Raw genomic sequence first — 72,089 nt, forward strand, 5'->3', positions numbered from 1 at the left:
AACCCTAAAAGATGGTGCTGTGAGAGTGCTTCACTCAATATGCCACCAAATTTGGAAAACAGCAGTGGCCACAGGACTGGAAAAGATCACTATTTATTTCAATCCCAAAGAAAGACAATGCCAAAGAGTGTCAAACTACTGCACAATTGCACTCATCTCACACACTAGCCAAGTAAAACTCAAAATTCTGCAAGTGAGGCTTCAACGATACGTGAACCATGAACTTCCAGATGTTCAAGCTGAATTTAGAATAGGCAGAGGAACAAGAGATCAAATTGCCAACATCCATTAGATCATCGAAAAAGCAAGAGAATTCCATAAAAACATCTACTTCTGCTTTATTGACTATGCCAAAGCCTTTGACTGTGTGGATCACAATAAACTGTGGAAAATTCTGAAAGAGATGGGACTACCAGACCACCTGACCTGACTCTTGAGAAACCTATATGCAGGTCAGGAAGCAACAGTTAGAAACAGACATGGAACAACGGACTGGTTCCAAATTGAGAAAGTACATCAATACTGTATATTATCACCCTGCTTATTCAACTTATATACAGAGTACATCATGCAAAATGCCAGGCTGGAGGAAGCAAAAGCTGGAATCAAGATTACCAGGTTATTACCAATAACCTCAGATTCAAAGATGACACCACCCTTATGGAAGAAATTGAAGAGAAACTAAAGAGCTTCTTGATGAAAGTAAAAGAGGAGAGTGAAACGCTGGCTTAAAACTCAACATTCAGAAAATTAAGATCATGGCATCTGTTCCCATCACTTCACTGCAAATAGCTGGGGAAACAACGGAAACAGTGACAGACTTTATTTTCTTGGGCTCCAAAATCACTGTAGATGGTGACTGCAGCCACAAAATTAAAAGACACTTGCTCCTTGGAAGAAAAACTATGACCAACCTAGACAGCATATCAAAAAGCAGAGACATTACTTTACTAACAAAAGTCTGTCTAGTCAAAGCTTTTGTTTTTCCTGTTCAGTTCAGTTCAGTCCAGTTCAGTCACTCAGTTTTGTCCGACTCTTTGAGACCCCATGAATTGCAGCATGCCAGGCCTCCCTGTCCATCACCAACTCCTGGAGTTCACCCAGACTCACGTCCATAGAATCAGTGATGCCATCCAGCCATCTCATCCTCGGTCGTCCCCTTCTCCTCCTGCCCCCAATCCCTCCAAGCATCAGAGTCTTTTCCAATAAGTCAACTCTTTGCATGAGGTGACCAAAGTACTGGAGTTTCAGCTTTAGCATCATTTTTTCCAAAGAAATCCCAGGGTTGATTTCTTTCAGAATGGACTGGTTGGATCTCCTTTCAGTCCAAAGGACTCTCAAGAGTATTCTCCAACACCACAGTTCAAAAGCATCAATTTTTCGGTGCTCAGCCTTCTTCACATTCCAACTCTCACATCCATACATGACCACAGGAAAAACCATAGCCTTGACCAGACGGACCTTAGTCAGCAAAGTAATGTCTCTGCTTTTGAATATGCTATCTAGGTTGGTCATAACTTTCTTTCCAAGGAGTAAGCATCTTTTAATTTCATGGCTGCAGTCACCATCTGCTGTGATTTTGGATCCCCAAAAAATAAAGTCTGACACTGTTTCCACTGTTTCCACTCTTTCCCATCTATTTCCCATGAAGTGATGGGACCAGATGCCATGATCTTTGTTTTCTGAATGCTGAGCTTTAAGCCAACTTTTTCCCTCTCCTCTTTCATTTTCATCAAGAGGCTTTTAGTTCCTCTTCACTTTCTGCCATAAGGGTGGTGTCATCTGCACATCTGAGGTGATTGATATTTCTCCCGGCAATCTTGATTCCAGCTTGTGTTTCTTCCAGTCCAGCGTTTCTCATGATGTTCTCTGCATATAAGTTAAATAAGCAGGGTGACAAGATACAGCCTTGACGTACTCCTTTTCCTATTTGGAACCAGTCTGTTGCTCCGTGTCCAGTGGTCATGTATAAATGTGAGAGTTGGGCCATAAAGAAGGCTGAATGTCAAAGAGTGGATGCTTTTGAACTGCGGTGTTGGAGGAGACTCTTGAGAGGCCCTTGGACTGCAAGGAGATCCAACCAGTCCATCCTAAAGGAAATCAGTCTTGAATGTTCATTGGAAGAACAGATGCTGAAGCTGAAACTCCAATACTTTGGCCACCTGATGCAAAGAACTGACTCACTGGAAAAGACCCTGATGCTGGGAGAGATTGAAAGCAGGAGAAGAAGGGGACGACAGAGGATGAGATGGTTGCATGGCATCACCGACTCAATGGACATGAGTTTGAGCAAGCTCTGGGCATTGGTGATGGACATGGAAGCCTGGTGTGCCGCAGTCCATGGGGTCGCCTAGAGTCAGACACAACTGAGCGACTGACCTGAACTGAACTGAACATACGTATTTACGACACAATACGCATATTCATGCATATGCCATATACACATACATGCAGACACATATGTACATGTGACAAGGAATCCACTAAGCGGCGGTGGGGACTGGGTGGATGAATCTGACTTCTGTAGGGGAGGGCAGCTGGAAACTCTCAGGCAGGAGCTGAAGCTATAATCCACAGGAGGAGTTTCTTCTTCAGGGCACCCTCAATTCTGCTGGGAAGGCCTTTCCACCGACTGAATCAGGCCCACCCAGACTATTGAGTCTAATCTCCTTACTCAATTTTAACCAACTGCAGTTGTTAATCATGTCTATAAATACTTTTGTAGCAGCACCTACATATTTGGTCGAATAAGGGAACACTCTCACTTGGCTAAGTTGACGCATAAAACTGTCCGTCAGAGTAGCATTATCAAAAGTCTTAGTGATTTTCCTTCTGAGGACCCAGGATTCTTATTCCTGAAATCTGTCCTGATAGAAATAAGTAGAGACATGCAAAACGTTTTATGTATTAATACACCAGCACGCATGCATGCTAAGTCGCTCAGTCACGTCCAACTCTTTGTGACACCAGGGACTGTAGCCTGCCAGGCTCCTCTGTCCATGTGGTTCTCCAGGCAAGAATACATACATTGCCATGCCCTCCTTCAGGGGACCTTCCAGACCCGTGAACTGAACCCGTGTCTCTTAAGTCTCCTGCGTTGGCAGGTGAGTTCGTCGCCACTAGGGCCACCTGGGAAGCCCAGTACATCAGCAGCTCACTCCAGCTGCTATCTCGAATCAGGACTCTGTCCCACCAGCCATAGGCACATGCATGCTACCCTAGAAAGCACACTAAGCCAGCAAGTTCAAGCCAAGGGCATCATTGAGTCACTGGTGTTCAAGCTGAATTTTTAATAAAACGTGGAAAGGGCTTAAAAGCGTTAAGTCTGCAAATTGTGGTTATTTACTTCTTCACACTGAAACATTTCCCAAAGATTCCACAGTCAGAACATTGTACATATAAATATAAATAACTGCAAGAGGCATTTTTAAGCACCAGTAAAAGCAAAAACAACATTGTAATTATGCTAAGTATAGCAGTCAGAACATGACAACATAATTCGTATGTATCACAACGTTATGACTTTAGTTCCGTGCCTGACACCGTAGACAGCGTCTAACATTAGGGAATTAAAACTGGATATTAGAGAACTGGACTCAGACCTCCCGGCTCAGTGTTGGCTGAGCCAGTGGTGACAGTAACAGAGAGTATAATGGAAACCGCCTCCTGGGAATTAGTAGAGCTCATACAGGCTGTTGCTCCTTTACCTGGCGTCCGGCTGGCCAAGGGCAGAGAAGACCCAGTGCCAGCATCAGCAGTCTGTTGCCCAAGCCCGCCACTGCTGAAAGCGCCTCGAGCTATTCTTTGTCGCCTGCAGGCATGCCTACTATTCTTATGCCAGCTTCAGGAAAAAAAACTGCCTTTCATCCAGCTTCCGAACTTCTCCTACCACCAGCAAGGGTATGACTAGCCATAGCTCAGGGAATTCACGGATCAGGTCCTAGAGCATAGTGGACAAGGCTGCTTTGACCTAATTGTATGGGCCCAGCTCCGTGCACTCTCTTGACCTTCCAACCACAGCCTTGAGTAGGGCTGATCCATGGGACAAGTCAGTTAATATTTTGAACTCCCTTCCATATTCTACGTAGCAGGTTGCATGGGCTCAGGGCCCTTCTGGGTGTGGGTGCTCTCTCTTCAGATCTGTCTAATCACATGGGTCCCAAATTTTTAAATTTGAAATTGAGAGTGGGGAAGAGATGGTCAGAAGCTAGAAGTTTCCACTCAGACCTCAGCTTTAGTCCAGTCTTCTATTTAAGCTTTTATGAGAGAGCTTTCACTATAGTATTGAATATTTTCTCAAATATCAATCAAAGGCGACCTTGATGCTAAGTTTCTTTTGAACACAGACCCCCTGTGAGAATCAAGAGATGCGACGTGCTTGGCAAGCAGGATTCAGACATTTCCAAATTCCCCGCTCTGATTTAAGCACACCTGAGAAGAATTAGAATCTCACCTGTAACCCCTAACAAGGCTTGAATTTGGATCCTCTTCTCCCCTGCCCCTTTTGTGAGTCTTAGGTTATACTGACCTCGTATTGATACTGGCATTGACCCCACATCACTCTCACGTCACCTCGAGACTGGGTAGAACAGCAGACCCAATTCCTAAGTGAGTTACAGCTCTTTCTAACGACCTTAATACCTTTCACCGCTCCGGAATCTCCAGGCGAAAGCCTCTCTATTCAGTCTCCGTCTTTCCAAGTTACAGTTTCAGCCTCCTGTTGAGGTCAAGCCCTGGTATTCAATAACGAGTCTCTTCCTGTTAGATCTTCTGGTTTACCTCCTGCATGCCTCCTCAGCAGGCTGACATCCCCTACTGCTGCTGCTTGAGTCCTGTGGAAGGCAGAATTATAAGACAGCCGCAAAATCTCTGATCCTGTGTAACCAGTCCCTCCCCTGGAGGGTGGGTGGGGCGCCACTCTGTGATCAGTTTGCATTATACACCACAAGTAAGGGATTTTGCCTTAAAGTCCCAAGTTAGGTGATTCTGAGAAAGTAAAAAAATTAGACTATCCTGGGTGAGCCCCCTTTAAAAGAGGGTCTGGAGGCAAGAGATAAGAAACAGCAGAGACAGGGAAGGAAAAATTAGGACTTGGGATGAACACAAATACACTGCCAAACATAGAGTGTGTGTGTGTGTTAGTCCCTCAGGCGTGCCCGACTCTTTGCGACCCCATGGACTGCAATCTACCAGGTTCCTCCGTCCATGAGATTTTCCAGGCAAGGATACTGGAGTGGGTTGCCATTTCCTTCTCCAGATTCTTTACCGACTGAGCTAAACATACAATGGAGAACCATAAAGACCTCCTGTGTGGCACAGGGAACTATACTCAATTTTTTTGTAATAACAGATCAGGGAAATTGGGCTTCCCCTGTGGTATAGCTGGTAAAGAATCTGGCTGCAATGCAAGAGACCAGGGCTTGGTCCCTGGGTTGGGAAGATTCCCTGGAGAAGGGAACAGCGACCCACGCCAGTATGCTGGCTTGGAGAATACCATGGACGTGGGGTGGCAAAGAATCAGACACGACTGAGCGCCTGTCACTTTCCTACGTGCGTCGCTGAATTACTTGACCATGCAGCTGAGACTAACGTAACATTTTAAGATGACTCTATTATTGCTATTGTTTAGTTGCTAAGTCGTGTTCAACTATTTTGCGACTCCATGGACTGCAGTCTGCCAGGCTCCTCTGTCCATGGGATTTCTCAGGCAAGAATACTGGAGTGGGTTGCCTGCCCTCCTCCAGGAGACCTCCTCTCAGGGATGAAGCCTGAGTCTCCTTCACTGGCAGGCAGACTCTTTCCTACTGAGCCATCAGGAGAGGCCAAGTCAACCATACTCCAATTTAAAAAAAAAAAAAAAAAGAGCAAGAAGTGGCTGAGATGCTCCCTGTTGGCCTTGAAGAAGCAAAATGCCATGTGGTAGAAAGTACCATGTGGTTGACTATGTCTAGTGATCTCTGGGAAATGGGGACCTCAGCCCTTCAAACGCAAGAATCTAAATTCTGCTGATAATCATGTGACTTCGGAGAGGAAGCCAAGCTCCAGAAACACCCACAGCCCAGTTAGCATCTCAACTGCTGCCAAGTGAGATTCTGAGCAAGGACGCACTTCAGCTGTGGCTGGACCCCTGACTCGCAGAAGCTGTGAATTCACGCACTGACAGTGAATGCATCTTGCTTTCAGTTGTCGAACTGGCAGTGCTGTGTTCTGCAGCAACAGGAAACTAATTCCATGACAGGTTCCCAGGTTGTTTTTCCTCCCAGAAGTGTGCCTGGAGATGGCCATCCTGAAGTTTGCACATGCAAAGCCAAGGTTAGCCAGAAGTTCTCTCAGAGCACCCCACCATCCCCCAAAAGAGAGGCAAACGCATTCCTTCATCTCGAAACTGCTGGACTCAATGTTAGGTTCAGGCTCCTCCCCCTCCTGTAGGAGACTGATACCCACTGGCCACCTATCAAGACTTTTCTGGGTCACAAGATTAAAGAGACGTTGTCCTTGGGGACTCATGGGCTCAGCTGGAGGACTTGCTTCCAATGATTACAGCACAAAGCACCCTCTTGAATATGGTATTGTGAAGTCTGTTGTTGAAAATCGTATTCTTTTTGAAAATTACCATTCATTCTGCTTCGCAGTCAAATCATTTCATTTAGGAGCAAAAATGTGATTTTCCACCAACTGAAGAAGGATCTCTCCATAATGAAGCTAAAGAAGCGTTTCTTGAGAAAGACTGCCTCTCCTGAAGCTAAGCTCTTCCTGCACAGCTTCGGGGGATAATGGACAAATCACTCATGTAGATGGAGAAATAAATCTTGGAGGGACAGACAGACCTCCCTTTCCATGCGTTGCTATGAGCATCTTTTTCTTGTTTCGCTTGTAAAATGGGAAACAACTCCTGCCTATTTGGTGAATAACTATATAACCCACCACTTCAACATCTAAATCTTTCTCTCTGATCTTTAATACCTCATAGCCTCTGTAATAAAACAATCAAATCAACTCAATGTGTCTCAAATATGCCATACTCTCCGGCATTCCTGTTTCAAGCCATTTTCTGGCTCCTTGACACTGCTGTTTCTTGATATTAATATCTGCAATGCTGTATTTGTAGCTACGAATTGTGTTTGCAAGGCAGACCTGCAGTGATGATCTGTATAGTGATTGGCGATATGTGTCCCTGAATGCAACCATACAGAAATAAATTGCATTATAAAGACCACATTTGATCCCGCAATCAAGCCCATTCATTATAATTCTGAAAATTCCACCTTGCACAGGTCAGAGCTACCCCTTTGCATTTATCAGTTTTCCATCCTCATGGACTAGAGATTTATAAGTTTCTAATTATTTTCTAGACCCAACTGAATACCAATAATCAAAGAAAAACTGTTTAGTTTCTAACAATTATAGTAGAATACCTTGTCTGATTACAAGTAAATGAAATCAAAATTTTGATCAGAATACTTCCATGGGTACAAAAGCCCCAAAGTAGGTAATATACGGAGGAGAATCAGATTGTTTTGTGGACACAAAAGAAATGGGTATGATTCTTTTCCTTTCTTTGTTTTCTTTTTCCACCACCACTGGATAAGAACTGTTACCGACTCAAATGAATATGTAAATAAATGATACTGAAGAGACATCACTTTGCCGACAAATATATGGTTTTTCCAGTAGTCAAGCATGCATGTGAGAGTTGGACCACAATGAAGGCAGAGTGCTGAAGAATTGACGCTTTCAAACTGTGGTGTTGGAGAATATCCTCTAGAGTCCCTGGGAGAGCAAGGAGGTCATACCAGTCAATCCCAAAAGAAATCAACCCTGAATATTCATTGGAAGGACTGATGCTGAAGCTCCAATACTTTGGCTGCCTGATGCAAAGAGCAGACACATTGGAAAAGGCACTGATGTTTGGAAACAGAAGGCAAAGGAGAAGGGGGCGGCAGAGGAAGAGATGGTTCAATAGCATCACCAAGTCAATGGACATGAGTTTGAGCAAATTCTGGGAGACAGTGGAGGACAGAGGAGCCTGGTGGGCTAGAGTCCATGGGTCACAAAGAGTCAGACACGACTTAGCAACTGAACAACAACAGAGATATCCTATCAGTTCAGTTCAGTTCAGTTCAGTCGCTCAGTCGTGTCCGACTCTTTGCGACCCCATGAATCGCAGCACACCAGGCCTCCCTGTCCATCACCAACTCCCGGAGTTCACTCAGACTCGCATCCATCGAGTCAGTGAGCTATCATATAAATCCCACCATTTCTTTTGCAGTTCAGATCATTGTCTTGGGTATTTCAGAATCTCACTAAGCATTTTGAGCTGTATTTAGGGAAGAATAACTTTAAAATGGCCAATATGCCAAGTCAAGAAATAGAAGAAAAACTTAGATTGTCCCTTTTTCCACATTAGCCCCCTTCCCCAAATATGGACTAGCACTGCAGCCTTCTCCCCTTTTTTGCCATGCCTAGGAGATGGTAGGCTCCAGGAAGACTGAAATGGTGACTTTCTTCCTCAGTGTTATCTTGAGCAGAGTTAGACACATAGCTGGGAGCTTACAAATACTTGCAGGATACATAAATATCTCTAAACATCAATAAATTTGAATCTCTCTGAAATCAGAAAGTGGACTAAATAAATCATTTCATATTAAAACATCCCCTACATATGTACTACGTGTCTTATAACCAACCATCAATAGTAATAGTGTTACTCACTCAGTCGTGACTGACTCGATGTGACCCCATGGACTGTGACCTGTCAGGCTCCTCTGTCCATGGAGTTCTCCAGCAAGAATACTGGAATAGGTTGCCATTTCCTATAACTATAAGAACCCAGGTTCACAACATAAAAACGATAAAGAGAAAAAATATTGACAGACATCAGTGATCACACACTGCAGGAAATATAGATTTCAGAGTTAGTTTAGGAAAATCACCAAACAAATGAGAAGTGAAAGAAAGAAAAGAGCAACATCCACTGCCACGGAGACAGAAAATCAGAATTTAGAACAAACAATATACTACTTAAAATATCCAGTTTTTTAAAAATCCAATATTCAACAAAAAATACAAGGCACACAGAGATAAGCCTATGTGGCCAGTACAGATAAACTACCTCTGTTTCAACAGAAAGTCTTCGAGTGGGACCAGATGTTGGAGTCAGCAGACAAAGAAAAGCAGCTGCTATATATGTAAAAGGAAATCCTGCTTATGCAATGAGAGGAAAATATGATCGCAAGTAGAGGACAACGGTAAAGAGATGGGAATTATAAAAGTTAGTCAATTAGAATTTCAGGTATTGAAGCTAAAGATCACTACAATAGCTCAATACAAGATTTGAGGCAGTGGAAGCAAAAATAAGCAGACTGGTCATGGGTCAATAAAGATGGCCAGCCTAAAGACTAGGAGGAAAAGGAGCTTCCCCGGCGGCTCAAGGAAAACGATCCGCCTGCCAGGGCAGGAGACGTGGGTTCCGTCTCTGATCAGATCGGGGAAGATGGCCCACGCCTGGGGGCAGCTAAGCCCAGTGGGCCACAGTTACGGAGCCGTGACCTAGAGCCTCGGAACTGCAACTGCTGGGACAGAGCGGCTGGAGTCCACGCTCCCCAGCAGGAGAAGTCACCACGGGAAAAGCCCACGCCCGCAGCTGAAAGGAGACCCGCCTGCTGCAGCCGGAGAACGGCCCACGAGGCACTGAGGACCCAGCACAGCCAAGCAGACAAGTAAGACCAGCCTCAGAAGAGCAGAGAAAGAAGGCGGACGGCGCACGCGCGGCAGCCCGCAGTGCGCGGTGCGTGTGACGAGCACCAGCGAGAGAGCAGGAAAAGGAGAGAAAAAGCGCATAGAGACACAATGGACAAACACTTCAGACTCTGGTTATCCCCTCTCCCCAAAAGCGTTAATATACGCATCTAGAAACCTTAATGAACTTCAGGTAGCAGAATTCCAGAGAGACCCATATCTACACACACCATGGCATCTCAAGCAGGGAATCTTGGCAGGAACTCCCTCCCACCCGCTCCACATACACCCCGCAGCTTCGGAGGAACAAGTTCAGTTCCGTTCAGTTCAGTCACTCAGTCGTGTAGGACTCTTTGTGAGCCCATGAACCACAGCACCCCAGGCCTCCCTGTCCATCACCAACTCCTGGAGCTTACTCAAACTCATGTTCACTGAGTCGGTGATGCCATCCAGCCATCTCATCCTCGGTCGCCCCTTCTCCTCCTGCCTCCAATCTTTCTCAGCATCAGGGTCTTTTCCAATGAGTCAACTCTTTGCTTGAGGTGGCCAAAATATTGGATTTTCAGCTTCAACATCAGTCCTTCCAATGAACCCTCAGGACTGATTTCCTTTAGGATGGACTGGTTGGGTCTCCTGGTAGTCCAAGGGACTCTCAAGAGTCTTCTCCAACACCACAGTTCAAAAGCATCAATTCTTCAGTGCTCAGCTTTCTTTATACTCCAACTCTCACATCCATATATGACCACTGGAAAAAACATAGCCTTGACTAGATGGATCTTTCTTGGCAAACTAATGTCTCTGCTTTTGAATATACTGTCTAGGTTGGTCATAACTTTCCTTTCAAGGAGTAAACATCTTTTAATTTCACAGCTGCAATCACCATCTGCAGTTATTTTGGAGCCCCCTCAAAATAAAGTCTGACACTCTTTCCACTGTTTCCCCATCTATTTGCCATGAAGTGATGGGACCGGATGTCATGATCTTCGTTTTCTGAATGTTGAGCTTTAAGCCAACTTTTTCACTCTCCTCTTTCACTTTTATCAAGAGGCTCTTTAGTTTTTCTTCACTTTCTGCCATAAGGGTGGTGTCATCTGCATATCTGAGGTTATTGATATTTCTCCCGGCAATCTTGATTCCGGCTTGTGCTTCTTCCAGTCCAGCGTTTCTCATGATGTACTCTGCATAGAAGTTAAATAAGCAGGGTGACAATATACAGCCTTGATGTACTTTTTTTCCTATTTGGAACCAGTCTGTTGTGCCATGTCCAGTTCTAACTGTTGCTTCCTGACCTGCATACAGGTTTCTCAAGAGGCAGGTCAGGTAGTCTGGTATTCCCATCTCTTTCAGAATTTTTCACAGTTTCGTGTAATCCACACAGTCAAAGGCTTTAGCATAGTCAATAAAGTAGAAATAGATGTTTTTCTGGAACTCTCTTGCTTTTTCCATGATCCAGTGGATGTTGGCAATTGGATCTCTGGTTCCTCTGCCTTTTCCAAAACCAGCTTGAACATCTAGAAGTTCACGGTTCATGCATTGCTGAAGCCTGGCTTGGAGAATTTTGAGCATTACTTTACTAGCATGTGAGATGAGTACAATTGTGTGTAGTTTGAGCTTTCTTTTGCATTGCCTTTCTTTGGGATTGGAATGAAAACTGACCTTTTCCAGTCCTGTGGCCACTGCTGAGTTTTCCAAATTTGTTGGCATATTGAGTGCAGCACTTTCACAGCATCATCTTTCAGGATTTGAAATAGTTCAACTGGAATTCCATCACCTCCACTAGCTTTGTTCATAGTGATTCTTTCTAAGGCCCACTTGACTTCACATTCCAGGATGTCTGGCTCTAGGTGAGTGATCACATCATCATGATTATCCAGGTCATGAAGATCTCTTTAGTACAGTTTTCTGTGTATTCTTGCCACCTCCTCTTAATATCTTCTGCTTCTGTTAGGTCCATATCATTTCTGTCCTTTATTGAGCCCATCTTTGCATGAAATGTTCCCTTGGTATCTCTAATTTCCTTGAAGAGATCTCTAGTCTTTCCCATTCTGTTGTTTTCCTGTATTTCTTTGCACTGATCACTGAGAAAGGCTTTTTTATCTCGCCTTGCTATTCTTTGGAACTCTGCATTCAGATGCTTATATCTTTCCTTTTCTCCTTTGCTTTTTGCCTCTCTTCTTTTCACAGTTATTTGTAAGGCCTCCCCAGACAGCCATTTTGCCTTTTGGCATTTCTTTTTCTTCGGGATGGTCTTGATCCCTGTCTCCTATACAATGTCAAGGACTTCCGCCCATAGTTCATCAGGCACTCTATCAGATCTAGTCCCTTAAATCTATTTCTCACTTCCACTGTATAATCATAAGAGATTTGATGTAGGTCATACCTGAATGGTCTAGCAGTTTTCCCTACTTTCTTCAATTTAAGTCTGAATTTGGTAATAAGGAGTTCATGATCTGAGCCACAGTCAGCTCCCAGTCTTGTTTTTGATGACTGTATAGAGCTTCTCCATCTTTGGCTGCAAAGAATATAATCAATCTGATCTCAATGTTGACCATCTGGTGATGTCCATGTGTAGAGTCTTCTCTTGTGTTGTTGGAAGACGGTGTTTGCTATGACCAGTGCGTTCTCTTGGCAGAACTCTATTAGCCTTTGCCCTGCTTCATTCCGCATTCCAAGGCCAAATTTGCCTGTTACTCCTTTCTTGACTTCCTACTTTTGCATTCCAGTCCCTTATAATGAGCAGGACATCTTTTTTGGTTATTAGTTCTAGAAGGTCTTGTAGGTCTTCACAGAACAGTTCAACTTCAGCTTCTTCAGCATTACTGGTTGGGGCAGAGACTTGGATAACTGTGATATTGAATGGTTTGCCCTGGAAATGAACAGAGATAATTCTGTTGTTTTTCAGATGCACCCAAGTACTGCATTTTGGACTCTTTTGTTGACCATGATGGCTACTCCATTTCTTCTGAGGGATTCCTGCCTGCAGTAGTAGATATAATGGTCATCTGTTCAAATTCACCCGTTCCAGTCCATTTTAGTTCACTGATTCCTAGAATGTCAACGTTCACTCTTGGTATCTCCTATTTGATCACTTCCAATTTGCCTTGATTCATGGACCTGACATTCCAGGTTCCTATGCAATATTGCTCTTTACAGCATGGGACCTTGCTTCTGTCACCAGTCCAATCCACAACGGGGTGTTGTGTTTGCTTTGGCTCCATCCCTTCGTTCTTTCTGGAGTTATTTCTCCACTGATCTCCAGTAGCATAGTGGGCACCTACCAACGTCTTGCCGGTGGCTGCTTCCTCCATCCTGGTTCTTCCAAAGTGCCTAGACCCAAAACAGGAATTGATAGGCTCACCCCAAAATATGCTTTTGGGGGCTGATCTAGAACCAGCATATTCTCTGTGAATCTCTTTGATTTCGGTTGAGCTAGATGGTAGATCCAAAATGCCATCGCCCTGTCTTCATCGACAGTTAATCAAGTGTTGCAGAGGTAGGAACATGGGGGAGAAACCCTCTGGAGAACATGGAAGCGATGCTGGTGGCTACAGGAAGGCATCTGGATTCTGTGGGAAGGGCTACAGCTGATAACACCTGTTTTCTAATTGGAGACTTCCCTGATGGCTCAGCCTGTAAAGTATCTGCCTGCAATGTGGGAGACCAGGGATCGATCCCTGGGTTGGGAAGATCCTCTGGAGAAGGGAATGGCAACCCACTCCAGGCTTCTTGCCTGAAGAATCCCAAGGGCAGAGGAGCCTGGTGGGTTACAGCCCATGGGATCGCAAAGAGTTGGACACAGTGACTAATACTATACGAGACACCTACCCACCTGGGGAGTTCACCTTTCAGTGTCCTATCTTTTTGCCTTTTCATACTGTTCATGGGGTCCTCTAGGCACGAATACTGAAATGGTTTGCCATTCACTTCTCCAGTGGACCACATTCTGTCAGACCTCTCCACCATGACCCCAGCATCTTGGGTGGCCCCACATGACACGGCTTAGTTTCACTGAGTTAGATAAGCTGTGGTCTGTGTGATCAGATTGGCTAGCTGTCTGTGACTGTAGTTTCAGTCTGTCTGCCCCCTGATCCCCTGTCTCAGTGCCTACCATTTTACTTGGGTTTCTCTTACCTTGGAGGTGGGGCATCTCTTCACGGCTGCTTCAGCAAAGCGTAGCTGAGGCCCCTGACCTTGGACACAAGGTAGCTCCTCTCGGCTGCTGCTCCTGACCTTGGACGTGGGGTAGCTCCTCTCGCCGCCGCTCCCAACCTTGGACACAGGGCAGCTCCTCTCGCTGCCACCCCTGGCCTTGGACGTGGGGTAGCTCCTCTCACCACTGCTCCTGACCTTGCACTCGGGGTAGCTCCTCTCGCCACCGTTCCTGACCCCGGACGTGGGGTAGCTCCTCTCCCTGCCACTGCGCAGGCAGCCGCAGGAGCAGGGGAGCCCACTGAAACTAGCAGAGGACAGGGCGGGGGTGGGGTCAGGAGGCGATGGGGTCAGGAGGTGATGGGACGGCGCATTCAAAGTACTAAAAGCCTAACACTGTCAGCCAATAATTCTATATCAAGAAAAAACTGTGACTCATAAATGAAGGCAAGATTAAGATGCCTCCAGATACGAAGACTGAAAGAATTCATTACTAGCAGATTTTCATGAAAAAAATACTAAAGGAAGCGCTTCACATTCATGGGAAGGAACACATGATAGCCTGAATCCGCACAGAAAATAAAGTACAGCAGTTAGCACACTTGCGTGAAGAAGCACAGAAGAGTAAGTTAAAAATACTTACAGGTAACGAAATAGGGATGTGTAAACATATATTTGCATTTTTCTTGTCTTAACTGATTTAAAAGATGATTACATAAAACAGTTATTTAAACCTGTATTGTTGGGCTGACAGCGTATAAACATATAGATATGTGACGATGATAGCATAAAGCAGTGAGAAGGGACCATGTCTGTTCGATAAAGTTTCCAGATTTCACTGGAATTAAGGGCAAGATGCAACTGGAAGCGAAGTGATGCTCTGGGAAGCTGTCCCAATGGCTAGGGAACAGCCGTGTAGGGAACACGCAGGAAGAGACTGGAGACTATCTGAGTGGGACAAAGAGGGCTTTCCTGGTGGCTCAGGTGGTAATGGACCCACCTGTGATGCAGGAGAGCCAGGTCCAGTCCCTGGGCTGGGAAGATCCCCTGGGGAAGGGCTTGGCTGCCCACTCCAGTATTATGGCCTGAAGAATCCCATGGGCAGGGGAGCCTGGCAGGACCCAGTCCATGGGTCACAAAGAGTCAGACACAACTCAGCAACTAACACGTCCACTTTCAAAGAGATACAGTTAAGAGATTTGGCCAAGGATTAGAACAAAGGGGCAGGCAAATGGGAGGAAGCATAAGGTAAAGGAAATTTAAATCAGTTGGAAGGGAAGCAGTGTCTGTTAACGTAACTGGAAGTATTGGTACATTATTGTCCATTTTCTTAGATTGCTTTCCAGTCTGAGGATTAACTAAAAGCCAGGTCTTGAGAAATGGAAGATAAAGCCAGTGAGTTTGATCAGACTAGTGTCTCTAACCCACCTCATCCTTGTTACTGCCCTAGAAAGCCACAATCGAGTGAGCCAAGAGTTTCGGCAAGAGGAAGAAATGCACATGAAAGATACCAAGCCAGAGTGGCATTTAATGAAAGTCCTTCATATTTCAAAACGCTGGCACTAAAGCTGTCAAGGAGAATGAATCTTTATCGACTCACTTAACTCATAGTTTCACTTAACATTTTTAAAAGCCTCATGGTGAGATAGGTTGATCAATACAGAGAAAATCACTAAGATTTCAGATCTGAAGAGAACAGGAGAGCAAGTGAGAAGAAAAGATTGAGAAATTAATGCAATTTTCAGCTTGCGAGGAGAATCAGGTCTTCCATCTAGTTACCCGCTGAACCCTCACCTTCGACTTTGCCTCATTCTCTTCTTCTCTATAGACTGACACTGCCTCATTTCTTCCTTTTCCCCTCCCAGTATTAACTACTATGTGAATAACTTCCTGAGTTTATGAGACCATTGTAAGAACTGAGGGCACATTTTTTATAATATTAAAAGATAAATTTTTTCCTATGGCTCATATTCTATTAAAATGGCCCCAGAGATTTTGATGAGACATCTGGCTCTCTGGCACCCAAGTCTCTATGCAGATAAGCCGCTGTAACCTAGAACCTCTGGGTATTCTTTCCTTTGCAACTCGTATTATACACACAGGTAGGGCTTGTGTGAACTATGCTTTTCTAGGTTAGAGAGATTCAGGGAAATAAGCAACTGTTATAGTGCCCACAGATCAGACAAACCTCAGATTAATAAAAATGACAAGCAGTAATTCAAGAAAATAACTTTTTCTATTTCTGTGTCCTCTTATTATCACACTCCCTATTCCTTCATCGTTCTCTGTTTATGGGGAAACATTGCCTTCTGAAAAATTGCTCCATCAGCAGGAGAGGGAGTCACCATGAAGCTGCGGTCAAGCAGGGTGATATAAGTGCCTTTCCCGCTAAGATGTGTAACCAATAGTGATGAGACAATAACAATCTGAGATGGAGTTATAACACACACAGTGTGCCAGGGCATAGTCTCAGGACCCACACCAACGGAAGGCAAGGCAAGTGTCACCTGAAGAAATGCACGCATCCGAAGAGTGGAGAGTGATGCTGACCAGTAAGAGCTTTTAGGACTTAAGCGTGGGAGGCAGCATCTCAAGTAGCCCTGAGAGAACGGCTCTGAGGAGGCGAGGGGAGGAGCCAGGTTATGTAGAAGCTTTGTAACAAAGGGCAGGGCATCTGAACATCAAAAATATTTCTGTGAATTAAAGAAAGCCAGGTATCTCACGTTGAGGAATTCAGCACTCTTCTCCTCTTGGGACGATGCAAGAGTCTGGGCTCACTGAGATCACGCCTTTCATTCCTCTCAGCCCTCTGAGGTCAGAGCTCATCAGTTCAGTTCAGTTCAGTCACTCAGTCGTGTCCGACTCTTTGCAACCCCATGACTGCAGCACACCAGGCCTCCCTGTCCATCACCAACTCCCGGAGTCCACCCAAACCCATGTCCATTGAGTCGGTGATGCCATCCAACCATCTCATCCTCTGTTGTCCCCTTCTCCTCCTGCTCTCAATCTTTCCCAGCATTGGGATCCTTTTGAATGAGTCAGCTCTTTGCATCAGGTGGCCAAAGTATTGGAATTTCAGCTTCAACATCAGTCCTTCCAATGAACACCCAGGACTGATCTCCTTTAGGATGGACTGGTTGGATCTCCTTGCAGTCCAAGGGACTCTCAAGTCTTCTCCAACACCACAGTTAAAAACATCAGTTCTTCAGTGCTCAGCTTTCTTCACAGTCCAACTCTCACATCCACACATGACCACTGGAAAAACCATAGCCTTGACTAGACGGACCTTTGTTGACAAAGTAATGTCTCTGCTTTTTAATATATTGTCCAGGTTGATCATAACTTTCCTTCCAAGGAGTAAGTGTCTTTTAATTTCATGGCTGCAGTCACCATCTGCAGTGATTTTGGAGCCCAGAAAAATAGTCTGACACTCTTTCCACTGTTTCCCCATCTATTTCCCATGAAGTGTTGGGACCGGATGCCATGATCTTAGTTTTGTGAATATTGAGCTTTAAGCCAACTTTTTCACTCTCCTCTTTCACTTTCATTAAGAGGCTCTTTAGTTCCTCTTCACTTTCTGCCATAAGGGTGGTGTCATCTGCATGTCTGAGGTCATTGATATTTCTCCCGGCAATCTTGATCCCAGCTTGTGCTTCATCCAGCCCAGCGTTTCTCATGAGGTACTCTGGTCAGGGCTCACTGAGAACTCTCCTTTCACACCTTGCAGCCCTCCTGGGTCAGAGCTCCTCAGGGCCCACTGAAATCTCTCCTTTCATTCCCCTCTCAGCCGTCTGGGGTCAGAGTTCCTCAGGGCTCACTGAGATCGCTCCTCTCAGATCTCTGGGGCCAGAGCTCCTCAGGGCTCAGCACAGGCAGCGGTGAGATGGCTGCCTGGTCCCAGGGATTCTCCTCCTTCCTGGGAACCTGGAGTGCCCACAGGTTGGGCACTCTGTGGAGGCTGGAATTACTGATGGCTATGATGGCTTTGTTTACTGGTAAGGTAGGAAATATGTCATTTCTGAGAAGGATGGAGGTGAGCTCTGAAGAGGATTCAACAAAGGCCTCAGCCAACCCTCAGGGGCCTGTGCTCTGCGTCCTTCACCACTGTTCTCATCTGGGCTGGGAGGCTTGTCGTCCACCCACTGACGGACATGGGTCAGCTCCCTTTAAAAGAGGTGTGGCCTTGGGCAGAGGATGACCAAGAGACTTTTCTGGGGGCTCCCAGCCATGTCAAGAAAACCCCCTGTCATTCCCAAAGTGAACTCCAGGTGGATCGTCAGTGTCAGCAGCTGCACGTAACTACCGCACGGTTACATTTGTCTCCAGACCCAGACCTGTCTGCCTGTGTTGGGAGCCAGCGTGAGGAACTCCACCCATGGCAAAGGCCATGAGGAAGGAAGCTTGGCATATGCAAAGGCGTGATCAAGCCTCAGGAAACCCCCTGTTCCCGAGCATCTACCCCCAAAACCAGAGTACTTTACAGGGAGCTCTCCCCCATAACCATTTCTCTCGGAGAAGGAGTTAACTTGCAGCTCCAGTTAATAAAAATTCCTGGGCGTGACAAGAGTGTTTCAACTTACGAACTCTGGCGGTTCTCTGGCCTGCCTGGTCAGGCTCGTCTGGCCTCATGTGATTGCTTACAGCCTCCCAACTGTGAGAGGCACGGGACGTTTTAAAACTTTCTAAATACAGACTCTTTTGAGAAGTTAGAAGATCATTAGTATAGTATTAATGGGTCGATTAGGAATTATATTGGTGAAGGGTTTTTTCTTCATTTGTCGTGCCAATAATTACTGCTAATTCCCTGCCCTGGGTGTGACAAGGATGTCTCAGGTCAAATCTCTCTGCTGACAGAGTAGCTTGTGTGACAGCCTCTTAGCCATAAACAGCACAGAGAGTTTGGAGTATTAGCATAGGGCTTTTTTCATTGATGAGTCAATGATTGCCATCAGGCCTCCATATCCTTAGGCACCTGGGACTATATTAATCAACGTATTTGGAATATAGAAAAGGAAATATAGTAGTTTTTGATGTTAGCAATACTAGACTTTTTGAGTTAATGAATCTTCTCTTTTGTTATAGACCACTGTACTTTGTTATAAATCACTATGTCCTTGCTATGCAAAAATGTAACTTTATCTTAAGACAAAATAGATCTTAAGGGGAACATTGGTGAAGGGTTTACATTTGTTGAGCCAATATTTGCTGCTAAATCTCCATATTCCTGCCCTTATAATGAATAGAACTAGCATATAGGAGAAATAAGTATTAACCTTTAAGATTAATCATCTTAAACCTTAGGTTAAGTAAGTTCCTTTCTTGATTGTAACTCACTACACCCTCACCCTATAGGAATGCAACTTTATTTGAAGGGTGGCGCCTGATTTAAGAAAAAATCACCCCTGGAAAAATAAGTTTTCTGGTTAACTGACCGGTATCAGAAAGGGCCATAAAATGTCAGCAGACCTCATGGCTAAAAGATGATGAAACTCATAAGACCTTTGTATAATTTTATATGAAGCACCTGATCGTGACAAGGGTCAGGTCTGCTGACCCCCGCGTGACTCTGTATTCATCCCTATGTATAACAAAAAGGTATATAAACAAACCCGAAAAATAAAGAAATTGGATCAGTTTCTGGAAAGACTGATTCCCCCGTGTCATTTCTTTCTTGTTCCCCGTTTTCCTGGCTGAATTCCCATCTGAAACGTGGGTACTCACCAAGCCTGCTAATTCTGCCTGGGCTTCTGAGATCGGACCGGGGAGGCCTCAGTGCCTCCTCTCCTTCGGGAGAATGGAAAGACGCCTGTGGCCTACGTAGGTGGTGATTGGGATTCCATGTAAACCAGTCATTCAGCCTCTTTTCTCCACTAATTCTCTTACTACACTATCTTTTTCTAATCTCCCTCTATATCTGTAATTAAATAAGTTTTTTCCAGGACGCCGACTCTGTCCCCACCTTCGAATTGCCCTGGATCCACCGGGACTGGACCCCGGCATGCCTGTAGCCCCTGTTTTGTCCCTTACGTTTTTATGCCTGTCTGAATGCACAAGGAATACTGTTTATAACCATCACCAAAGTTTTGGTAAAGACTCTGCCTGCAGTTTAGGAGACCCGGGTTCAGTCCCTGGGCCAGGAAGACCCCCTGGAGGAGAAAATGGCAACCCACTCCAGTATTCTTGCCTGGGACATCCCACGGACAGCGGACCCTGGTGGGCTACAGTCCACGGGGTCCCGAGAGTCGGTCACGACCGAGAGACTAAACAACGATAAAGAACCAGGCTCCAGAGAACCTTATAAAGGGAGCACGTCTCCCGGCTGCTCGAGTAATCGTTTGGCCTGGCTGCAGCGGCTGTGAAATAGGCGTGTGAAGGAGCAGGGCACAGCATGCTTCCCCGCCATGTTCCAGACATAATAACATTCAGGGCCCTCGGCCTCAAGTGCAGGCGTGTGGAAGCGCACAGCAAGGCGCTGTAGTAGGCAGGCAGTCCTGCAGACTCTCCTGATCCCTGGAGGTCGCTCTGCAGTCATGAGGGCCGGGATCCTAGAAGACTCCCGCTAGCTTTTGCTTCGCAACCTAAAAGGCAACCTTTGCAGCTTTGCAAGGGAACATGTCAAGCTTTTGTTTTCCCCCCAAGAGCTGTCAGATGGCTGAAGATTTGCGCCAGGGAAGCCAGGGTAAGTGAGAGTGAGCTGAATGGGCCAGGCAATATCCAAACGAGAATATGGTGTCTTTAGGTTTGGGTTTCTTGACGAGCAGAGCCTGAGACCTAAGTGCGGGCAGATGTGGAAGGGGATGGGGAAGTTTAACCCAAGAAACAAGAGAGAAAAGCAAGGAGATGAGACAAGGAAGGAGCTTTAAAAGGTGTCTGTTGTTCAGCTGATTACTGCTATAGGCAAGTGGCCCTCAATCAGTCCTACTGAGAAACCTTGCAGGACGCATCTCAAACTGCTTCCCAGCAGGGACATCCCTAGTGGTCCAGTGGTTAAGATTTTGCTTCCAATGTAGGGAGTGAGTTTGATCCCTGATCAGCGAGCTAGGATCCCACATTCCATGCAGTGGAACAACCAGATCATAAAGCAGAAGGAACATTGTAACAAATTCAATAAAAGCCTTATGGAAGGTCTCTGCATTCTGAGGCATCTGCAGTTTTCAAAATAGTCTTAAAAAAATAAAAGAGAATTGTTGCCACGAAAGAATGAGTGCCTGGGACATTTTTATAGGGCCCCAATCTCCCACTGTTCAGTTGCGTCCCCAGGGTTAGGGTTAGGGACTCGCTAACTCTCCCACGCTTCTTGAGCAAGCTCTCTTAGTTCTAGCCAAGTGCTGAGGGTGAACAGTGTTGAGTCCACATGGGTGGCTGTCAGCCTGCAGAGGAGCTGTCCACCACGGCCGACGCTGAAACCAGACAAAGCTGAGGAAATACTGTGTGCAGCTTCCGTGGGGGCTTCCCGAGTGGCTCAGATGGTAAAGAATCTGCCTGCAGTGCAAGAGACTTGGGTTCAACCTCTGGGACAGTGAGATGCCCTGGAGAAGGGAATGACAACCCACTCCAGTATCCTTGCCTAGAGAATTCCACGGACAGAGGATCCTGGTGGGCTGCAGTCCATGGGGTTGCAAAGAACCAAATATGACTGAGCGATTGACACTTTCACGCTTTTCAAACACGTCTGCTGCAGCTTACGGTCGTCTGGGTAGATGAACTCTCACAATGAAGAGGCCCTCACCTGGACCGTCAACCCTCTTCAGTGTTTCTGTTCTCCAGTATTCATAGGCGCTTCCCCCTGTGTTCATGTGAAGAAATATTTTCACCCTTAGGAATAATTTCTCCAAGATCTTTGTGGGCTTCTTGCTTTCAGTTCTGGCTCAATCCTCTGAGATGCAGAGTAATTGACCTAAACAGGGCCTCTCTCCTTATCCACAATAAATGTCAGCTCCTTCTGCTGCCAAGAGGAGCCGAGGTCAGGAGATCAACAGTGTTTGTAAAGCTGGGGAGATATCTCCAAACCACACAGGTTTAAATGACTGGATTGATCAGTACTCTTAAGAGCCAGTTACAAAAAAAAAAAAAATGTCATTTTTGTGACCTTCCATTTTGTCTGCTAATGTCTGAATATTGGAAAGGGCCTCTGGAGTTAGCTTTCACCATTAATTTTGTTGCATCTTTGGGTTTCTGCACATCTAATTTCTAAATTCTGTGATTTCATTTTGCATCATGAAATGGGCTTCCGTATTAATTTTTCAATCCCTCAGGCTGCTGAGATATGATATGCCAGTTATTTTGGATTCGTTGACTGTAATGCAATTAAGGGTGAAGAGGGAGCTAAATTCAAAGGGCAGAGACCTTTCCATTGCAAACCAGTTGGCTTTTCTCCTGTTTGAAAAACTCTGACAACGTGGATGCTTCCGGATTTCTCCCACACTGCTTAACATTTTTGACTTATTTCACTGCACTGAAGCTTGAAATACATTTTTTTTTTTCAGCAGAGAAAACAAGGCTGCCATTGCTTGCTGATGTCAAGAGAAGAAAAATATACCTGAGGATAAGTTTTAGGCTTCCTTCCTTACGCGATGTTGAGTGTATGATTCTAAATAAGACCGTTCAGACCCTAAGACTCTAACGCTGGCTATCCTTGGTTATTCAGTAGAGGACATGATGCTTAATTTTGTTTAAAGTGAGCTTGATTTCAGTGTGTGCCACGAGTTTGTAGCACCCTGGTAACTACTGCTTCTGGTCTCATCCATAGGTGGAGACACAGACTGGGAGAGCCAGGATTCAGTCCCAAGCAGCATGGCTTTAGAAACCATGCTTCTGGATTTCCCTGGTGGGCTAGTGATTGAGGCTCCGTGATCCCCAATGTGGGGAGCCCAGGCTCAACCCCTGGTCAGGGGCTTAGATCCCGCACGCCTCAACTAAGTGCTCACACGCGACAACTAAAGATCCCTCCTGGCAAAACTAAGGCCTGGTGCAGCCAAATAAATAATAACGATTAAACAACAACAACAACAACAACAAAAAAAAAAACGTGCTTTTACTACCATCTCCCGCTGCTTCTTAGCCGAAGTGAAGTGAAAGTCACTGGTCGTGTCCAGCTTTTTGCGACCCCGTGGACTCTACAGTCTCTGGAATTCTCCAGGCCAGAATACTGGAGTGGGCAGCCTTTCCCTTTTCCAGGGGGTCTTCCCAACCCAGGGAGTGAACCCAGGTCTCCCGCATTGCAGGCAGATTCTTTACCAGCTGAGCCACAAGGGAAACCCTTCTTTGCCAAAGTTTGCTCTGCAAAAGTCTTTGCCCTGAATTCAGTGCCACCTTGTCAAGCTATCAGGGAGTGAAGGATACTGATGGTACTAGACCAAAAAACCCGCCTGCTAGTGCAGGAGACAGTACAGGCCCGGGTTCTATCCCTGGACCAGGAAGAGCCCCTGGAGAAGGAAACGGCAACCCACTCCAGTGTTCTTGCCTGAAGAATCCTGTGGACAGCAAGGCCTCGTGGGCTACAGTCCATGGGGTCACAAAGAGTCAGACAGGACTGAGTGTCTGAGCAATGTAGCAATGGAATGTTACATTTTTTGGTAGAGTTTAAATTTGTTTAAAACTTACCAGTAAAGTAAGAAAATCTTTCATGATGCTCATCTTTGTACACTTGATCTAATTTCTTCTACCCTGATTTTCCCGCAAATCAAAGCCCAAAGGTGTGCCTATGTATTTTTCTGGGATACTTCCAAGTACCCCAGATGTGAGGGCTGCCATTTGGAGATATTTCAGTCATAATAAAATATAATTAAAATAGTAATTTTATTAGTGAGCTTTGATCTGAAAATCACCAGAAAAGCTTCCTAGCTAGTGAGTAGTAGCAGCGTATTACCCTGCCGGCATGCTGCGATTCCAGCCTGGTTCTATTTTCTGGTTTAGAGACGTAATGAGGCACAAGTACCACTAGATGGCACCCTCGCCACATGAGCGCCCAACAGAAGCCCAGCCTTTGAGAACTATTGTGAGAACAGTTCTTACTTCAACAAGGCGATACAAAGTTTAATGAGGTGTGAACACAGGTCTAGAGATGAGTCTACTTCTTTGACTTGGGGATTAGAGGCCAAGACTTGTGGAAGGAAAGAATAACATAAAGGTGAGAGGCTTATCCTCCACTCAACAACTCAATAGGCGTCAACAGGTTACCCTAGAGAGACGCTGTCCCTGTGAGGCTTGGGAAGGTCACTTTCTGCCCCTTGCACGGACGGAATCCTTGTAAAAAGCTTCTCTGGGGACCCATCAAAAATATTTGTAATTATACACCGAACTAACTGATTTCTTGTAGCTCTTAAGTTACATAATAAATGTGCAAAAATTTTATTTTACAAATAAAACACAAGTAATTATATGATTATAAGATAAAATACTGCTAAACATTCTGTGTATAAAACCTCCAGCTTTATCTAAAACAGAGGAGATTTTACGGATAAATAAAAACGTTCTTTATGTCAGTAAAGAAACAGAAACCCATAGGCAATAAAAGGAGGGTGTCGACCGAAAAATCAGTCACAGTCTGAAAGCAGCGTCACTGTATCCGGTGGGAACGTTAGGACTCAAGTCCAGGAGACAGCATCTCAGGTGACCCCAAGAGAGCTGACTCCAGGGAGGCAGGGGAGGACCCGGGCTGGACACAAGTTTGCAGCAAAGGGGCAGGTAATCTGAATATGCAAGCATTACTGTTAATTAAGAGAAAACTAAATCTCTCACATTAAGGGATTTAGCGATCTTCTACGCATGGGAAGACGCAAGCCCCCGGGGTTCCTGAAATAATTTCCTTCACATGCATCTAGCTATCCCGGGCCAATCCTGCTTTCTTTATTGTTTACATACTAATTCCTTGTTTGCCCTAAGAGATGGAGAATGTGGTGGATGGCCACCTCTCACAGAGTGATTAATTACATGGTAGAAAGTTTCAAGCACTAAATCACAAGAAACTGGAAAATTCTGAGAGATAGGAATACCAGACCTCCTGACCTGCCTCTTGAGAAGTCTGTATGCAGGTCAGGAAGCAACAGTTAGAACTGGGCATGGAACAAGACTGGTTCCAAATTGGCAAAGGAGTACATCAAGGCTGTATATTGTCACCCTGCTTATTTAACTTATATGCAGAGTACATCATGAGAAATGCTGGACTGGAAGAAGCACAAGCTGGAATCAAGATTACCAGGAGAAATATCAATAACCTCAGATATGCAGATGACACCACCCTTATGGCAGAAAGTGAAGAGGAACAAAAAAGGCTCTTGATGAAAGTGAAAGAGGAGAGTGAAAAAGTTGGCTTAAAGCTCAACATTCAGAAAACGAAGATCATGGCATCTGGTCCCATCACTTCATGGCAAATAGATGGGGAAACAGTGGAAACAGTGACATGCCGGGGTCCAGCCCCAGTGGATCCAGGGTGATTCAAAGGTGGGGACAGAATCGGCGTCCTAGGAAAAATCTTAATTACTGATATATAGAGAGATTAGAAATGGATAGTGTAGTAGGAAGATTAGCGGAGAAAAAGAGGCTGAATCACTTGGTTTACGTGGAATAGCATCCATGCTCCAGATGGGAATTCAGCCAGAAAAATGGGGAGCAAGAAAGAAACGACATGGGAGAATCAGTCTTTCCAGAAACTGATCCGATTTCTTTATTTTTGGGTTTGCTTATGTACCTTTTGTTACACATAGGGATGAATACAGAGTCATGCGGGGGTCAGCAGTCCTGACCTTCCTTTATCAAAATCAAGTGATTCACATAAATGTATTTAAAAAAAAAAAAGGTCTTAGGGGTTTTACATCATCTTCTGGCCATGAGACCTGCTGACATTTTACGACCCTTTCTTTCTGATAACCAAAAACTTATTTTGTCCAAGGGTGTTTTTTCTTAAGCCAGGCACCATCCTCCAAATAAAGTTGCATTCCTATAGGATGAGGGTGTAGTGAGTTACAATCAAGAAAGGAATTTATTTAACCCAAGGTTAACATGATTAATCTTAAAGGTTAATACTTATTTCTCCTATATGTTAGTAATATTCATTATAAGGGCAGGAATATGGAGATTCAGCAGCAAATATTGGCTCAACAAATGTAAACCCTTCACCAATGTTCCCCTTAAGATCTACTTTGTCTTAAGATAGTGATAAAGTTACATTTTTACACAGCAAGGACACAGTGATTTATAACAAAGTACAGTGATCTATTACAAAAGAGAAAATTCATTAGCTCAAAAAGTCTAGTATTGCTAACATCAAAAACTACTATATTTCCTTTTCTATATTCCAAATACATTGATTAATATATTCCCAGGTGCCTAAGGATATGGAGGCCTGGCGGCAATCACTGACTCAACAGTGAGAAAAGCCCTATGTTAATACTCCAAACTCTCTGTGCTGTTTATGGTTGAGAGGTTGTCACACAAGCTAGTCTGTCAGCAGAGAGGTTTGACCTGAGACATCCTTGTCACACCCAGGGCAGGAAATTGGCAGTGATTATTGGCAGGACAAATGAAAAAACCCTTCACCAATATAATTTCTAATCAACCCACTATACTATACTAATAATTTTCTAACTTCTCAAAAGAGTCTGTATTTAGAAAGTTTTAAAGCATCTCGTGCCTCTCAAGGTTGGGAGGCTCTAAACAATCACATGTGGCCGGACGAACCTGATCAGGGAGGCTAGAGGACCTCCAGAGGAATTTCTAAGTTGAAACACTCTTGTCACGCCTGGGAATTTTTATTAAGTGGAGCTGCAAGTTAACTCTTTCTCCGAGAGAAATGGTTATGGGGGAGAGCTCCCCGTAAAGTCAGAGGTGTAGGTGAGAGCATGAAACAGACTCTGGTTTTGGGGTTGGATGCTCGGGAACAGGGGGTTTCCTGAGGCTTGATCACGCCTTTGCGCATGCCAAGCCTCCTTCCTCATGACCTTTGCCATGGGCGGAGTTCCTCACGCTGGCCCCTGGCAGTGACAGACTTTATTTTTCTGGGCTCCAAAATCACTGCAGATGGTGACTGCAGCCATGAAATTAAAAGACGCTTACTTCTTGGAAGGAAAGTTATGACCAACCTAGATAGCATATTAAAAAGCAGAGATATTACTTTGTCAACAAAGGTTCGTCTAGTCAAGGCTATGGTTTTCCAGTGGTCATGTATGGATGTGAGAGTTGGACTGTGAAGAAAGCTGAGCACTCAAGAATTGATTCTTTTGAACTGTGGTGTTGGAGAAGACTCTTGTAAGTACCTTGGGCTGCAAGGAGATCCAACCAGTCCATCCTAAATGAGATCAGTCCTGGGTGTTCATTGGAAGGACTGATGCTGAGGCTGAAACTCCAATACTTTGGCCACCTCATGTGAAGAATTGACTCATTGGAAAAGACCCTGATGCTGGGAGGGATTGGGGGCAGGAGGAGAAGGGGACAACAGAGGATGAGATGGCTGGATGGCATCACTGACTTGATGGACGTGAGTCTGAGTGAACTCTGGGAGATGGTGATGGACAGGGAGGCCTGGTGTGCTATGGTCCATGGAGTCACGAAAAGTCGGACAGGACTGAGAGACTGAACTGAACTGAACTTCAAATATTAAAAAGGCATCAAGAAGAATGCAGTGGCTCTCTCCACATTTTTTCTACTGTAGAGAGATCTTTAGGACACTGCTGCTAAGTCACTTCAGTCGTGTCCGACTCTGTGCGACCCCATAGATGGCAGCCTACCAGGCTCCCCCATCCCTGGGATTCTCCAGGCAAGAACACTGGAGTGGGTTTCCATTTCCTTCTCCAAGGCATGAAAGTGAAAAGTGAAACTGAAGTCGCTCAGTCGTGTCCGTCCGACTCTTCGTGACCCCATGGACTGCAGCCCACCAGGCTCCTCTGCCCATGGGATTTTCCAGGCAAGAGGACTGGAGTGGATTGCCATTGCCTTCTCCTTAGGACACTACTAAATGAAAATCAAAAGGCAAGTTGTAAATCCAATTTACATGGCAAAAAAGTCAATATTATCATGTATGATCCCTTAGTTACTTAACATCTATCTTTTTCCTCATCCTCAAAATACCTCCTCTCATCTTCATCCCTGTTAAACTCAATCTAAAGCCAATGTTCTATACCAACCAACCCTCAGTAACCCCCAGCTAGTGTATCCATCTCACTGTTAAATACAAGTTTAAGGGATTAAAAGGGGGAAAAGAACTTCTTATCTCATAGAGTCCAGAGAGACAGGCATATTCCTGCCATCCCATGAGGAAACCTTGCCCACATCGCCCTGTAGATGCAAAGACTGCTGCTGCTGCTGCTAAGTCGCTTCAGTTGTGTCCGACTCTGTGTGACCCCATAGACAGCAGCCCACGAGGCTTCCCCGTCCCTGGGATTCTCCAGGCAAGAACACTGGAGGGGGTTGCCATTTCCTTCTGCAATGCATGAAAGTGAAAAGTGAAAGTGAAGTCACTCAGTCGTGTCTGACTCTAGCAACTCCATGGACTTCAGCCCACCAGGCTCCTCCGTCCATGGGAATTTCCAGGCAAAAGTACTGGAGTGGAGTGCCATTGCCTTCTCCGGACACAAAGACTGCTTCAAGCAAATTAGTCACTAAATAGGCTTTTGTGGGTTGGCTTGGGAACCAGCTACCATATATGTGCTTGTGAGAAGTAGGTTTGTTGAGCAGCACATGCTGTTCAAACACCTGGGGTACAAACAGCTCCCAGATTGGAGCCTAAAAGTAATATTTATCCCTTTCATTTTTGTTGGCTTCCTGCAGCTTTTATCAGATCTCCCAAGTTATTTGGCTGCTGATGCTCCAATTTTTTTTTATTGTTTATTAACCAGGTGATAATTATGACATAAATTCAGTGGGCAATACAGCTTTATGATTATCTTCTTAGAGATCAAGACAAAAAGCTTTCTGTAAAACCCTGCATTGAGTGGGAGGGGGAGTACAAAATCTAGGTGAGGGTTTAATACAATGTGCGGAAAAGAATCTGCCTCCCATGCTGGAGACCTGGGTCTGATCCCTGGGTCAGGAAGATCTGCAAAAGGCAATGACTACCGACTCCAGTATTCTTGCCTGAAGAATTCCGTGGACAGAGGAACCTGGTGGGTTACAGTCCATGGGGTTGGAAAGAGTCAGACAGGACTGAGCAACTAACACTTCCACTTCACAAAAGATGAGTGATTCTGAAAAATCACCATCCAACTTTAAAGACATTCAAAAAAGTTTTTATGTACGACGTATTTGCAACTCGAATAACTACAGACTTTCAAATCTTTTCATGTTCATATTTGTCTGCCTGCCTTCCTTCTTCCTTCCATCCCTCCTTTAGGAAAATTACTGGTTTCTAAGCATCTGTTAATGTACAAGGGCCAGAGTCAGTTTGCATGAAACACATTACAAAGCAAAGAACTCCTCCAATATTATCTAGAAGATAACTTGAAACCACAGAAAAGCTTTATATACAGATTGAAGTAGCATTTAAAGATTCGCAACAGTATTTCAAGCTCTTCCTTGTATGCTGTCACCTAAATCATAGCATCCAACTCGGAACAACTTTTGAGTTAAGAAAACAAACGCAAAGGAAACAGGGCTGAAGGAGATCAGTCCTGAGTGCTCACTGGAAGGACAGATGCTGAAGCTGAAGCTCCAATACTCTGGCCACCTGATGCGAAGAACTGACTCATTGGAAAAGACCCTGATGCTGGGAAAGATTCAAGGCAGGAAGAGAAGGGGATGACAGAGGATGAGATGGTTGGATGGCATCACTGACTCGATGGACATGAGTCTGAGCAAGCTCCGGGAGTTGGTGACGGACAGGGAGGCCTGGCGTGCTGCAGCCCATGGGGTCTCAAAGAGTCGGACACGACTGAGCAACTGAACTGAACTGAAACAGATGCAAAGTCTTGTTCCAGAGTGTGTGGTGGATTCCCCGCCAGGATCCAAGCTTGCTTCTTTTGCATCAGCAGCCAGTGTGCTTTTACTGAGATCAGTCACAAATGAATACTTAGATGCTTCCTCAGTTTTAAAACTAAATCTTTAAATGAGTGCCTCAGAGTGTTCTCTGAGTGCCTAAGCCTGATGATGGTAAATTGTGATAAAAGCTGCTCTGTTAAGGGAAACTGACTACTTATAACTGACTCCATCAGCTGTATGTTTAGTTTTTACAAAGCTTCTCTGATGCTGAAAAGATGCGTTCACAACTAGAATAGTTTTTCTATATGGTCACATATAAAGGAATAAACAAGTCAATGGGATCATTTATATCTCCTCTTGATTGTACCAAGATGTCAGCAGAACAAAGCTGTTAACCAACAGGGGCCCTATTACCATTTGTGGTCTAACTCCTTGATCCCCAAAGCTGGATGGGGCAAGTGCTGTTCTCAAGACAGGGTTATTCCAGGTCAGCATCTCAGCCCTGTTATATGGGGGTAGTTGGAAGGAAACCTACTTTCCAAGGTGTAAATCAAAACTCCTAATAACCGAACCTAGTGAGAATGGATTCCAGGTCTGTGTCAATTTTAACAAGAATGAGCTTGAAGCCAAACTTTACCCATACTTCTGAAAGATGAGGAATATGAGAGAAGAACTCTTCTAGGGGTGACCTGAGACAGAGGACTCCCACAGACATGTCAGAGCCCCGTTCTGGTGCAGGCTCAGTCAAGTGGAGGGCATTCTGAGGCAGGGGGTAGATGCCCCCCTGGGCTGGGCAGCTGGTGTTTGTCAAGCAGAGTAAAGTTGAGGTTTCTGTTCCCCCAGACACTCCAAGGACAAAGCTAGCGGCAGAAGCAGAGCTCTGCTGAGGAAGAGAGATAAGCAGGAAGAGAGATGAGGAAGAGATGAGACTCCTGGGGTCAAGGGAAGCTTCCGGGCTGCACAGGCAGAGGAAGGCTCCTTGGCGGCCCAAGTGGGAGTTGGCCCCACCCCCTAGTAAGCGTGGACGTGTGCCCGCAGGCCTCTGTGCTGGGATCCGTCTTAGCAGAAACTCGTGCACGTGTGTTGCAGAGAATCCTAGGCAGGTCAGATGTGTGAAAAGAAACAAGGTAATTAGCCAAAGGTAAATAAAGACCCAGAACTGTCCTGTATAAGGCATTACATCACCTCTTCACTGCACTCATCCTCATTAATGAGGGACGCCCACACCCTTTGCCTCTGGCTGTGTATTTCCCCCCTTGCTTCAGTCTTAAACAGTTTCTCTTATCCTCTAGCCCCTGGTGGTCTAGTGGCTAGGATTCCTGGTTTCCATCCAGGTTGCTGCTGCTGCTAAGTCGCTTCAGTTGTGTCCAACTCTGTGTGACCCCATAGACGGCAGCCCACCAGGCTCCTGCATCCCTGGGATTCTCCAGGCAAGAATACTGGAGTGGGGTGCCATTTCCTTCTCCAGTGCATGAAAGTGAAAAATGAAAGTGAAGTTGTTCAGTCGTATCTGACTCCTAGAGACCCCATGGACTGCAGCCCACCAGGCTCCTCTGTCCGTAGGATTTTCCAGGCAAGAGTACTGGAGTGGGGTGCCATTGCCTTCTCCTCCATTCAGGTTACCTAGGTTCAATTCTCAGTAAACTAAGATCTCTCTTCAAGACCACTTACTGCTGTCTCCCTGAGATCTATTTTGATACATTTCACTCACAAGATGCTTTTTGTCTTTACTGTATTTGGCTGAGAGATGTACAAGGTGGGGGCCACCCTCCCCTTCAGAGGAAACTTGGAGGGATGTATGATGTCAGCACAGCAGGGACCTCATGAAAGTGCCCAGCACTGGGCCTATGTCAGTGTCCTCCAAGCCTCCCTCTGGACTCTCAGCCCCTGATCCAAATGTAGCTGTAAACTGCTTGAGCTCATTGCTAGTCTCCCTGCTCTCTGGAGCATCTCTTGGAAAGGCTTTGACGGTGACTTGATGTCTGGGGACTAGAGTCATCTGCTCACCTAGCCACACGTCTGGTTGTTGATTTTGGCTATTGACCAAGACCCTACCTGGTGTGGTCATTGAAAACATCTGTGACTAGCGTTTTCATGTAGCCTGGGCTTTTGCGCAGTTTGGTGGCTGAATTCCAAGAGCAAATGTCCCAGAAGAGAATCAAGTGGCTGCTGTTTCAACTTTCATAAATTAGCCTCAAATTCCACATGGCATCACTTAAGACAGGGTTAAGAGTCATAAATTTGTCCCAAAGTAAAGAGGAAAGACATAGATCCTTCCTCTTCACAGAAGATGCAGGAAGGGAGGGAACATGTTCATCCTTGGAAAATTCAATCTGCCACACTAAGTCAACAGAATTCCCTGCCTTTCTTTTAATACCATTATTTGAATGCCTTGCATGTTTTTGAAGAGAAACACTGTATTGATGTACATAATTTGATTGATTGTATTCTTTAGACATTATTTATTTGGTCAAGTCTTATACAAATAAGTAATATATTGGCAGCAAGAGTGAAGTTATTTCTTGAATATGGATGTGACTCTGCACTTATATATATATGTATATGGTATATTTAAAATATACCTATTATAAGTTTATAATTTTAAATGATTAGTATAGTGTTATTATAAGTCCTGGCCCTCCATCCATAATTTTGATGTATTGGGAACCTCTAGAAAAGTGTCATTTACCTATTCAGATATTGAAAATATTGGGTTACAATCATTAGTTTTATAATATAGGGATATATATGTGAGAAATTTTACTTTTATTTGTTGACTCAAATCAGCAAAATTAGAAATGAAAAAGGACAGGTCACAGCAGACAATGCAGGAACACAAAAGACCATAAGAGTTTTCTATGAGCGCCTTTGTGCCAATAGAATGGACAGCCTGGAAGAAACGGACAAACTAACCTTCCAAGACTGAACCAGGAAGAAAGAGAAATTATGAACAGACAGTTGCAAGCAGTGAAATCAAAATTGTGATCAAAACTCTCACAAAAAAATAAAAAATAATAATCCCAGGGCCAGATGGCTTCACAGGTGAATTCTATCAAACGTTTAGAGAAAAGCTAATGCCTACCCTTCTCAAACTCTGCCAAAAATTGCTGAGGAAGGAATACTGCCAAACGCATTCTACAAGGCCACCGTCAGCCTGATGCCAAAACCAGACAGTGACATCACACACACACAAAGAAAAGTTACAGGCCAGTATCACTGATGAACATAGAGGCAAAAATCTTCAACAAAATTCTAGCAAACAGAGTCCCACATCGAAAGGATTGTACATCATGATAAAGGGGATTTCTCCCAGGGATGCAAGGATAGTTCAATAGACTTGAATCAATCAATGTGATACACAACATTAACAAATTGAAAGATAAAAATCATAAGATAATATCAATAGATGAAGAAAAAGCTTTCGACAAAATTCAGCACTGTTTATGATGCTATCAAAAAGAGTTACTAGAGCTTATCAGTGAATTTTCTAAAGTTACAGGATACAAAATCAATACCCAGAAATCCCTTGCATTTCTATATACTAACAATGAAAAATCAGAAAGAGAAATTAAGGAAACAATCACATTCACCACTGCAACAAAAATTAATAAAAAAAAACACATAAGAGTAAATCTACTTAAGGAGACAAAAGTCTTATACACAAAAAACTGTAAGTCACAGTGATGAAAGAAATCAAAGATGACACAACAGAGCAATATATCATGCGCCTGGGTTGGAAGAATCAATATTGTGAGAATGGCTATACTACCCAAAGCAGTCTACAGTTTCAACACAATCTCTATCAAACTACCAGTGACATTTTTTTTTTTTTACAGAACTGGAACAAAAACATTCCCAACTGTATGGAAACACAAAAGATCCCAAATAGCCAAAGCGATCTTGAGAAAGAAAAATGGAACTGGAGGAATCAACCTTCCTGACTTCAGACTATGCCTCAAAGCTACGGTCATCAATACAGTGTGGTCCTGGCAGAAAGGCAGAAACATAGACCAATGGAATGAGATGAAAGCCTAGAGATACATCCATACACCTACGGGCATCTTATCTTTGACAAAGGAGGCAAGAATATGCAATGGAGAAAGACAGCCTCTTCAGTAAGTGGCGCTGGGAAAATTGTACAGCTATATGTAAAAGAATGAAATAGAATGACTTTGAACACCATACACAAAAATAAATTAAGGCCTAAATTTAAGGACAGAAACTGTAAAACTCTTAGAGAAAAACATAGGCAGAACACTCTGACATAAACTGCAGCAAGATCTATGATCCACCTCTTAGCATAATGGAAATAAAGACAAAAAAATGCCAAGTAGAAAATAATTAAACTTAAAAGGCTTTGCACAGCAAAGAAACTATTAGTAAAATGAAAAGACAGCCCTCAGAATGGGAGAAAATAATTGCAAATGAAGCAATTGACAAGGATTAATCTCCAAAATATCCAAGTAGCTCATGCAGCTCAATATCAAAAAAACAAACAGCCCAATCAAAAAATGGGCAGAAGACCTAAACAGAAATTTCTCCAAAGAAGACAAACAGATGGCCGGCAAACACATGGGAAAACGTTCAACATCGCTCATTGTTAGAGAAGTAAAAACTACAATGAGGTGTTACACGATTCTAGTCAGAATGGCCATCATTTAAAAGATCTACAAGCAATAAATGCTGGATAGGATGTGGAGAAAAGGGAACGTTCTTGCACTGTTGGTAGGAATGTAACTTGATAGCGCCACTATAGAGAACAGTATGGAGATTCCTTAAAAAAAAAAAAAAAAAACCTAGGACTAAAACCACCATATGACCCAGCAACCCCATTACTGGGCGTCTACGCTGAGAAAACCATAATTCAAAAAGACAAGGCACCCCAGTGTTCACTGCAGCACCATCATCCAGATGTCCACGGAGAGAGGGATGGATAATGTGGCGGAAATACACCAAGGAATATCACCCAGCCAGAAAAGTCAGGGAACTTCAGTCAGTTCTGGCGAGGTGGATGAACCTGTTATTCAGAGTGAGGTAACCTCAGAAAGAGAAAAACATCATATATTGATGCACGTATATGGAACCTAGAACTGGTACTGATGGGGAGAGTGCCTTTTGCAGAGTAGGCACAGAGTCACCGCAGGGGGAGATGAGGGGGACAGGTTGAGAGCGTGGCATTGAGATGCAGGCATCACCAAGTGTAAACCAGTTGGCTGGTGTGAAGCTGCTGTGCAGCAAGGCGTCCAACCTGCACTCTGACAACTTAGAGGGGTGGGATGGGGGAAGGGCGGGAGGGAGGTCCAAGGGGAACCCATACTATGACTGAATTAAGTTGTTGTGTTGCAGAAAGCAACACAGTATTGTAAAGTAATTATCTTCCGATTTTTAAAAGAAAAAAAAAACTGCCAATGCGGGGGTCACAGGTTCTCTCCTGGTTGTGTAAAGATCCCATATGCCAAGGAGCAGCTGCGCCCATAGGCCACAACTGCTGAGCCCGCACCCCAGAGCCCAAGCTCCACGACGGGAGAAGCCACCACAGCGAGACGCCCATGCGCTGCAAGGAAGGGTCGCCCCACGACGGCAAGCAGAGAAAGCCGTGGCGCCGAGATGATGCCTCACATACGCAGCAGTGAACCGGGGAATGTGAGGTTAAAAGCATGACGCCCTTTGCACTAGCATCCCCCCTCGAAATGAAAGATAACACTTAGACATAGGTCTAACAAAAGACGTGCAATCATTTCATGAGGAAGGCTACAGAACTCTGATGAAAGAGACCAAAAATAACAAGTGAAGAGACATTCTGTGTTCAAGCACAGGAAGACGCGATATTGTCCAGATGTTTGCTCTTCCCAGCAGGTCTATAGATCCCCTGCCATCCCAATCAAGACATAAGGAAGTAATGCTGTGGGTACCGTCTGATTATGAAGTTTGTACAGAGAAGCAAGAGAGCTAGAATAGCAACATGCTATTGAAGAAGAGGAGAGATCAGAAGACTGGAACCAACTTCAAGACTGACTATGAAGACACGATCATCAAGACAGCAGGCTATCAGCAAAATAACAGTCAAACAGATCAATCCAGAAATAAATCTACATAAATACAGTCAAGTGGTCTTTGACAAAGGAGCAAAGGCAATTCAGTGGAGGAAAAAAAAATAGTCTTTCAATGAAAGGTGCTGTAAGAACAGACACCCACAGGCAAAATCAAAAGCAAAAAGGAATCCAGATACAAACCTTACACACTTCTTCACAAAATGGAACTCAGAGTGGATTACCCACCTAAAAATCAAATGCAAAACCATGAAACTCCTGGGAGACAGCACAGGAGAAAAACCATGAAACTCCTGGGAGACAGCACAGGAGAAAACCTAGGCAGTCTTGTTTATGGTGACGTCTTTTTAGATACAACCTCAAAGGCACGACCCATATAAGAAATAATTGACATGCTGAACTTCATTAAAATTAAAAATGCCTGCCTTGGAAAAGAAGCCATCAAGAGAATGAAGAGACAAGTCATTGACTGGGGAAAATTATTTGAAAAAAAAAATCTGATAAATATTATCCAAAACTCAACACTAACAAAATGAAGAGCCCAGTTAAAAAATGAGCAGGATGCCTGAAGAGATACCTTAGTGAAGAAGACCCATGTGTCACAGACACGCACGTGACGTGGACAGGGTGGCGGGAGAGGGTGGACAAAGCGAGAAGAGCACTGACCACACCATGAGCAATTATATTCCAATTTTCAAAAGAGCATATGCAATGATCAAGGTCATGTGTCATTAAGGAAGCTTCAGATTAAAATAACCACGAGAGGCTACTACACTACACACCTATGGGAATGGCCAAAATTCAAAACATGACTCCAAAACCTGGCAAAAATGTGGAACGATAGGAATTTCCATTCACTGCTGGTGGGAATGCAGAACGGTACACATACATTGTAAGGCAGTTTGGCAGCTTCTTATTAAAAAAGAAAACTGCCAGGAGCAGGCACGAGGAATCCCGCCCGTGGCAAAGGTCATGAGGTTAAGGGGCCCGACAGGCAAAGGTGAGTTGGGCCTTAAGGGAGCCTCGCTGGATTCTCTAGAGCATCTACCCCCCAAACCAGAGTCTGCCTGCCTTACTGCATTATGCTTTTTGCTTCCGCTTCTGACATTAACAGGGGCTGTCCCCCACCACCTTCCTCTAAAAGGAATTAACTTAGAGCTCCAGTTAATAAGTCTCCTGGGCGTAAAAAGAATGTCTTGGCTTAAACCCCCTGATAGCTTTCTAACTTACCTGACCGGTCTGTCCGGATTTTTACAACTGCACATGTGAATTGTTTACAGCCTCCCAAATGCCAGAGGCACTGAAAGCTTAAGAAATTCTAGGAAAAATCATTAGAATAAAACTGATTAATGGTTTCATTGTTGGGCCAATACTTGCTGCCAAGTTTTCATATCTTTTAGTGTAACTTTATTTAGAGCTTTGAGGGTGATGCAGATTAAAGAAAAACACTACAGGGAAAATGAGATTAACATTCATTAAGGAAGAGAGCCATAAAATGTTAACAGGCCTTTTGGCCAGAAGATAATGTAAATCACCTGAGACCCTTTGTATATGGAAAGATTTGCAGAAAGAAAGCCTGGTCTTGATAAGGGTCAGGGCTGCTGACCCTGCATAACTTTGTATTATCCATTGATCTCTATGTACAACCAAAAGTAAAAAAAGCTTTCCTGGAAAATAAAGGACGGACCAGTTTCTCGGACCAGTTTCTTGAACTAGTTTCTTGGAAATCTGGCTCCCCCCATGTCGACTTTCTCTCTCTTTCTCTTTCTCCCTCTCCCTCGCTCTCTTTTTCAGGCTGATCCCTTGGAATGCGGAGGCTTTCCGTGTCTACTCATTTGCCCAGGCTTCTAAGTCCCACGCAAGAGGGAGCCCAAGGCGGGTCACCCTCCACTATTCAAGCAGGCGCCTGTGGCCTAATGTAGACGGTGCAAGTTTCTTGTCTTGAAACTTTATTAGCCTTCCATGTAAACCAAGGAATATCAGCCTCTTTTCTCCACTAATTTTCCTACTACACTATTCTTTCCTAATCTCTCTTTATAGCTCTAATTAAATAAGTCTCTCCTCACCGACTCCGTACCCACTTCAAATTCCCTGGATCCACTGGGGCTGGACCCCGGCAGAAAAACACTTTTACAGCCCAGCAATGGCAGTCCTTGTTATTTACCCAAATGAGTCAAAAACTTATGTCTATACAAACTGCAGAAGAATGTCTTTACCTCCATCCATAATCGCAAAAACTTGGGAGCAACCAAGAGTTTCTTCAGAAGGTGAATGAGTAAATAGACTGTGATCCATCCAGGCAATGGAATATTACTCAGTTTTAAAAAGAAATAAGCTATCGAGCCAGGAAAAGAGATGATAGAAGAATCTTAAATACATGCTCCTTAGTGACAGAAAGAGCTACATGCTTTATGATTCCAACCATATGACAACCTTGAAAAGTGAAACCAAGGCAATAGTAGAGACCAGTGGTTTCTGGGGTTGGGGGAGAGGGTGGGATAAATAGGTTGAGCACAGAGGGGTTTTCAGGGAGCTGAAACTATTCTGTAGGAGCCTACAGTGATGGATATGTGTCGTACAGTTGCCAAACTCTATAGAATATCCAACACCAAGAGTGAATACTCAAGTAAGTGATGGGCTTTGGGGGATACTGCTGTGCCAATAAATGATCATCAGTTGCAGCAAAAGTGCCGCTCTGGGGCAGGGTGCTGGTGGTGGAGTAAGGGATGTACGTGCAGGGGCAGGGCTGTATGGGATTCTTGGTACTTTCTGCTCAGTTTGAACCTAAATCTCCTCTAAACACAAAGTCTATTTTAAAAATCAAGAAGAAGTTAAGCTGTATAGCTAGTAACATGATATCACTACAATATTTATCTTGTTTTGAGTTACAGGGAATTTGTGATACCCCAGTGAACGGACACACCACTGCCACCACGCTGGAAATCAGGGTCATCTAAGTGCAGGTTTGGGTGGCAGCGGGGTATGCGAAACCCCATGTCTAAGGCTATGGAGGTCTCCGTGATTATTTCTGACTCAGAGCTGGAGGAGGGACTGATGCACTGTTTAAGCCAAGCCAGCTCTCTGCCACTTTATTTTCCAAGTGACAGTTTCCAGGTATGCCAGGGAGACCTCATCCATTGCGTTCTTCTCAGTCAGTGCTGGCTTGGTAGATGACACAGGACCAGATGTCCCATTATTTGAAAGGAATTTTTCCATAAAATGGAAAAAAAAACACAAAAACAAGACTCTTGTGGTCATATTATATCCCCCCTTGAACCCAAAAGGGGCACACATAATTTCATCAGTAAATGTAGCATAACGTTGGGCATTTGAAACTCCATTCCCCATTGCCTTGAAAAAGTGTCTTCTGTAGACAAATGATACCTTAAAGGAAGAAAGAATCCCGAAAGGAAAAGAACACCACTAGCAATCCTTACAAACAGCAGTTTTAGTGCATGAAAAACAGCTTTAGATTCGTGTGTTCATAGTCACCTTGAAGATATAATTTTGGAGGAAAGACTTTTCATATGCAGCTGTTATATTTTAAATATTTCAATAAAATCCTGTGATACACATAAGCAATTTATAAGAAACATATAGAAACAGAGAGCATCCCCAATTTGCTGGGGAGTAAGAAAGAATCCTGATTTGGAAGTTGGCTCAGTGAGCTACACATTATTCTCATTTTCAGCTGGTACATCTAATAGCCCTATTGTTCCTGGAAAATTGCGTCTTCATTTGAATGACTAGAGAATGAGTCTCTTCAATCTGGATTCAGGAAGATGCTAATGTATTTTCTTAAACTCAGAAAGAATGTGTTTTCCTGGGGTCTAAATGATCAGGCTTCCCTTTGGCCAGCTGTGATTATATGGAGGTATTTCCTCCAGCTAACTTTTCTTGACTGTGACTCTGCACTCTCTGGCATAACTCGAGCCATCTCTCACCCTCAGTCCCTCAGAGGTAAATCTGGTAGGGATTAAAGGTGGATGATGAAATGCTAAGGAAGGGGGTCACTTCCATCGTTCACATCCCCCCAGTTAGAATCTCCACCTTGACACAGTTCTAGGAGAGCCCCTCATGTACCTGGGCACTGCCCTACGAGTTGTTTTGACTGGTCTAGTCTTGCCTGCCCATGAAAGGCAGCCCCAAACTCTCAGAATAACTCTCTTGCTATTTTATCTTATTTTTTTTTAATTTTAAAAAGCCATTCTGCCTCAGCAAATGATCTGATGAGTCCCTTTCTGACCTGCTGCTCCTATGCCCATACCAATATACCCAAATCAAGGAGACAGCTCTGCATCAATCATAGTTTATGAAGTACTTTCACATATCACCTTCTGGCCAGTGGCCTGTTATCTCCATTTATCTTTTGAAAAGGGGAGACTCAGGGTCCAGGAAGGTTATGAGATTTACCTCAAGGCCACACAAGAAACAAAGTGCAGAGCCAGCCCAGGAGACCAGCCTTTTCAGCGTCTGGTTCCTGGCTCTTAAATCGAACGTGGATTACTGTCACCTGGAAGACTTGTTAGCACCCAGATCCCTAAGGGTGACAAGCCGCGTTCCTGAACCAGCAGGACGCGGATGTGTTGAAGCATTTGCCTTCAAACAAATCCCCCCGGTGGTGCCAATGCTGCTGGTCTGGGGACCACAGGTGGAGAACCACTAGAACGTGCCGCAAGCCCAGACCCGCACTATTTGCATACCCCTCACTCCAGACCCAGATAGATTTAGTACAATGAAACAGTGTGCGACAAAGAGCAGAATGCAGGCTTGTCACCTGCCTGCCTCTGGCCCCTCCCTGAGGCTGGGGAGCGCAGAAGGTATCACTGTTGACTGTTCCCTCCCACACCTCCGCGTTGTCACTGGTGAGCAAAGGCTTGAGTCTGAGATGAAGTGACATTAGCCCAACTTGAGGCTTTGATGGTTTCAAAGTGTTTTCAGAGATCCATTTGTCAAACGTTTCTATTAATGGAAGTTTCTGGAGTTCTTAGTTCAGTGTTGAAAAAATGAACAGCTTTAGCATAGCAATTTCCATTTATAAGGAACTTTGTATATTATCCAATTTGGTTCTTATAACAGTTCACGAGCTAATTCAGGCAGTTATTATCCTCGTTTTTCCAAACACAGAACCTGATACACAGAGAAATTCCTGTTGAAAAGCTTATGCTTCATAGGTGACAAAGTTCAAACTTGAAGCCCAGCAGCCTACAGATTAGTACTAAAGAGCTAGGAAAATAAAGATTAAAAGGTCATTGAAAAGAAAGTGAAAGTAAAGTCACTCAGTCGTGTCCAACTCTTTGCAACCCCATGGACTGTAGCCTACCAGGCTCCTCAGTCAATGGAATTTTCCAGGCAAGAATACTGGAGTGAGTTGCCATTTCCTCCCCCTGGGGATCTCCCCAACCCAGAGATCAAACCCAGGTCTCCCACATTGCAAGCAGACACTTTACCATCTGAGCCACCAGGGAAGCTTAAAAGGTCATTAGGGAATTGAAAAGTAAGAAACAATATTGATAATATTAACATTTAGATAGCAGTGACTGTCATACACCTTTCTAAATAAAACCCACACACTGAATCCTTAAAATGACATCAACCTCACAGCTGCTGCTAAGTCACTTCAGTCGTGTCCGACTCTGTGCGACCCCAAAGATGGCAGCCCACCAGGCTCCCTCATCCCTGGGACTCTCCAGGCAAGAACACTGGAGTGGGTTGCCATTTCCTTCTCTAATGGCCTCACAGCATAAACAAAAATTAATTTGACACAGATCAGAGACAAAAGTATGAGAGATAAAACAGCAGAGCTTCCAGAGGGAAATATAGGAGAGCATTTCCCTAAACTCAGAATGGGGAAAAGATTTCCACACCAAAAGCCTTAACTAGAAAACACTGTTAAGTTAGACTTTATGAAAGTTAAGTGTCTCTGTTCATCATACAGGGAGTCCAAAGGCAACACACAAGCTGGAAGACATTCACAAGACTTATACGCCGGGAATGAGTTATGTCCAAACATATGAAGAAATGCTAGAGATCAATGAGAGGCAAGCCGGCCACTGTGAATGGATAAAGACTAGAAGAGGCACTTGGTAAAGGAAGATAACTGAGAGGCCAGCAAGTGTATGGGAAGACGCTGAGCTCCACCAGCCATCAGGGACGAGCAAAGCGGAGCTTCAGACCCCCCTCTGACCCCATTGAGAGTCTAAACTGGAAAAGGCTGACTTACTCGTCATGGAACACGTGTTGCATAACCGGAACATTCCTGTGTGGCTGGCAGGGCTGTGAACTGGGCCAGCCTCACCAAAGGGTTTCTCCCAGAACAGAACAGAAAATGGAGGAGATGAGACACCTCCCTGAAGACAGGTGCAAAGGTTCCACTGCAGAATACGTAACTGACTTCAAGTCAAAACTGTCTATAGGTAACCTGTTCACCACTAGGAATCTCGTTACGTATGCTCTCTTGAAAACCTGCATTGTTACTTTTTTTGTTTTTAATTGATTCATATTTCAAATACACTGAAGAAATTTGCATTGTAAGTGAACGCAGAGGTGGATGTATATTCCTTTTGTAATACGAATAAGCCACATTGTAATTGCGTCTAACTAAGGACATTTCTTGGAAGTCCAGTGCTTAGGGCTTCATGCTTCCCCTGCAGGGGGCATGGGTTTGATCCCTAATTGGGGAGCTAAGAGAAGGAAATGGCACCCCACTCCAGTACTGTTGTCTGGAGAATCCCATGGGCAGAGGAGCTTGGTGGACTACAGTCCACGGGGTCGCAAAGAGTTGGACACGACTGAGCGACTTCACTTTCACTTTCAAGATTCCCCAATGCCTTGCAGGCTGGCCAAAAATGACAAAAGAATTAAAGAGACAAAAATAGCATTAAAAATGTATCTAATTGACATGTTCACTTAATCATGAAGACGGCACAAGATATATAATGAAAATAGCTGACAACAACTCAACTAAAAAAATGCAACTTGATTTAAAAATTGGCAGATGGGCTGAGTAGGCATTCTTCCAAAAACACACAGGCGGCCAAGACATATGAAAAGATGCTCAATGTCATTCATCATTATTCATTGCAATGGAATACCCCTCATATCTGTCAAAATGGTTTTTATCAACAAAGCAACAAATAGCAAGTATTGGGGAGGAAGTGGGGAAAGGGTGTACTGTACTGGTGGTGGGTTGTAAATTGGTGCAGGCACTATGGGAAAGCATGGAGGCTCCTCAAAAATTAAAAAAAAAAGAGCTACCATATGATCCACCAAGTTTGCTTCTTAGTATTTGCTCAAAGAAAACAAAGAGAATAATTCAAAAACATATATGCACCACAATTTTCACTGGAGCATTATTTATACTAGTCAATACCTGGAAGCAACCTAAGAATCCATCAATAGATGAATGGATAAAGAATCTGTGAGAGAGAGATATATATATACATATGTACATATATATATACATATGTACATATATATACACAATATATACATATACATATATATATATATATGCAATGGAATATTGTTGTTTTTGTTTAGTTTCTGAGTTGTATGTGACTCTTCTGTGGACCATAAACTGCATCCTGCCAGATTTCTCTGTCTGTGGGATTTCCCAGGCAAGAACCCCACTGGAGAGGGTTGCCATTTCCTTCTCCAGAGTGGAATATTGCTCAGTTATTAAAAATATTTTTGCCACTTGCGACAGTATGAGTGGACAAAATTCAGGGTATTATACTAAGTGAAATAAGTCAGACAGAGACAAATACCTTTTGATCTCACTTATATATGGAATGCAAAAAGCAAAAACAGAACAAAACGAAATGGAAACAGACTCAGTGATACAGACAGCAAACAGGTGTTTGCCAGAGGGAAGAGGAGGAAACGGATGAAGGAGATTAAATGGTTCAAGCCTCCATTTGTAAGATAAATAAGCCACATGGACACAATATCCAGCACAGGAAATATGGCCAATAATGAGTCTGAGTGAACTCCGGGAGATGGTGATGGACAGGGAGGCCTGGTGTGCTGTGATTCATGGGGTCGCAAAGAGTCGGACACGACTGAGCGACTGAACTGAACTGAACTGAATATTGTAATAACACTGTATGGGGACAAATGGTTACTACACTTATCATGGCGATCATTTCTTAATATTTGAAAAGTTCAAGTCACTAAGCAGTACACTTCAAAATAACAATATTCTATGTCAACTATGTTTCATTAAAAAGTAAAAATAAAGACAGATATATGACCAAAAAAAGGTTAATAATCTCACTAAATTTCCCCTTCCCTTTTGTACTTCCATACTCATGAAGTAACTTGTGTAAAGAGCTCAGTCTCCTTTCTAAATTCAAACACACAAGAAATTTACAAAAATAACAAAAATGTTTGTTTTTTTGGAAATGGAATGATACTGCACACGTGTTTCTGAAACTTGTTTTTCTCACTGAACAATACATCATAAATAACCCTAGCGATCAGTATACACACACCTAGTTTTCTTTGAATCAAAAGCTTCCCTTCTTCAGCTGCAAGGAATTTCAGCCTCTGACAGCAGTTCCCCCTGGGCACTACCCTAGCATCAGAAACTGCCTCACCCAGGGTCACGTCCCCTTCCAGGGACTGCCAGCAGCCGACAACCGACTGGTGTGGAAACACAAAGGCCAACTTTTGTCTCGACTGGGGATGACCTTTGTGGCTTTCCTTGGGGCTCAGCTGGTAAAGAGTCAGCCTGCAATGCGGGAGACCTGGGTTCAATTGCTGGGCTGGGAAGATCCCCTGGAGAAGGGGAAGGCTACCCACTACAATATTCTGGCCTGGAAAATTCCATGGACTGTAAAATCCATGGCGTTGCAAAGAGTTGGACATGACTGAGCGACTTTCACCCTGACTTTTTGAAGATGACCCTGAAGGTCCACCGCAGCTCTGGAATATCCTCACAGCATCGTCTGAGGCCCCAGTGGAAATTGATTGTGAGTCAGCTGGTCTCTTTGCCCAATCTCGCCTTCCCCCACTTCCTAACTGGGGTATCTCCTAAGATCCCTGTAGACATAAAAAATATTCACAGCCTAAAAGTTGAGAGTTATGCTTTATGCAGTGGGGATTTTTAGGACTTCAAGCCGGGAGGCAGCATCTCAATTACCCCTGAGAGATGTGTTCTGAGGAGGTGGGAAGGGAGAGCCAGGTTATATAGAAGTTGTGTAACTAGGTGCAGGCAATGTGAATGTGAGAAGATTATTGTTAATTAAGAGAAAACCAGCTATCTCAAATTAAGGGACTGCAGTGACTTAGCAGCAGCAGCAGCAGCGGTGCCTTTCTGTACATGGGGAATGCGAGGGTCTGGGCTCATTGAAATGAGGCTTTTGACATGCACCTGAGCTATCTGGGCACCTGTGTCCTGTATCTTCACATCCTGAGTTCCCTCAGGGTTCACCACAGGGAGTGGCTGCCGTCTGATGGAAGCTACATGGCAGGAATTCTTCTCCTTCCTAAATTTCCTCAGGGCTCACCAGCTCACACTGGAGGGCTGCAGTCAGTGAGGACTATGGCAGCTTTTGTTCACTGATAAGGCTGGAAATATTCCATTTGCCATCTCTAACCAAAAAAAAAAAAAAAAAATCATGCAGATCCCAGTCTCAGGGCCAGTTTCCACCTTCCCTAAGACAACTGCCTAAGTGAGGGAAACAGGGGTAGAAAGTGGAGAAGAAAGGAAATAAATAAACAAAGGCAGCCAAGAGACCTTATATGGTGATTTAGTGCATCATGACCTTGGGCAGCGATGTGGTGCTTGGACAAGCAGCAGCAGCATCACCTAGAACTCTGCCTGCAGAGAAAGCGTCAACTTAAAAAGTATTCACAACCCAAAACTTGAGAGCTATGTTTTATTCGGTGGCAATTTTTAGGACTTCAGGACCAGGAAACAGCATCTCAAGTAACCTTGAGAGAACTGCTCCAAGGAAGGAGCTCCAAGAGGAGGAGCCAGCTGACATAGAAGTTTAGGGACAAAGAGCAGATCGTCTGAACATCAGAAGATTATTGTTAATCAAGGGAAACCAGATATCCCAAGTCAAGGAACTGAGCACTTTCCTATGTATGGGCAGATGTAAGAGTCTGGGCTTCCTGAAATCATTCCCTTTATCTGCGTCTCAGCTCTCTGGGGCCAGCATCTTGTGTTTTTCACATCCTGAGCTTCCTTGCTGCAGTCCATGGGGTCCAAAAGAGTCAGACACCGAACTGAACTGAACTGAGCTTCCTTGAGGGTCACCATAGGGACTGACTGCAGGCTGATGGCTGCCAAATCTCAGGTGTTCTTTCCCCCTAAATGCCCTTAGGACTCAGAAGCTCAGTTTGGAGGGCTGCAGTTGCTGGTGACTGTGACATCTTTGCTTACTGATATGGCAGTAAGTACCCCATTTCTCAGAAGAATTACAAAATTACAAAATTCCCTGGTGGCTCAGATGGCAGAGTCTGCCTGCAATGTGGGAAACCCGGGTTTGATCCCTGAGTCGGGAAGATCCCCTGAAGAAGGAAATGGCAACCGAACCCGGTATTTTTGCCTGGGAAATGTCATGGACAGAGAGAGGAACCTGGGGGTCTATATAGTCCACGGGGTTGCAGAAGGGCTGGACACGACTTAGCGACTGAACATCAACAAAAATTCTCAAACCCTGCTTCCAAAGGACTCAGAAACCCTAGGGGCAAGGTCCAGCGATCGGTGTTAATGTCTGGGGACCGCTGCTTTAGGCCATCACCCCACTTGCTTTCCACTCTCTTGCTGATGAGAATGGGCCCCGGTATCACACTTCTTTGTGAAGCCTTCCCCAAACCCACAACCCTGTTCATAAAGCTGAACAGAATCACTGCACGTCACTGCGTCCTCTGAGCTCTTAGGGCACTTTGTTCACATGTACAAGCCGCCATCACAGGACACATCACCTTTCCCGAAAGAGCAATTTTCCACCCACATCAGTTTCCAGTTACCTTGGATCCTATGAAGCCCACCACAGTGAAAAGGTGTCAAAGGCAAGCCTTCTGCTGCTGACAGTGTTGGCCCAGGAGGTCAGGAATGTGGAAGTGAGTCATCAGAGAAAGTCTGAATGACCCAGCCCTGAAATTTTCATAGAAGCTTCTTTCTCTATTCTTGAGCCCCAGGAGAAACACAAACCAATAAAGCAGTTATTAAGAAGAGAAAGAAGTTGATGAGCTGGAGAAGATTAAAAATCAAATCAGTGATCGGTAGGAATGCTGAACTGTTGCCCTCTTGCTGGGTTTAGATACTTTCCCTCTTCTTTATTAAGCTGTCTTCTTGCTGTTGCTGTTCGGGAAGCTTCCAACAATCAGGGCTTCTTGTATTTTGGGCTGTGTATCTTCACCCTTTAAATGAATCATGGGCTTACAAGCTTATGAACCAGCGATGGGAGCAAACAGATTCGCACCGTTTCAGCGGAATAGCTCCTTGATTATAAATTAGGTACTTTTGGGAACTGCAGAATTCCCTTTTTGCTAGTTGAGTATAATTAGAAAATTACTGCTCTAGCAAACAAAAAACAATTTTTAAAAGTGAATGCCCAGGATGCAAATTCTGGGAGAACTCAATTCGCTTTCCATTCAGTGCTGATCAGACATAGCTGAATATTTGTAGCCATACCCGAAAGCTCTTCAAATCAATTAATTCTCATTTTTAACTTTTTGTATTGGGATCAGCTCCATGAAATGCTTTTTGAACACTTGGGCTTTGTTGTGCTGGTCAATTAGACAGACTTTCCTTGCAGACTGCTTTTGAAACACTGAGCATGGTTCTTCCCTTGGTATCCACGGAAACGTAATGCCTTCTTTTCTTTAGCATCCACTACTTTGAACTTTATTGATAATGAAAGCAAATAGAAGGCTTAATTGATAACAGACAACGAAGGAGAAATGGTATAAAGTATTCCTACGTATTTGCCATCATTCACAGTTAATTGTGCTATTGTAATTGCCCAAGACAATAGAAACAAGCACTTCTCATTACTTCTGTTCATTATTTTGCATTAATTTTTGTTAAATATTTTGTAAATATGTTCCCATTATGCTTTTTTAAAAAGTAATAGTAAAAATGTGTATGTCTGTTTTGAATAATTAGACAATAAAAGGATAAAGACCAAAAAGCCACACTCACTCATGATCCCATCACTAACGAAAAATTAGTTATTAATATTTTTGTGACAATTTTTTCAGCTATTTATCTGAATGTGGGCTTAATTTTTTCAGGTTTGGGATCATAAATGCACTATTCTGTTTAATAATGCTCACTGGGTCTTGAGCATTTTTTGATATCTTTCGCATTTAAAAAATTTTATAAGGGGGCCTTATTGTTTTCTAATGTCTTTTAATTTTATTTATAACATGACTTTAAAATTATTTTGATTTTAGAAATTCCTCAAGTAGAAGAGAAACTCTAGCCCAGAACTATCAAAGAGAAAATATGGGCTGTGCATACAATTCAAAATTTTCTAGTAACCGCATTTTAAAAAGTCAAAAAAATGTTGAAAGTGATGCTAATAATACATTTCACTCAACCTAATATATCTCAAAAAGTAATTCTGAAGTGCTGTTAACACAAATATAATTAAGGAGCTATTTTACATTCTTTTCCTCAGTCTGCATCTTCGAGATTCGGGAGTATTTTGCACACAATACACCTTGATCCTGACAAGTCACGTGGTGTCAGTTGCCCGAAGCCACGTGGTGGTCGCCGCGCTGAAGAGGGCAGCTCTGTCTTCTTGCACTGTTTGCTTGACTACAAGCAGGATATCTGAACCAGCGTGTGAAGGTATGTGGCTGTCCCCACTGGCTCCTCTGCCACCCTCTTCCTGTCACATTTTCCCTTGAGAGTCTAAGAGGAGTTTCACCTAAAAATCCCAGTGACCTGAAGACGACCTCTCCTTACAGACCCCCCATGGGACTCTCCCAGTCCCATCCCCAGCAGCCCAGGCTTGTAGAGCAACACCCCTGCGCTGCCTTGCTTCAGCCACTTCATGCCCTTGTTCTAAGGAATTTCCTTTCTCTCTGTGCCTCATTCCCCAGCCTCTTGCTTCCTTTGAGGTTATGCTTTCAGGGGGTATTTTCCCATTACGCATCCACTGCCCCTTCAGACACTGAGCAACTGGACAGTCTGTCCTTCTAAGCAATAATCTTCACACTGGGATCTGGGAACCACTGGATTCCAAAGGCTACATGGCCCTATGGGCCTCCCTGGTGGCTCAGCTGGTAGAGAATCTGACTCCAACGAGGGAGACCTGCATTTGATCCCTGGGTTAGGAAAATCCCCTAGAGAAGGGAACGGCTGCCCACTCCAGTGTTCTGGCCTGGAGAATATACAAGACAAAAGACAGACTGTTAGTTGCTCAGTCCTGTCTGACTCTGCGACCCCACGGACTGTAGCCCACCATGTTCCTCCATCCAGGGGATCTCACAGGCAAGAGTCCTGGAGTGGATTGCCACTTCCTTCTCCAGGGGATCTTCTCAACCCAGGATAGAACCCAGGTCACCTGCATCGCACGCAGATTCTTTAATATCTAAGACAGAACGGAAGTTTGGTAAACACAGCCATGAAGACATTTCTGAAAGAATCAGTTTCCAAATCCTCAACTTCCAGACACATGCCCAGCTGAAAATACTGCTTGATCACATTTTCCAGGTTGTCCTCTCTCCCCTCCTTTTTTACAGACACCCCTCAGCACAGTTTTCATGCAGGCTCGGCATCTGCTGCTGTACCCAAGTGGGAATCCTCAGACGTGCCCCACGGCACCATTTCCAGATGTCAGTGCAGGTGCCCGGAATGGGTGCTTACGTAGCAAACCCTTTCTCAGGGTAGGTGCTTCCTAATTCTCTGCTTTTCACAACTCCTCTGAGTTAGAGCTTATACTTATTAAACATAACCTTTGATGATAGATCACTAAGAAATTTTTGTAATATAACTTTAAAGATATGTCAAAGAATCAAAGAGTCGTTGCTAGTTACATAACTTTTTATTCTCATCTATTTATGCAAATATTCACAGAAAAAAATGTTAAACAGGAATAAAACTGACACTAAACCCTGTGTTTTTTAAAAAATAAGTAAAATTTACCCTGCATGCATGATGAAAATCCCTATTCATCTTCTTAAGAAATGTAATAAATTTTACATTTTATGTTGATGATTTATTAACATTTGTACTACTTCTCTGTCATTTTTATTAGCTATATATTAATGATAACTGTAAGGAAAACTCAGTCTGGAGCCTTATTATCATAAGAAATAAAATATTTAAATTTCAGTTTATAACAACCATGCTGATTCAGAGAATTCTGAATCAATCCTTTCAAATATAGAATATATTTTAAAGAAAAAAATCATGTGAAGGAAATAGAATGGGAATATGAACTCAAAGAAAAAGAAATTCAATATGAAAAAATATGTCAAAATTTTCTTCTGTTAAAGAAAAACTTGCTTACATATACTTTAAAAAAAAGAATAGTGGGTATCAAAAGGCTTTTATGTTCAGGTTGGATTTGTTACGCAAAAGAAAAATGTCAGATTACCATTATGCTAGAAGTTACACCCTTTGAACTGCTGAAATGTATGATGAAAAGTTTTTAGTTATCAAGTAAAAAATGTGCACTGTGATACTGTTTCAAAAAAACAAGACAGTGTACCACTCAGTGGAGAAGGAAATGGCAGCCCACTGCAGCGTTCCTGCCTGGAGAATCCCAGGGATGGGGGAGCCTGGTGGGCTGCCGTCTAAGGGGCTGCACAGAGTCGGACATGGCTGAAGCAACTTAGCAGCAGCAGCATACCACTTAGAATGGCCATCGTCAAGAGTCTACACGTAATAAGTGCTGAGAGGGTCTGCAGAAAAGAAGACCTCCTTCACAGTTGGGTGGGGATGTAAGTTAGTATAGCCACTGTGGAGGACAGTATGGGGAATTCCCTGGCTGTCCACCACTTAGGACTCCATGCTCTCACTGCTGAGGGCCCATGTTCAATCCCTGTCCCAGGAACTAAGGTCCCACAAGCCCCCGGCAAAAAGAAAAAAACCACGGCAGTGTGGAGACTCCTGAAGAAACTAAGCCTGTCACGTGACCTGTCATACGGTGGATCTATCATGCCACCCCACAATCCCACCCCTGGGCATACGACTGGAGAAAACTCTAATTCAAAATAATACCTGCACCCCTATGTTCATAGCAGCACTGTTTACAATGTACAGACGTGGAAGCAACCTGAATACCCATCAAGAGATGAGTGGATAAAGAAGATGTGTACACATATATGTACGTGTACACGCTGGAATATTACTCAGCCATGAAAAAGAATGAAGTCCTGCCATTTGCAGCACCGTGGATGGACCCAGAGATTCTCACACTAAGAGTGAAGTAATTCAGAATTAGAAAGACAAATACCTAATATCACTTACATATAAAGTCTAAAATTACAACACAAATGAGCTTATTTACAAAACAAAAATAGACTCACATACATAGAAAACAAATTCATGGTTACCAAAGAGAAATGGAGGTGGGAGAGGAAGGGATAAATTAGGAGTTTGGGATTTACAGATGCACAGTACTATATAGAAAGTAGAAAACAAAGTCTTGGTGTACAGCATGCTGCTGCTGCTGCTGCTGCTAAGTCGCTTCAGTCGTGTCCGACTCTGTGCGACCCCATAGACAGCAGCCCACTGGCCTCCCCCATCCCTGGGATTCTCCAGGCAAGAATACTGGAGTGGGTTGCCATTTCCTTCTCCAATGCATGAAAGTGAAAAGTGAAAATGAAGTCGCTCAGTTGTGTCCAACTCCTAGCGACCCCATGGACTGCAGCCCACCAGGCTCCTCCGCCCATGGGATTTTCCAGGCAAGAGCACTGGGATGGGGTGCCATTGCCTTCCCCAGATGGACAGCATAGGGAACCATATTCAATATCTTATAATAGCCCATAATCGGAGAATCTGAGAAAGAATAGCTGTGTTTACCTGAATCACTTTTGTATACCCGAAACTAGTCCAATATTGTAAATCACCTACATATATATACATACACACAAAGGTGAGACAATACAAGGAAAAACTTGAACACCTCCTAAAACTGGTTTAGCTACCTTGCATCTGGTCTTCAGGGAGCCCTCATTGGTAAAATCTTTTAACTTGCTGCAGCTCAGTCTCCACTTGGAATAATATTATGATTATCATCACGTTAATAACATGGACTAAGATCACTTACCTGACTGTGTTTGTAAGGTTAGAATGAGATAACCTATGGAAAAGCATTTTGTCAACTACAAAGTGTTAAGGAAAAGTTTGTGATCAACAAATTTTTTTATTCATGAGTTCCTTCACCAAAAAAAATGTCTTAAGTATCAGTGACAGGAACCTTTTCATGTTTTAGGTACAAAAATGAAATAGAAACAAGAAATGTTTTGTAGATCTTACATTTCAGTAGGAAGGGCAGAATGCAAACAAGCAAACAAGTGAATCAGTTCAGTTCAGTTCAGTTTCTCAGTCGTGCCTGACTGTTTGTGACCCCATGAATCTCAGCACACCAAGCCTCCCTGTCCATCGCCAACTCCCGGAATTCACTCAAACTCATGTCCTTCGAGTCGGTGATGCCATCCAGCCGTCTCATCCTCATCCTCTGTCGTCCCCTTCTCCTCCAGCCCCCAATCCCTCACAGCGTCAGAGTCTTTTCCAATGAGTCAGCTCTTGGCATGAGATGGCCAAAGTACTGGAATTTCAGCTTTAGCATCAGTCCTTCCAATGAACACCCAGGACTGATTTCATTTTGAACCGACTGGTTGGATCTCCTTGCAGTCCAAGGGACTCTCAAGAGTCTTCTCCAATACCACAGTTCAAAAGCATCAATTCTTCAGTGCTCAGCTTTCTTCACAGTCCAACTCTCACATCCATACATGACTACAGGAAAAACCATAACCTTGACTAGAACTTTGTTGGCAAAGTAATGTCTCTGCTTTTTAATATGCTATCAAGGTTGGTCATAACTTTCCTTCCAAGGAGTAAGCATCTTTTCATTTCATGGCTGCAGTCACCATCTGCAGTGATCTGGGAGCCCCCAAAATAAAATCTGATACTGCCACTGTTTCCTCATCTATTTGCCGTGAAGTGATGGGACCAGATGCCATGATCTTCATTTTCTGAATGTTGAGCTTTAAGCTAACTTTTTCACTCTCCTCTTTCACTTTCATCAAGAGGCTTTTTAGCTCCTCTTCACTTTCTGCCATAAGGGTGGTGTCATCTGCATATCTGAGGTTATTGATCATTCTTCCACCAATCTTGATTCCAGCTTGTGCTTCTTCCAGCTCAGTGTTTCTCATGATGTACTCTGCATAGAAGTTAAATAAGCAGGGTGATAACATACAGCCTTGACGTACTCCTTTTTCTATTTGGAACCAGTCTATTGTTCCATGTCCAGTTCTAACTGTTGCTTCCTGACCTGCATACAGATTTCTCAAGAGGCAGGTCAGGTGGTCTGGTATTCCCATCTCTTTCAGAATTTTCCACAGTTTATTGTGATCCACACAGTCAAAGGCTTTGGCATAAGTGAATAATGGGTTCCAAATTAGGAAAGAATACAGCAAGGCTGTATATTGTCACCCTGCTCATTTAACTTATAGGCAGAGTACATCACACGAGATGTCGAGCTGAAGGAAGCACAAGCTGGAATCAAGATTTCCAGGAGAAATATCAGTAACCTCAGACATGCAGACGACACCACCCTTATGGCAGAAAGTGAAGAAGAACTAAAAGAGACTGTTGACGAAAGGGAAAGAGGAGAGTGAAAAGCTGGCTCAACACTCAAAGTTCAAAAAATGCAGATCATGGTATCCAGTCCCGTCACTTCATGGCAAATAGGTGGGGAAACAATCGAAACAGGGACAGACTTTATCTTCTTGTGCCCCCAAATCACTGCAGATGGTGAGTGAAGCCATGAAATTAAAAGATGCTTACTCCTTGTAAGAAGGCGATGACCAGCCTCAGTTCAGTTCAGTGGCTCAGTCATGTCTGACTCCTTGGGACCCCATGGACTGCACGCAGCACACCAGGCCTCCCTGTCCATCACCACCTCCTGGAACTTGCTCAGACTCATGTCCATTGAGTCGGTGATGCCATCCAACCATCTCATCCTCTGTCGTCCCCTTCTCCTCCTGCTTTCAATTTTCCCAGCATCAGGGTCCTTTCAAATGAGTCAGCTCTTCACATCAGGTGGCCAATGTATTGGAGTTTCAGTCCTTCAAAAGAATACTCAAGACTGATTTCCTTTAGGATTGACTGGTTTGATCTTGCAGTTCAAGGGACGCTCAAAAGTATTTTCCAACACTACAGTTCAAAAGAATCTATTCTTCATTGCTCAGCTTTCTTTATATTCCAACTCTCACATCCATACATGACTATTGGAAAAACCATAGTTTGATAGATGGACCATTGTCATCAAAGCAGTTTATCTGCTTTTTAATATGCTGTCTAATTTGGTCATAGTGTTTCTTCCAAGGAGCAAGCATTCTTTAATTTCATGGCTGAAGTCTGCAGTCTTATTGGCGCCTAAGAAAATAAACTGCCACTGTTTCCACTGTTTCCCCTTCTATTTGCCATGAAGAGATGGGACTGGATGCCATGATCTCTGTTTTTTGCATGCTGAGTGTTAAGCCAGCTTTTTCACTCTCTTCTTTCAGTTTCATCAAGAAGCTCTTTAGTTCTTTTCTTTCTCCCATAAGGATGGTGTCATTTGCATATCTGAGGTTATTGATATTTCTCCCAGCAATCTTGATTCCAGCTTGTGCTTCATCCAGCCTGACTTTTCACATGGTATGCTATGCGTAGATGTTAAATAGGCAGGATGACAATAAACATACTCGACATACTCTTTTTCCAATTTAAAAGCAGTCCATTGTTCCATATCTGGTTCTAAATGTTACTCTTGACCTGCACACAAATTTCTCAAGAGGCAGGTAAGATGGTCTGGATTCTCATCTCTTGTAGAATTTTCCATAGTTTGTTGTGATCCGCACAGTCAAAGGCTTTGGCATAGTCAATAAAGCAGAAATAGATGTTTTGCTGGAATGCTCTTGCTTTATCAATGATCCAGCAGATGTTGGCAATTTGATCTCTGGTTCCTTTGCCTTTTCGAAAACCAGCTTCAACATCAGGGAGTTCATGGTTTGCATATTGCTGAAGCCTGGCTTGGAGAATTTTGAGCATTACTTTACTAGCTTGTGAGATGAGTGCAATTGTGCGGTAGTTTGAGCATTCTTTGGCATTGCCTTTCTTAGGGATTGGAATGAAAACTGACCTTTTCCAGTCCTATGGCCACTGCTGAGTTTTCCAAATTTGCTGGCATATTGAGTGCAGCACTCTCACAGCATCATCTTGCAGGATATGAAATAGCTCAACTGGAATTCCATCACCTCCACTAGCTTTGTTCATAGAGATGCTTTCTAAGGCCCACTTGACTTCACACTCCAGGATGTCTGGCTCTAGGCGAGTGATCACATCATCGTGATTATCTGAGTCATGAAGATCTTTTTCGTACAGGTCTTCTGTGCATTCTTGCCACCTTTCCTTAATATCTTCTGCTTCTGTTGGGTCCGTACCAAATCTGTCCTTTATCGTGCCCAACTTTACATGAAATATTCCCTTGGTATCTCTACTGTTGTTTTTTTTTTAAAAGATCCTTCTTTCCAATTCTATTGTTTTCTTCTATTTCTTTGGATTGGTAACTGAGGAAGGCTTTCTTATCTCATCTCTCCTTGCTATTCTTTGCAATTCTGCATTCAGATGGGTAGCTTTCCTTTTCTCCTTTGCCTTAAGTTTCTCTTCTTTTCTCAGCTCTTGGTAAGATCTCTTCAGACAGCCATTTTGCTCTTTTGCATTTCTTTTTCTTGGGGACGGTCTTGATCACTGCCTCCTGGACAATGTCATGGACCTCCATCCATAGTTCTTCATGCACTCTGTCTATCCGATCTAGTCCCTTAAGTCTGTTTCTCACTTCTACCTTATAACCATAAGGGATTTGATTTACATCATACCTGAATGGTCTCATGGTTTTCCCTACTTTCTTAAGTTTAAGTCTGAATTTGGCAATGAGGAGTTCATGACTGGAGCCATAGTCAGCTCCCTGTCTTGTTTTTGCTGGCTGTATAGAGCTTCTCCAACTTTGGCTGCAAAGAATATAATCAATCTGATTTTTGTATGACCGTCTGGTGATGTCCATGTGTAGAGTCTTCTCTTGTGTGTTGGAAGAGGGTGTTTGCTATGACCAGTGCATTCTCTTGGCAAAACTCTGTTAGCCTTTGCTTTACTTCATTCTGTACTCCAGGGCCAAACTTGCCTGTTACTCGAGGTATCTCTTGACTTCCTACTTTTGCAATCCAGTCCCCAATGATGAAAAGGATATCTTTTTTAGGTGTTAGTTCTAGAAGGTCTTGTAGGTCTTCATAGAACCGTTCAACTTCAGCTTCTTCAGCACTACTGGTTGGGGCATAGACTTGGATTACTATGATATTGAATGGTTTGCCTTGGAAACAAATAGAGATCATTCTGTCGTTTTTGAGATTGCACCCAAGTACTGCATTTTGGATTCTTTTGTTAACTATGATGGATACTCCATTTCTTCTAAAGGATTCTTGCCCACAGTAGAAGATATAATGGTCATCCTAATTAAATTCATCCATTCCAGTTCATTTTAGTTCCCTGATTCCTCAAATGCTGATGTTCACTCCTGGCATCTCCTGTTTGACCACTTCCAATTGCCTTGATTCATGGACCTGACATTCCAGGTTCCTATACAATATTGTTCCTTACAACATTGGACTTACTTCCATCACCAGTCACATCCACAACAGGACATTGTTTTGCTTTGGCTCTGTCTCTTCATTCTTTCTGGAGTGGGTAGCCATTCCCTTCTCCAGGGGATCTTCCCAGCCCATGGATCAAATGCAGGTCTCCAGCATTGCAGGCAGATCTTCACTGATTCAGTCACCAGGGAAGCCCATGACCAACCTCGATAGCATCTTAAAAAGCAGACATTATTTTAGCAACACAGGTTCATCTAGTCAAAGCTATGATTTTTCCAGTGGTCATGTATGGATGTGAGAGTTGGACTATAAAGAAAACTGAGCACCAAAGAATTGATGCTTTTGAACTGTGGTGTTGGAGAAGACTCTTGAGAGTCCTTTGGACTGCAAGGGGATCCAACCAGTCCATCCTAAAGTGGATCAGTCCTGGGTGTTCATTGGAGGGACTGATGCTGAAGCTGAAACTTCAATCCTTTGTCCACCTGATGCGAAGAACTGACTCACTGGAAAACACCCTGATGCTGGGAAAGATTGAAGGCAGGAGGAGAAGGGGATGAAAGAGGATGAGATGGTTGGATGGCATCACTGATTCATCGGATATGAATCTGAGCAAGCTACAGGAGTTGGTGATGGACAGGGAAGCCTGGCCTGCTGCAGTCCATGGGGACGCAAAGTGTCGGACATACTGAGCAACTGAAGTGAACTGAAACAAATGATCAAAACATGCTAATTTGTTGGAAGTGATTAGTGTTAGGAAGGCGATAATATCAGGTATTTCAACTGTTGCTGAGTTTCCATTTCACAGTTTTGAAAAAAAAAAAAAAAAAAACAATCTCTTTCAAGAGACAAAACACCTCTTTCTCAATGTTTTAGAGTAGCCAAAGATCTCACTATAGTTTCCGTCCTGCCCCTGGCGGCCAGCATGGTCTCCCTCCATGCTCCACATTGCCCCATGTGTCCCGGCCACCGTGACCTCCCTGCTGAACCTCAGCCAGCCCAGCCACACTCTGTCCTTTCAGTGTCTGGACCGGCCATGATCTTCCTCTGGGAGTGCATGGATGCTCCACCCATAGTCTTTGTTTTCCCACTGGACAGTACATTCTAACAAACTATCACTTCTGTTTGCTCCTTCCAGGTTGTAAGCTCCACAAAGGTATTGGTCTCTGGAATTCTGACTCACTGTTACCATCCAATCACTAACAAGAGTTGAATTTAACTGTAATTCTCCCCCATATGATAATCCTTGTTTTAGTATATGATTGCTGTCTAATTTAATTTCAACAGACATCACAAGAGACAGATTCTTTTTCTATTTCAGGTACCCATTGCTACCTAAGACACACCCCCAGAATGGCAAGGATTGATGCACAGTATCAGTCATTTCTCACTTTGCAGAGGGTCAGAAATTTAGTTCATCTGAGCTAGATGGTTCTCCTACACTCCTCTGACTTCAGCTCATGGTCGGGCTGATCCCTGTGGACTCCACTCAGCTCTCTGGTGGGGTCTGTGTTCTACCTGTGACCTCTCTGCCATCCTGATTTCTCCTCCACCTAAGCGTCTCATCTGGACGTCTTTGTAGCATGGCAGCTGGCTTTCCTGAGCAGAAGCTACCTTAGCAAAGCTTCCTGAGGTTTGTTACTGGAAATGGCACAGTCATTTTCTCCATAATCTGTGGGTAAAAGGAATTCACAAGGCTGGCCTACTTTCAAGGGGGTGGGAAACAGAATCTACCTCTTAATGGACGGAGCAGCATGGATTCAGAGAAAAAGAAATAACTGCAGTCCACTCTTGGGGGCTCTCAACTGCAATTGTTCTCATTTTTCAGATGAAGAAATTGAGACTCAGAGAGGTTAGGCTGATGAATTAACAAGAGGCAAAGATGTGAGCCAAATCTCGTTTCACTGACTCCAGAGCCTTCATCCTTCAGCGCTCTGCTTTACAGCTTCTAGAAGAGGCCTGGGTCTCATAAGACATGCTGCTGGGGAGGCAAATAGTGACTGCTTCCAGACTCTCTCCTCGCTTCAGTCAGAAGAATTCGACCTCAAACTGATTTACCCTCTGAGTTTCCACAAAATTCAGTTTAAAAAAGGGATTCCTTTTATTCAGAAGAATACAAAACAAATCTCTGAAATAAAAGTGAGTTTAAATTTCTGTGAGTTTAAGTCTCTGCTGCTGCTGCTAAATCACTTCAGTTGTGTCCGACTCTGTGCAACCCCATAGATGGCAGCCCACCAGGCACCCCTGTCCCTGGGATTCTCCAGGCAAGAACACTGGAGTGGGTTGCCATTTCCTTCTCCAATGCATGAAAGTGAAAAGTGAACGTGAAGTTGCTCAGTCATGTCTGACCAGGCTCCTCTGTCCATAGGATTTTCCAGGCAAGAGTACCGGAGTGGGGTGCCATTGCCTTCTCCGTGTTAAAGTCTCTAACATATTCCAAAAATAGTAACTTTGTCTTTATGATTGTTGTTATCATTATTTTGTTTATAAAGATGTGTCTTAAAGAGATAACAGTTCACCATTTCAAATAGGCATTTTATACCTAAGATGAAGGTGGTTTTTACACAGTGATTTTAAAATACTAGTTTTGGGGGAAGGTCTCTTTTGAGCTTTTTAAAAATACTGTAATATGTGACATATCCAATTTCAAGCTGATAGGGAAACTGTACATTTCTGCTGTGCTCTTTCTAGGAATATAATTTGGGGAGCAATTTTTCATACAGGTGGTGGACATGTTACAATCGTGCGCAAGTCGGACATGACACTTTTGTAAATTTTAATCGTCCTGTGTCTTTGTAATGCTGCAGATATGGGAGGAGAGGAAAATGGTGAGCACTCATGCCCCCATGCTTCGTTCAGAGGAATGCTCTTTCTTCCTTCTACACATGGCATTTCTAGGCAAGATTTTGTTTGAAGAAATGTATTTGCTTCAAAAGAAAAATGCAAGTTCAAAGCAGTCTCACTAAATGATCTCCAAGCCAGGGAGTTCGGATACAAAGTCTGTGGCTTTCAGTTACCAAGTAATTCCTTTCAAAAACTCATACCAAATATATTCCTGGAGTGCTCATAGGATTTGATAATTTTATGAACATTTTTGGCAGTGATGACGTTAATTGGAAATAAACAGGATAGAATGAAAAACTTCCCTCCACATGCTGCTTATGAAGTGGTATTGTAAAAATATTTTGCACTGGTAAAATAACTTTTGGGATTTGCAGGCGGTATAGTGGTAAAGAATTCGCCTGCCAACGCAGGAGACACAAGAAATGTGGGTTTGATCCCTGGGTTAGCAAGATCTCCTGGAGGAGGAAATGGCAACGCACTCCAGTATTCTTGCCTGGGAAACCCCAAGGACAGAGGAGCCTGATGGCTATGGTCCTTTAGGTTGCAAAAGAGTTGGACATGGCTGAGCACACACACACGCTTGTAACTTCATTAAGGACCTCTCAAAGGTAGTTCAGAAGCCCACAACTTCTCTAGAAAAATCCTGAACTTTCTAGAAAACTGCTCTAGTTGAGAAATGCATTGGTTTTCCACCCAAGAAATCAGTGGAGGGCAAGAATAACTGGCTTATTGCTAATCAAGAACCACTGGGGAACATAAACTGTCCTAATTCGCAAGTGCCACAAGCTTAAACTTAATTCAAAATCCATTCCACCTTCTTGACCTGTTTTACTTTGTTTGCAACCAAATCATATTTTCAATATCTGGTTTTAATGAGCACACTTTTCTAGGAACAATTCCTTTTTGTTCCTGAGGTAGCAACCTGAGAAGACAGGGATCACTTGAATTTCTTCTGGACTGGACAAGAGTGTACTGAAACTCATCCCACAGAGAGAGTGCTGGAAATTGTCAGGCACCATCAAATCATTAAAGAAAATAAAGTTGCTCTAGACCTGGTGTGCTGCGATTCATGGGGTCGCAGAGTTGGACACGACTGAGCGACTGAACTGAACTGAACTGAGCTGAGACCTGGTTTGACACAGGCAATTGATGCACACTGGAGCTAAAAAATATAAAACATTTTATACAATCAAAATCAATCAGTTCCCACAGACTGGGGATAGTCTCTTCAAATGTTAAAACAAAGGGATACCGAATTTCTAGCCAAGAGGAACTTTGGTCTCAAGGCAAAACATACACAGAACTAGCTTCAGAGAGCTAGGTTTAGAAGTCATACATGCATGAAAGCTATGTATGTTCTGGGTTCATACACTTGAAAAGGAGCGCTAAAATCAACAATGTATGAGGCCAATGATAAAAGCAAGAAATTCAGTTAGCAGGCTACTGCAACAATCCAGAGTAAAATTTTCAAGGAAATGAACCAAGCTATTAATAATAGCAAAGAGGATAGAAAGAAGGGGATGGATAAAGAGAAAAGTTGGTGTAGGGTGACCAGCCATCCGGGTTTGCGTGGAACTGAGGAGTTGCCCAGTATGTAAGGCTTTCTGTTCTAAAACTGGGATATTCCTCAGCAAATTGCCTAGTTTTGAGGAAATTGAGGGGTTTCCAGGTATGCAAGGCTAGAACTGGGAAAATCCTAAGCAAAAGGGACAAGCTGGTCATCTAATTCAAACTTCTTCCATTTTTCTGTAATGACACAGCTGCTTCCTGCCTTGGCCTCCTTGCAGAAGCTTTGCTCGCTGCCAGTGACTTGAGCTTATCCCTCTAAAACACTCAGTTACATCTGGAAAGCTTCAGACAATTCTATTTTAATTGTCACGAGAACATCTTGAGATGAGCCAGAGATGGAAAAACATGTGAGTAAACAATGATGAGCATTATAACTGCTTTCTGTCTAAATCAGTGAAAATCAGAAGACAAGGGGCTGGCATCTTTGAAATGCTGAATAAAAATAAAAGAAAATCTAGAATTCCACCCCCACCAAAGTATACTTCAAAGCTGAAGATAAAATACATTTTCAGTTAAATAAAAACTGAAGGGCCACCAGATGAGCTACACAACAGAGTATGATCAAGAAAATTCTCGGCCTGAAAGAGAGTGATATAAGATAAAAATTCAGGGAAATCAAAGAAAAGAAGAGCACAAAATATTAGAAACATGTATATAAATAAAAATAGCTATTTTCCATGCTTCTTAATTTCTCTTAAAGAGGACCTATTTATAGGAATAGTAATAATAATGTACCATGATTGACATCTAGTTTCTACTCAGAATTGAAAAAGCTGGAAAAAGTTTCATTTTCACTCTTACAATGAACACTTTAAAAACAGATAATCTGCCATTCACAATTTTTCCTCAAGCCCAATAAGATAACTGAGGTTACAAAGCAAACAAAACACCTGAAATCTAAGGAAAAAATGGGCTCCTGGGATAGAGGGGACACGAACAGCTGCCTACCTGGATCCCATACAACGGAAGAGAAGAATTCAAGCAAAACTTAAATCACTGAAGAACATATTTGAGCTAACAGGATGTTCTAGGGCCTCTGGGAGAGACAGGCACAGTAGTTTGCCCACCCAGTTGACGTCTCTTATCAGTAGATCTCCTGAGAGTCAGGAGATTAGGGGCAAGGAGAGAACCCTGGGAAAGCCCTCCCTGCCACGGTGCAGGTCTGGAAAAGGGGTATGGCAGTCATTGTGAGAAAACCAGAAAGTCCTGCCCTGATGATTCACCCCCGTCTCCCACCCTGAACAGAAACTTCCAACCCCTGGGAGAGAGGCATCAAATTTTGTCACCCTTAGACCACAGGTGAGAGCTCACTGCCCCCAGAGCAGTAGAACAATGATGTTACGATGGAGGAAAGGCAGGGAAACATGCTGAGCTCAGACTGTTGGAGATTCTTAACCACTAGGAGAGAGGCAGGGTCGCAGAGGAGACCTCACGCCTGATGCCCAGAATCCTGGCACCTGCCTAAGACTTAGACCAAACCCAGTAACACCAGGCACACACCCTGCCCAGCACAGCCAAACCAGCAAAAGCTGAGTAGTCAGTAGCAGTGCTCTGATTCTGGGAGAGAGGCAAGAACACAGAGAGAGACTCTCTTTGAGGAGCACATTCAAAGAGAGGACCTGAGGCCAAAGGTATAGAGGACAGAGAAAACCTCTTTGAGACACCAGCTCTCAGCTAAGCTAAGAGGTGGAGCTAAAAGCATCTGAAGGGATTCAGAGACAAAACTCAAATCCAGATCAAAACCTCTGTACCAAAACCCAGTCAAAACACAAGGCTCGCCTATGTTCACCCAAATACATTTGTGTCATCTCTAGTATTCGATACAATATGCCAACTTTTACTCAAAAACTATGCACCAAAGAAGCAATAGGGAAAACTGTTTAAACACACACACACACACACACACACACACACACACACACACACACACACAAGACTCCCCTGGGGGAACAGTGGGTGAGAATCCACCTGCCCGTGCAGAGGACACGGATTCTATGTCTAGTCTGGGAAGATTCCACATGCCTGACCTCCTCCACCACTGTGGGGATCCCAGAGCTTTTTTATATCAAAGTAGGTAAAACTGAGAGTCCCTTGGACTGCAAGGAGATCCAAACAGTCCATTCTGAAGGAGATCGGTCCTGGGTGTTCATTGGAAGGACTGATGCTAAAGCTGAAACTCCAGACTTTGGCCACCTCATGTGAAGAGTTGACTCACTGGAAAAGACTCTGATGCTGAGAGGGATTGAGGGCAGGAGGAGAAGGGGATGACAGAGGATGAGATCGCTGGATGGCATCACGGACTCGATGGACGTGAGTCTGAGTGAACTCCAGGAATTGGGGATGGACAGGGAGGCCTGGAATGCTGCAATTCATGGGGTCGCAGAGTCGGACATGACTGAGCCGCTGAACTGAACTGAACTGAACTGAGGTAAAATGGACAGGGAACAGGAAAAGAAAAAAAAAAGTCTTCTAAAAACCCTCCTCTAAGACCAAAGTTTGTTCCCTGGATCCTGATGGAAAGTAAAATTAAAGGTATAGAAGCTGGCAAAATTTGGATAAAAGTACATAAAATAGGCACATTTAAACGGGCTTCAAATAAGATGCCTCATCTCTTGTAAAATTGTATTGTGCGATCGACAAGGTATGTAGATTGCCAACTGGAGAAGGAAATGGCAAGCCATTCCCATAATCTTGCCTGGAAAATCCCATGGATGGAGGAGCCTGGCGAGCTACAGTCCATGGGGTCACAAGAGTCAGACATGATTGAGGGACTGAACCTACCTACCTACCTAAAGAAAAAATAGCTGAATGTACTAGCCAATAGAGTTACCCGATTTGTAAAAAATAATTGAAAACTGGGAACTAATCTGGAAGGACTAAGAAAAATAGAATAGTTGATATTGCTTTGGCTTAATCTGTAAACTCAGAATGGTCTTTGTTGAATGCCTTATACAAACCTTTGAAGACATGATAAATTAAACTCTAACGTCAGAGAACATAGAACTTTGTAAAATAAATTTCGGTTTAATTAAAAATCTTTTCAATGGCTTTAATATCTTTAGGTGACAAAACTGTTCTTTGGAAAACTAAAAGCAACTGTCTTTGTCTTGCAAATGTCTAAAACCCAGAAATATAAACACAGGCCACCAAGACCTGAATTAGATCAAGAAGGCTAAACTTCAAAAGAAAGGGCATAAAAGTGGCAGTTTTAAATCCAAACCGCTGAAAATGCTCCCTCAGCCAAACTTAAAAGATAGTAAGCCTTAAACATCTGAGCAAGCAACTTCAGTGTATTCCAACTGATTGTAAAGTAGTCAGTTTATACTGTAACACCTGATTCTCAGCTAAGCTTTTAGGTGAAGCCACGCGAGCTCTAGTTGGCTGGTTTGCGTCCGTGTGCATGTTTCACATGAGCTATCTCCACTTCTAAAAAGTACTGGCAGCTTCAGCTCTTCAGCATGTGTTTGGGGCACAGACTTGCGTCACTGTGGTGTTGAATGGCTGTACTGGAAGCGAACTGGGATCATTCTCATTCGCTTCTGAGAAGGCACCCGAGCACTGCATTTAGGACTCTTGTTGACTATGATGGCTACTCCACCTCTTCTAAGGGATTCTTGCCCACAGTAGTAGAGATAATGCTCAGCTGAATTACACTCACCCATTCCAGTCCATCTTAGCTCACTGACTCCTAAGATGTCGACGTTCACTCTTGCCCTCTCCTGTTTGACCACTTCCAATTTACCTTGATTCATGGACCTAACACGCCAGGCTCCTATGCAATACTGTTCTTTACAGCACTGGACTTTACTTTCCCCACCAGTCACAGCCACACTGCGTGTCCTTTCTGCTTAGGCCCGTCCGCTCTGTTCTTTCTGGAGCTGTTAGTAATCGCCCTCCACTCTTCCTCAGTAGCACAGTGGACACCTCCCACCCTTGGGGCTGCGTCTTCTGGTATCAGGTCTTTTTGCTTTTGAATACTGTTCGTGGAGTTCTTGTGTTCTCACGGCAAGAACACTGGAGTGGTTTGCCATTCCCTCCTCCAGTGGACCACTTTCTATCAAAACTCTTCACTGTGACCTGTCCATCCTAGGTGGTCCTGCACAGCATGGCTCATAGCTTCATTGAGTTATGGAAGCCCCTTCTCCACGAGAATCTATTGGCAATATTAAAGAAAGTGTATGGTATCTCCTGAGATGTTCTTTCTTATCTCTCCTTGCCATTCTTTGGAACTCTGCATTCAGATGCTTATATCTTTCATTTTCTCTTCTGCTTTTCACTTCTCTTCTTTTCACAGCTATTTCTAAGGCCTCCTCAGACAGCCATTTTGCTTTTTTGCATTTCTTTTCCATGGGGATGGTCTTGATCCCTATTTCCTATACAATGTCATGAACCTCCGTCCATAGTTCATCAGGCACTCTGTCTACCAGATCTAGTCCCTTAAATCTATTTCTCACTTCCAATCCAGCTTTGATTTAGGTCATACCTGAATGGGCTAGTGGTTTTCCCTACTTTCTTCAATTTAAGTCTGAATTTGGCAATAAGGAGTTCATGATCTGAGCCAGTCAGCTCCCTGTCTTGTTTGTGCTGACTGTATAGAATTTTTCCATCTTTGGCTGCAAAGAATATTATCAATCTGATTTTTGTGTTGACCATGTGGTGATGTCCATGTGTAGAGTCTTCTCTTGTGTTGTTGGAAGAGGATGTTTGCTATGACCAGTGTGTTCTCTTGGCAAAACTCTGTTAGCCTTTGCCCTGCTTTATTCTGTACTCCAAGGCCAAAATTGCCTGTTACACCAGCTGCTTCTTGACTTCCTACTTTTGCATTCCAGTCCTCTATAATGAAAAGGACATTTTGGGGGGGGGGGTGGATGTTAGTTCTAAAAGGTCTTGTAGGTCTTCATAGAACCTTTCAACTTCATCTTCTTCAGTGTTACTGATTGGGGCATAGGCTTGGAATACTGTGATATTGAATGATTTGCCTTGGAAACGAACAGAGATCATTCAGTTATTTATGAGATTGGATCCAAGTACTGCATTTCGGACTCTTTTGTTGACCATGATGGCTATTCCATTTCTTCTAAGAGATTCTTGCCCACATTCATAGATATAATGGTCATCTGAGTTAAATTCACCCATTCCAGTCCATTTTAGTTCACTGATTCCTAGAATGTCGATGTTCACTCTTGCCTTCCTCAGCGATCAATGCAAAAAAATAGCAGAAAACAACAGAATGGGAAAGACTAGAGATCTCTTCAAGAGAATTAGAGATACCAAGAGAACATTTCATGCAAAGATAGGCTCGATAAAGGACAGAACTGGTATGGACCTAACAGAAGCAGAAGATATTAAGAAGAGGCGGCAAGAATACACAGAAGAACTGTACAAAAAAGAGCTTCATAACCCAGATAATCACAATGATGTGATCACCCATCTAGAGCCAGACATCCTGGAATGTGAAGTCAAGTGGGTCTTACAAAGCATCACTATGAAAAAAGGTAGTGGAGGTGATGGAATTCCAGTTGAGCTATTTCAAATCCTGAAAGATAATGCTTTGAAAGTGCTGCGCTCAGTATGCCAGCAAATTTGGAAAACTCAGCAGTGGCCACAGGACTGGAAAAGGTCAGTTTTCATTCCAATCCCAAAGAGAGGCAATGCCAAAGAATGCTCAAAATATCACACAATTGCACTCATCTCACACGCTAGTAAAGTAATGCTCAAAATTCTCCAAGCCAGGCTTCAGCAATACGTGAATCGTGAACTTCCAGATTTTTAAGCTGGTTTTAGAAAAGGCAGAGGAACCAGAGATCAAATTGCCAACATCCGCTGGATCATGGAAAAAGCAAGAGCGTTCCAGAAAAACATCTATTTCTGCTTTATTGACTACGCCAAAGCCTTTGACTCTGTGGATCACAATAAACTGTGGAAAATTTTGAAAGAAATGGGCATACCAGACCACCTAACCTGCCTCTTGAGAAATCTGTATGCAGGTCAGGAAGCAACAGTTAGAACTGGACATGGAACAACAGACTGGTTCCAAATAGGAAAAGGAGTACGTCAAGGCTGGATGTTGTCACCCTGCTTATTTAACTTCTATGCAGAGTACATCATGAGAAACGCTGGACTGGTAGAAACACAAGCTGGAATCAAGATTTCCAGGAGAAATATCAATAACCTCAGATATGCAGATGACACCACCCTTATGGCAGAAAGTGAAGAGGAACTAAAAAGCCTCTTGATGAAAGTGAGAGGAGAGTGAAAAAGTTGGCTTAAAGCTCAACATTCAGAAAACGAAGATCATGGCATCTGGTCCCATCACTTGATGGGAAATAGATGGGAAACAGTGGAAACAGTATCAGACTTTATTTTTGGGGGGCTCCAAGATCACTGCAGATGATGACTGCAGCCATGAAATTAAAAGACACTTACTCCTTGGAAGAAAAGTTATGACCAACCTAGATAGCATATTCAAAAGCAGAGACATTACTTTGCTGACAAAGGTCTATATGGTCAAGACTATGGTTTTTCCAGTAGTCATGTATGGATGTCAGAGTTAGACTATGAAGAAGGCCGAGCGCTGAAGAATTGATGTTTTTGAACTGTGGTGTTGGAGAAGACTCTTGAGAGTCCCTTGGACTGCAAGGAGATCCAACCAGTCCATTCTGAAGGAGATCAGTCCTGGGTGTTCATTGGAAGGACTGATGTTGAAGCTGAAACTCCAATACTTTGGCCACCTCATGCAAAGGGCTGACTCATTGGAAAAGACCCTGATGCTGGGAGGAATTATGGGCAGGAGGAGAAAGGGATGACAGAGGATGAATGGCTGGATGGCATCACCGACTCGGTGGACATGGGTTTGTGTGGACTCCGGGAGAGTGATGGACAGGGAGCCCTGGCATGCTGCGATTCATGGGGTTGCAGAATGATACACGACTAAGCAACTGAAGTGAACTGAACTGAGATGTTCTTTATTTTAAAAAAAATTTTTTTTTAAATTATCACTGGTGTTTATGCTCACCAATCTATAAAATGCTAATGTAAAGACAGTTCAGACTGCATACGTTTGGCTTTTACTAAAAGTTAAGAGTTGTGGATTCTTATTTAAACATGTATCTAACCATTAGGAATAATGCAGCAACATTCTGATGTACTATAAGAAATAAAATGTATATTTTCAGTAAAGAAAATATAAAAAATATAATAACATTTCATTATAGAAAAAGAAAGAATTAGGGTTGATTTTATTTGAATGAGGACTGAGAGACAGGGTATATAGAGGAAGTAATGAGAGATTGTAGAAAGGAACACTGAGGAAAAAGTTTTAAGCATAGTCAGGATTAACTAAATCCAGATTAAAGTTAACTAAATAGAGTCTGTTAAAGGAGCTAGTACAGGACTGGAATTTGATTGATCTCTGCCAACAGTGCTCCTTTTGATAACAGATTTTGCAAGGTTCTGTGACCTTAAAAGATCTATATATTTTTTGTTATTGTTTTTGTGACTTTGGTTAAATGAATAGGTATTGTTTCAGTGATTTATGATCCTATTGTATTTTACTTTCTGATATTTCTAACAAACTTCCCAAATATAAAAATCAAACTAAACTTCTTTTTGCCTCCAGCTGACACTGGGATGGATGCTTCAAAGAAACATCTCTGAGACATCTCAGAGAGAAAAGTTAAACCAAGTTTATTTGGTATTTTTAATTCTGAGAACATTGTCAAGTGACTGAAAGTGAACTTTGGGCTCCAATAAATGAGTAAATATCCTTAATACAGATATTCCAAAATTTATATGAAATCCCTAACGTCTGTTATGTCCTGATATAATGTTACCAGTCACAATTCTAGTGATTATATGAAAATGTTATATGTTGCAGAAATATCCAAGTTTCCTACTTGTATTGTACTCAAATCTTTAACCATGATATTTTATGTTTTGTCCCTTGTAGAGTATCATAATGTTACATTGCTCTTACAACATGAAGATTTTCAAAAAGACTCATTAAAAAGAACTTTTAAACAAATGTGTTTCTGATAAGCCTTAACAGTACTGAATTCAGCAACCAATCATAAACTCTACTGGAAACCTGATTACTTCATGCAGATCAACAGGAATCCATTACCTGGGACTGGATGAACTGGTCAATATGATCCATAACTTTGACTTGAGAAAGCATACTAACTGGAATCTGTTTTCCAGTAAACCTTTTTCTCTTATGCTGTGACCTACAACAAGTTGATAAAGTATGCCTTTGTAAACAAAGGTATAACATTCCTCTCTTTCTCTCTGCCTGATCCTGCCAGGATTTGCCTTCTCCAGCTGGCTCTCCTATGGACCTGATGGTTATTGCAACTGGATTACAACTAATTATACTAAAAATTGTTTTAATTTTCTCTTTGCTTCCAAACTGTTTATGTCTCTGTCTCTCTGCTACACTATGACTTTGTAGATGTTATTAGCTACATGACTTATATCTATTTTATAAGGTCGTTGTCTGTGACAGTGTAAGCAGGCCTCCAAATGTAATGGTGACTAGGTGACTTGAAGTTTATCAAAATAATATAGTTTTGTATGCCATCAACAATTATAATAGTGTGATTCTAGGTATGGGAAGAAGAAACAAGGGAAATGTCTCCTGGGTCCTAATAGGTTAGAAGATAAAAGACGCAGAGAATCTATTGTTATGTGTCAATGGATCTAATTCAAAAATTAACACTGGAGTGACATGTCAATGGCTGCGCAGGTGCAGGAGGGCCTACAGGAGCTATCCCATGTTGAAGGTCAGAAACGGCGATGGTAAGTAGATACCCCTCGTTCAAGGTAAGGAGCAGCGGCTGTGCTTTGCTGGAGTAGCCGAAAGAGATACCCCACGCCCAAGGTAAGAGAAACCCAGTAAGATGGTGGGTGTTGCAAGAGGGCATCAGAGGGCAGACACACTGAAACCATACTCACAGAAAACTAGTCAATCTAATCACACTAGGACCACAGCCTTGTCTAACTCAATGAAACCAAGCCATGCCAGTGGGGCAACCCAAGACAGGCAGGTCATGGTGGAGAGGCCTGAAAGAATGTGGTCCACTGGAGAAGGGAATGGCAAGCCACTCCAGTATTCTTGCCTTGAGAACCCCATGAACAGTATGAAAAGGCAATGTGATAGGACACTGAAAGAGGAACTCCCCAGGTCATTAGGTGCCCAATATGCTACTGGAGATCAGTGGAGAAATAACTCCAGAGAGAATGAAGGGATGGAGCCAAAGCAAAAACAATACCCAGTTGTGGATGTGACTGGAGATAGAAGCAAGATCCGATGCTGTAAAGAGCAATATTGCATAGGAACCTGGAATGTCAGGTCCATGAATCAAGGCAAATTGGAAGTGGTCAAACAAGAGATGGCAAGGGTGAACGTCGACATTCTAAGAATCAGCGAACTACAATGGACTGGAATGGGTGAATTTAACTCAGATGACCATTACATCTACTACTGCGGGCAGGAATCCCTCAGAAGAAATGGAGTAGCCATCATGGTCAACAAAAGAGTCCAAAATGCACTACTTGGATGCAATCTCAAAACGACAGAATGATCTCTGCTCATCTCCAAGGCAAACCATTCAACATCACAGTTATCCAAGTCTATGCCCCAACCAGTAATGCTGAAGAAGCTGAAGTTGAACGGTTTTATGAAGACCTACAAGATCTTGTAGAACTAACACCCAAAAAAGATGTCCTTTTCATTATAGGGGACTGGAATGCAAAAGTAGGAAGTCAAGAAACACCTGGAGTAACAGGCAAATTTGGCCTTGGAATGCGGAATGAAGCAGGGCAAAGACTAATAGAGTTTTGCCAAGAAAATGCACTGGTCATAGCAAATACCCTCTTCCCACAACACAGGAGAAGATTCTACACATGGACATCACCAGATGGTCAACACCGAAATCACACTGATTATATTCTTTGCAGCCAAAGATGGAGAAGCTCTATACAGTCAACTAAAACAAGACCAGGAGCTGACTGTGGCTCAGATCATGAACTCCTTATTACCAAATTCAGACTGAAATTGAAGAAAGTAGGGAAAACCTCTAGACCATTCAGATACGACTTAAATCAAATCCCTTATGATTATACAGTGGAAGTGAGAAATAGATTTAAGGGCCTAGATCTGATAGGTAGAGTGCCTGATGAACTATGGAATGAGGTTCGTGACACTGTACAGGAAACAGGGATCAAGAACATCCCCATGGAAAAGAAATGCAAAAAATCAAAATGGCTGTCTGGGGAGGCCTTACGAATAGCTGTGAAAAGAAGAGAGGCAAAAGCAAAAGAGAAAAGGAAAGATATAAGCATCTAAATGCAGAGTTCCAGAGAATAGCAAGAGGAGATAAGAAAGCCTTCCTGAGTGATCAATGCAAAGAAATAGAGGAAAACAACAGAATGGGAAGGATTAGAGATCTCTTCAAGAAAATTAGAGATACAAGGGAACATTTCATGCAAAGATGGGCTCGATAAAGGACAGAAATGGTCTGGACCTAACAGAAGCAGAAGATATTAAGAAGAGGTGGCAAGAATACATGGAAGGACTGTACAAAAATGATCTTCACAACCCAGATAATCATGATGATGTGATCAAAAATCTAGAGCCAGACATCCTGGAATGTGAAGTCAAGTGGGCCTCGGAAAGCATCACTACGAACAAAGCTAGTGGAGGTGATGGAATTCCAGTTGAGCTGTTTCAAATCCTGAAAGATGATGCTGTGAAAGTGCTGCACTCAATATGCCAGCAAATTTGGAAAACTCAGCAGTGGCCACAGGACTGGAAAAGGTCAGTTTGCATTCCAATTCCAAAGAAAGGCAATGCCAAAGAATGCTCAAACTACCGCACAACTGCACTCATCTCACACGCTAGTAAAGTAATGCTCAAAATTCTCCAAGCCAGGCTTCAGCAATACGTGAACCATGAACTCCCTGATGTTCAAGCTGGTTTCAGACAAGTCAGAGGAACCAGAGATC

Source organism: Ovis aries, chromosome 1, assembly GCF_016772045.2.
Source record: "Ovis aries strain OAR_USU_Benz2616 breed Rambouillet chromosome 1, ARS-UI_Ramb_v3.0, whole genome shotgun sequence".
NCBI lineage: Eukaryota > Metazoa > Chordata > Mammalia > Artiodactyla > Bovidae > Ovis > Ovis aries.